General features: G+C 39.2%; 3 protein-coding genes across 3 annotated transcripts in view; all 3 read right to left on the bottom strand.

Annotated features, from left to right (window-relative positions):
* The window catches only part of LOC139310147 (vomeronasal type-2 receptor 26-like), a 25,020-nt gene extending 2,629 nt beyond the window's left edge, over positions 1–22,391 (bottom strand). Inside the window, exons 1-3 of the mRNA XM_070934304.1 lie at positions 22,240–22,391; positions 15,289–15,574; positions 1,750–1,876 (exon numbers count right to left, since the gene is read on the bottom strand). Of these exons, the coding sequence (XP_070790405.1) occupies positions 1,750–1,876; positions 15,289–15,574; positions 22,240–22,391 (565 nt within the window). The remainder of the gene's footprint in view (positions 1–1,749; positions 1,877–15,288; positions 15,575–22,239) is intronic.
* A 2,665-nt stretch (positions 22,392–25,056) lies between these two features.
* LOC139310146 (vomeronasal type-2 receptor 26-like) lies at positions 25,057–33,191 on the bottom strand. Its single transcript, XM_070934303.1, has 4 exons — positions 32,418–33,191; positions 28,132–28,359; positions 26,394–26,520; positions 25,057–25,958 (listed from the first exon to the last, which is right to left on the bottom strand). The coding sequence occupies exons 1-4, from the start codon at positions 33,189–33,191 to the stop codon at positions 25,057–25,059; spliced, it is 2,031 nt and encodes a 676-aa protein (XP_070790404.1).
* A 19,418-nt stretch (positions 33,192–52,609) lies between these two features.
* On the bottom strand, positions 52,610–70,935 carry LOC139310145 (vomeronasal type-2 receptor 26-like). The gene is made up of 6 exons (XM_070934302.1): positions 70,784–70,935; positions 65,800–66,085; positions 64,650–64,862; positions 55,877–56,026; positions 53,960–54,086; positions 52,610–53,511 (listed from the first exon to the last, which is right to left on the bottom strand). The coding sequence occupies exons 1-6, from the start codon at positions 70,933–70,935 to the stop codon at positions 52,610–52,612; spliced, it is 1,830 nt and encodes a 609-aa protein (XP_070790403.1).
* Positions 70,936–72,089: the final 1,154 nt, after the last annotated feature.

Here is a 72,089-nt window from a genome sequence, read left to right as displayed (position 1 = left end):
CGAGAGGTGCAGAAAGACATGGAGACTTGGAAAAAACTGCAGCTGTCTTTACTTGGAAGAATAGCAGCAGTTAAGATGAACATTTTGCCAAGATTTCTTTTTTTGTTTCAAATGATTCCGGTGCTTAAAAGTGATAAACAATTGAAAGTTTGGCAATCTGGAGTGAATAAGTTTGTCTGGAACGAGAAGAAGCCGAGAGTGAAATTGAAAATTATGCAAGATGTTCCAGAAAGAGGAGGTCTTAAACTTCCAAACCTACAGCTATATTATGATGCAGCAGCTTTAACTTTAACAAGTGATTGGTTTGGAAGGAAAAAGACTGGAATATTGAATGCAGAAAGTTTTGATCTTGAATTTGGATGGCATGCTTACTTATTTTACGACGACAAAGTAGATAAAGTATTTAAAAGTCATATACTTAGAGATTCTTTGATGAGAGTTTGGAAGAAGCACCGACTCAAATGGGATTATAAAATACCGTTATGGCTGGATCTTGGTCATACTTTGTGGAATACAAATATAATGTCACTCGGGGGGTTTTTATATAAAGAGGTTCTTTTTACAGATGCGGGCAGATGGCAGCTGAAGACATTGCAGACACTGTTGGATGAAGGGATTAATTTAACTTGGTTACAATATAATCAATTACAACTGAGATGGAAAGAGGACCAAAAAACTGGTATTATGTTGCATGAGGAAGAATTGGTTAGACATATAAGAGAGAAAGGTCCAATGCATATCAAAAGGCTTTATAATGTTTTGCTAGAAAGAGATTCAGAAACTGAATTAGTTAAAGACTGTATGATTAAGTGGGCACAGAATTTTGAAGAACCAGTGATGCTGGAAACATGGGAAAAAATTTGGGTTCAGAATGTTAAATTTACACAGTCGCAGAACCTGAGGGAAAATTTCTACAAAATGTTTTATAGATGGCATTTAGATCCCAAAAAGTTCTCATGTATGTACCCTAATGCTCAGCCAAAATGTTGGAGATGTGAATGTTTGGATGCTACGTATTATCATGTTTGGTGGACCTGTAGGAAAGTTAAGGCTTTTTGGATAAAAATTTGGTGGGTCATGCAGAATGTTTTGAAGAAAAAAATTCAATTTTCTCCACAACTGTTTTTATTGGGTATAGTTAAGGGTTTTACATTGGGTGAAACAAAATTGATATTGTATATGATAACAGCAGCAAGATTGTTGATAGGTAAATATTGGAAGAATGAAGCTTTGCCCACTATTGAGGAATGGACTTTGAAGATGGCCAGTTTTGCAGAGATGGCGAAGATTTCAGCATATTTAAAAGACTGTTCACAAGAGACTTATGAGTGGGAATGGAAAAGGTGGATAGAATATGTTCAGAACAAATATCAAACTAGAAAGTATCAAATAGCTTTTATTTGAAAATAATGTACTAGAAATTTTTTAATGTAATGAGATAAAGAGAAAAATTATACAGGGGAGGGAGGGGTTCAAGTTTAAATATAAGTGTTATATTAGGGTTCTTTATGAGTATGAGTATATTATAGGGAAGTCTGGGGGGAGGGGAGGGTTAGGGAGGGTTAGGGAGGTTGGGAAGTTTGGGGGGGGGTGGGGGGGGAAAGGGGTGAAAATGTAATTGTAAAACTTTTGCAATAAAAAAAAAAAGAAATTTAATGTTTTTCTTGCTTCTTTAGCAAATATCCCCCCAAAAAACAAGATAGAATATTGGTCATACCTTGATTTTTTTTTTTGAGTCACCTACTGTACCTTCTTGCACAGAGAATGTTCCTTCCATACACAAAGAACAGTCATAGCAGCAAACTGGGGCTCCCTCTCTCACACGCTTGGCATAACCTGGGGAGCAACTTTCTGTACATCTTGAATAAGGCACCATCTAAACATAAACAGAAAGATTACTCAGGGGGAATGTATGAATTAAAAGGATTTACTGAAATCAACTTGTTTCCAGGAACTCAAGAGCACATTGAGCAAAATCAGTCAAGAAGTAGTGACATGAACTTTCATTACCCTACTTTGAAGGGGCAAATGAAAGATCATTCTCTTTCTCTATCAATATCCATTGTAGATCCCAAAACAAACTCACAGCCTTATTTTTATTTCCAAAGGAAAGTAGTCCCATTGCAAAAGGTGTTTCTCCTTAGGGCATATATGAGATTGCTATAATTTACCATATTTTTCAGAGTATAAGATGCACATATACCCCTCCCTAAAAGAGAGTGAAAATTTGAGTGTGTTTTATATACTGAATGGAGCCAAAATCATGAGGCACCGAGAAGGCAACGGACTTTGGCAATCACAGCAGACTGGAACAGCTGATTGGGGGTATTCTGGAAGACCAATCCAACCACCAATCAGCTGCTCATGGTCAATCAGGCTGCAACAATGAGCTGAAGCTGACCTGGCTGTCAGAGTTTGCAGCAGCAAGGAAAACAAAAGCAGAGGAGAGGAGTTTTAGTTTCAGTTTCAGAGATCAGCACAGCATACAGCTTTAGAAAAATTGACCTAAGCCATTAAGGCTCCTTCCTTAATGAATACTAATGGATGCTGGTAGGCAGAAGCAGATTTTTTTTTCTTATTTTCATCTTCCAAAACTATCTTATACTCCGAAAAATACAGTATATATTTTTTTCTCCATCTTTGCTTTCTCAGAAAACCTCCAACATCTAGCTTTCTCTAGAGTCCCTATCTTTCTCTCCTACAACTGATCATTGTATCATCATATTTAGCTGCTCTCATTTCCTTCACCACATTCTTAGTGATATCTTTCTCTTTCAATTCAGTGGGCTAAACCTTCATATTCTGGATTTTTCTCCCAAAAGTGCTTTTTCAAAAGACAACTGATCTTTGTTTTCCTTTGAAGACATTTCACTTCTCATTCCAGAAACTTCTTCAGATGTGACTGAATGGTGAAGTATGGAAGGATTTATATTCCTTGTAGTCTTGCAGGTTGTTAGCAGTCTTTCTGAAAGTTGTTGAGGCCACTTGATATTTATCTCTGCCCTCAGGGTCACATGAATAGTACAAATGGGTGTGTGGAATCTTCCTGTAATTGCTGAATCTATATCCTGTTTACAACACAGTCTTTTCAGTCATTCCAAATCCTTCCGTCCTCCACCATTCAGTCAGAACTGAAGAAGCTTCTTGGACGAGAAGTGAAACATCTTCAAGAGAAAACAAAGGTTTCAAACTTTGTCCAGGTGTCTTTTGAAAAAGCACCTTTGGCACAACCGTGGCCAGTATGACTGAGAATCTCCATAGACATTCTGGATTTTCTCTTCCTGAAAACAAGATAATTTGATGTACTATAAATTATGGCAACATATTACAGTTTAATAATGTAGATTGCAAATCCCGCAATACAATGCAGCAGGTTCCAGTGTGTGATAGATTATTGTAAAACCTCTAAAGTAAACGATAGCTAATGAATTAATGAGGCTTTAAGTTCTCTTATTTGGAAATTATCTCAACTGGCCTCAATAAGAATTATTTCTGAGCAGAAAAATTTCCACATATGGAGATAAATAGAAGAGCAAAATCCAAGCAGCCTCTACTACTTTGTTAAATAAAGTTGGCCATTGGATGGTGCTTTGATTGACAGATATCTTGACTTCCGAGGAGGCTTGTCTTTCTACATTCCCAATTTTCACCCCCATGTATGATTTGTTCAAAACGGATGTCCAGTGCATGATATCAAAGTCACCAACAGGAACTCCATTTTCATCAAAAGAAATCCCATCACTGGAAATATTGTGATGTTGGAAGTTTCTCAGGATCGTATGAAGCTGCAGAAACATTAAAAAAACATTCCAATTTGAGCCTTTATTCAATGTTTTTCTTGTTATTATTCTGGATTGGTGGTATTCTGAATAATTCAACCTTTTCAAATCACCACTACAGTCTGAAACAGATTGATTCAGCATTTCATGGAAAGCTTCTTTCAGTCATTCTCCAGGAACTTATAGCTCTTTTTCAAATATTTATAGAGTGGAGTGGAGTGGAGTGGAGTGGAGTGGAGTGGAGTGGAATGGAATGGAATGGAATGGAATGGAATGGAATAGAATAGAATAGAATAGAATAGAATAGAATAGAATAGAATAGAATAGAATAGAATAGAATAGAATAGAGTTGAAAGGATGCAGTATTCCAGTTATGGCCTTACCAAGGCATTTTAAAATGGTATTAACAATTCACGTGATCTTGATTCTATCCCTCTGTTTATGCAGCCCACAACTGTGTTGGCTCTTTTGGCAGCTGCTGCACACTGCTGGCTCATATTTAGATGATTGTCCACTAGGACTCCAAGATCCTTCTCACAGTTACTACTATTGAGCAAGGTACCACATATACTGTACCTGTGCACTTTGTTTTTCTTGCCTAAATGTAGAACCTTACTTTTTTCTCCATTGAATTTGATTTTGTTAAATAGCGCCCAATGTTCAAGTCTGTCAAGATCCTTCTGTATATTGAGCCTATCTTCTAGAGTATTGGCTATTCCTACCAGCTTGATATCATTTGCAAATTTGATGAGTTCCCCATCTATCCCCTCATTCAAGTCATTGATTATCTCACATTCTTGAAAACATAGAAGAGATAACCCCATTGGGGGAAAAAAGCCTTGAAAACGGGCCAAAAATGGCATAAAAATGGGCCAAAAATGCCTCAAAAATGGACCAAAAAGCCCCCATAAGGGGCTGAGAAAACCCTCAAAAACAGGCTAAAAAAGCCTCAAAAATGGGCACAAAAATGGGCTTTAAAAAGTCCCCAAAACAGGCCAAAATAGCCTCAAAAACAAGCCAAAAAAAGCCTCAAAAACAGGCTGAAAAAAGTCCTGAAAAAGGCCTGAAAATAGGGTGTGCAGAAGCCAAAAACATTTTTTTCCCTCTTCTAAATTTAGGTGTGTATTATGGTCAGGTGCATCTTATAGTGTGAAAACACGGTATTTATCTCACATTCTTTTTTTCTTTTTGTAGAAAAGTTTTTTTATTATTTTTTAAAACATAAACATAAAATACATCTTTTAAGAATGAAGCATTGATCCGATCATAGATAGGTATAATCACTTACCCCTCTTTATCTAGCTCTTTCCCAAATCTCTGCCATTACATCTCTTAAAATAAACACCAAAACATAAATTTTTCCCCACAATTATAATATCTTAATTTAAACATTTACCATTCTATTATTTCACCAAAAATCTTAATTTCCAATTAACACAACTCAGTATTTGATTACAGTTATTTACCCTAAATTCCATCTATACGTCCATCCCTTGACCCATTACATTAAATCTTTAAATCCTAATCTCCTTTAACTAACACCAATATTTCTTAAATTTATCACATATTACACTCTTCATTGTACACAAAATCATTTCATCATCACAATCTTATTATTTTCATTTTGTTACTCTTATCAACATAATCACCTTTATTTTTAGTGCTAATCCCAACATAATCATTTTATTATTACTATCAATTCCAACTTAAATCATATTTGTTTCTACCTTCTTATCTCTTAATCATTTTCTTTGGGCTGTTTTCCAGCATATACAATTATTGATTGCTGATTCCCAGCATAATCCTCTATTTGTTTTGGCTGTTTTCCAGCATATTAAGTTATTGTTTGGCTGTTTACCAGCATAATCTTCTAGTATTTTGGCTGTTTCCCACATGCTCACCTTTGTTTTACTTTCATATCCAATATACATCTCTCCCTCTATTATTATAGCTGTTTCCCAGCATATTCATCCATTATTTGTCTATTTCGAACATATTCATTTAACACATTTTTAGTTTTACAGTTTATCTCTATATAATCTCCTGCTTTATTATAATAATATATTTATTATTATATATGTTAGTTCTATATATTTAATCTTATTATCATTCTCAGCTTTGTTAACAATTTAATATTGAGGCTTAATTCTTACATAAAACATCACCACATATAGATCAATAAAATTTCTTGGATTTTTCTCATATTGATATACAGTCTTATTCACCTATAAAAAACTCCTCTTTATCAATACATTCCATTTTTACTAAATTTTTCTATTTTAGTCACATTATTTTATTTTTCATCATTATATCTCTTTAGACACCTCCTTTTATAATTAATAATCATCTAAACAATACAATTCATTTATTAATCAAACTATTTTTGTATTCTTTTTTCCAGCCATGTGTATTTTATTTCTTCATTTCCTTGTCTAGCAATTTATAACCCATGTTAAATTCAATGTTCCTAAAATTGTTTCTTCATATATCAATTAAGTGTTTTTATTACTTTAATTCCCTGCAAAGTGTATCGACTTTCCTTCTTTTGTTCCTGTGCCATTTGACTTCTTTTATTCCTGAGGCAGTTAGTCGCAATTATAAAAGTTCCATTGTGTTTCCTCTTTCTTTCCACCAAAAAAGCCATCTGTAGACAAAGGAAAAGCTTCTACCACCAACCTCTCATGGCTATTATCAGTAATTTCATGCTTCTCCCAAGCAAACAGCAAGTTAGAATGTTTATTTTTTTAAAATGGAAGGTGTTGCTCCTCAATCCACACTTTCCCTTAGTCACGCCAGTCTCCATTTTGTTGTGATTATATAACAGTCCAATTTAGCTCTTTTCTTCTTTTAGGTTTTAAAAATATTAAATCCCTTTTCTTTTTTCCCTTTTTTCCAAGACCAATTCTAATTTAAAAGTTCTTTCCAGTCTTTTCATCCTACCTCAATGCTTAATTGTTCCAATTAATTCAATACCATGGTAATTTTTCCTATGGGTCTTCTCCTTCTAAAATCACTTTTCAAGATCTTCTAAGCCCCTCAAATCCACAGCCGCTGTTTAAGGCTAGGGGTCTTACAAATAACAATTATTGCTCTAGCATTGTTCCCAGCCTGGGTTGGTGTCACTCATCTGGCTTCAGAGAGCTTTGTTCTTTTTCACTTTCCTCCTGCACATCTCTTGTTTTGGTTTGTCCCACCTTTGTGGCAGCCGCCATGGCTGCCTCCCCACGCTGCTGACTCACAGAGGGTTCCCTCCGACCTCTGAGGAACTTGCCTGTTCTTTTCAGTCATCTGAGGCACCCTTCTTCTTTCCCTGTCCCTGCAAGACAGGTTCGGTCCGAAGACCCATCGGCAGCGGTTCGGCAGCTGGGGTTTTCGCAGGGGTGATCAGAGCCCACTATTTTCCTGTTTGCTTCGCTGTGACGCCAAACCGGAACGCCTATCTCACATTCTTGAAAACATGGAATAGATACCACCACCATCAGGTGGCTTTGTAATTGGCTGACAAATTATATTCAACATGTAGTCCTCAGGGGAACCTCATCCACATGAAGGAAAGTAAGCAATGGGGTACCCCAAGCTTCCATTTTAGGTCCAGCAGTCTTCAATATCTTCAAAAAAAGTTCTAGGCGAGGGAATTCAAGGGAAACTCATCAAATATGAAGATGACACTAAGCTGGCAGGAATAGCCCACACTCCAGAAGACAAGCTCAAGATCCAAAAAGATCTTGACAAATTGAACATGGGCCCCTACCTAACAAAATGAAATTCAACATAGATAAAAGTAAGGTTTTACACTTAAGCAAGAAAAACGAACAGTATAGTTAGAGCCTATGTGAAACATGGCTTAATGCCAGTAACTGTGAGAAGGATCTTGGAATCCTAGTAGACAATCACTTAAATATGAGCCAACAATGTGTGGCAGCAGGCAAAATTGCCAATGCTAGGCTGTGTTAATAAAGGGATAGAATCAAGATCATATGAAGTTCTAATATTGCTTTACAAAGCCTTAGTAAGACCACATTTAGAATACTGCATCCAGTTCTGGTCAACACAATATAAAAATGATATTGAAACTCTGGAAAGATTGTAGAGATGAACAACAAAAATGGTAAGGGGTCTGGAGGCTAAAACATACCAACATACCAAGAACAGTTACAGCAGGTGTATAATCCTACTGATTTGGACTGGTTTGGGGGAACCGGTAGGCATGATTGACATCAGTTTGCTGAATCAGTAGCAAACATCCCTGGTACTCCTGCCCATGCATGCACGCCCGCTCACCTGCTTGCTCTCTCGCCCCTTCTGGCTCACTCACCTCTTCCGGCTCGCTTGCCGCTTCTGCCTGCTCAGGCCACCCACCCACTCCCACCTTATAAAAGTTCCCTTTTCGATGTGACCCAGCTACATGCCTCACCAGTTGCCTCGCCTGCTTAGTTCACCAAAGGTAAGCAATGCATGCTGCTTGTTCGCGCTTCAATTTGGGTCAGGGGCCGTGACACAGGTACATGCAATTCTCTGAGGCCCTGAAGCTGCCACCCACTCGCTGTCCATCTTGACAGGAATGGTGAATGCACCATTCCCGAGCTCCGGCCTTGCCCTAGAGCCACCGCCTGCTTGCCACCTGCCTCAACCAGGTGGGGGAATGAATCATTTCGTGGCTCTGGCCTTTTCCCTGAGCCACTGCCTGCTCTCCCTTTGCCACGTGACATCTCCTCACCTTCCTCCCACAGCTGGCTGCCAGGGAAGGCAAGCCAGGGTTGAGCCATTACCACTGGGCTCCCTGCCAGCCCGTATCTCACCCCTCTTGTCACAGGATGCCTGCAGCCGAAGCCTCTTTTTTTCGGCCTACCTGGAGGTGCTCCTTGTGCCGGAAGATCAGAGGCTGCAGGTTTCTTGTAGCAAAAGTTACCAGACCTGCTCCCCTTCTTAAGCACACTGCAGGCATCGCCACCCTATTCCATGTGCTGGGCGCACATGCACACACTGTTTATTTATTCTTTCATCATTTATCAGCGGTAGCAGGCAACAATGTGAGCATGTGTATGGAACAGGGCGGTGATGGCAGCGACACATTTAAGAAGGGGAGTGGCTCCGGTAACTTTCGCCACAACAAGCCTGCAGCTGCTGCATCTTTGTCTGAAATGGTCCAGGGTCCCCTACTTGATTAATGGGTTGGACTAGAAAAACCTCTGAGGTCCTTTCAAACTCTTATTATTCTATGTTTTATGTTAGGAATGTGACAAAAGGAGCCTGAGTGGCGTAGGAGGCTAATGCCTCCTACTAAGGCAGCATTTAACATCCAGCTGCCTGCAATTACTGCGAGTTCAATTCTCACCAGGCTCAAGGTCGACTCAGCCTTCCATCCTTTCTAAGGTGGGTAAATTGAGGACCCGGTTTGTGGGGGCAATAAGCTGACTTTGTATAAAATATACAAAAGTATGAAGGCTATTGCTGAGCACATTGTAAGCCGCCCTGAGTCTTCGGAGAAGGGCGGCATATATATATATAAAAAAATTGCATAGTGATGTTATCTCTTTCATAGAATATCTACGGAAGCATATCCATTGTCGCCCCCCCCTCCTGCCAGAAGATGATTTGATTTATATATTGTTGCTTTGTTAGAAGGTAGAAAATTCAATCTTAATCCAGAACAAAGAATCCAGCTGAACTCCTTAGCTTGGAGATCACTTTGTGATCACAATAAAGGGTTGAGAATTGCTGGAATATTCTGATGCTTGTTTAGTTTTGAAAATTACATTGTCACCATAGAGCTATTTCTGTCACAAACTAGCACAGGTTGTTTAACTTTGGAAGATTTTTCTCTATCATCTCTCTCTAACTCACAATCAGGGCTCCAAGTAATATGCCCATAGCAAACAGGACACTGAGGCAAGCAGGTTCCTCAAACATCAGTTTTATTGGACATATCATATAGGCATAGGCTGGTGAAAACTGACTCTAAATATTCCCACAGTTTTCACCTAATTAAAAGTAAAAGTTTTCCTCCCTTTTCCAAACAATCAATCACATGGTCCAATCAAGGTAAATGTCTATTCTTCCTTCAGCTCCAGTGTGGCAATACTGAAGCATCAAAATGGCCACAATCAGGTCAGCTTCAGGGTTGACACTGACTCTCAAATACCACTAACTGGATAACTGCTCTTTGGAATATCTCACCCCTTTCTACATCTAATTTAATATTGAGGAATTGGAAGGGGAGAATCAGTGGAACCTCAAAGGAGGAGACTTACCTGCCATGGCTGTACAATCTGGGATGGTTGATGGTCTCCAACTTGCATTCTCCTCTTTCTCCGTTGGGAGGAAGAGGCAGCACTGAGGACCCAGGCCACAATTTGAATTATTTGGGTAATACCGGAGGAATCCTGAGACAGGATTCTTGCAATCACATCATTGGGTGGGAATTCCCAATTCTTTTTTTCTCTGCATTTTTTCCAAACTTTCTTAGATAACACAGGACTTGAATAAGAACATTGGAACGCTTCCTTTCCATACAATAAGACCATAGATGCATAAGAATTAAAGTCATAATACCGACTTCTTCTCTTTATCTGGATGAGGAAGGAAAACAAAGCATATTTATTTTGGAGATCAACATAGAGGTCAAAACTACTTACACTTAAAGCTGTCAAAGTTGTTGCAATCCACACCCTTCCCACAATAGGTGTATTAGTCATATCAATTGTTTGTATTATTATTGCCAACATTCCTGAGGCCCGAAAATCCATTTGGCATACTATAATTTTTATTTGACTCTTGATAAGAGAAAATAACATTTTCCATTTTTCTTGCATGAGAGTTTCTCCAGCATTTCTCTCCATATTTGCTTCTGGGACAGATCCTGAGAGGACAATGCAGATCCCATTTTTTAGAGCAAGAACTTCCAAGCGTCTTTTGAATTTTTCTCCTCTTTCATTGTCCTGAGAAAGGAGGCCGATCCATGTCCATTGGAACTGCAGGAGCAGCTGGACGATTGCTGAGTCAGGAGGTTCTTGGTTTGGGGTCATCCGATATGAAAAAGGAAAACCATGACTTTTCTCAGCCATCTGGTTGGTGGCACTATAGTTGATCTAAGATAAAAGAGAAGGTATTGGTAGTGTAGAAACTTAGGTACCCAGCCCCGCCTAGGAAAATGAGATATTTTAGGTAACAGTATAGGTTCCCCTCACACATATGTGCTAGTCGTTCCTAACTCTAGGGGGCAGTGCTCATCTCTGTTTCAAAGCCGAAGAGCCAGCAATTTCTGAAGACGTCTCCATGGTCATGTGGCCAGCATGACTAAATGCCTAAGGTGCACGGAACGCTATTACCTTCCCACCAAGCTCAGCCCCCCTACCTTTGTCAATGGGCCATTAAGGCCTGAGCCAGTCAATTCTACACTCCCACTTATGACTGTCTGACTGTAACCTTGTTGCAAGAATCCTTAAGATTTATATTGAGTCCTTCGGGAGAAGGGCAGTATACAAGTTCAAATAAATAAACAAATAAATAAATATATTGATTGTTTCCCAATAATAATAATAATAATAATAATAATAATAATAATAATAATAATAATAATAATAATAATAATTTTATTTCTATACCGCCCTTCTCCCAAAGGACTCAGGGTGGTGTACAGCCTATTTAAAAACACAAACAAAACAGCAATTAAAATTTAAAATAATTAAATAAATTTGGCTCAGATTTAAAACCCCCCCAAAATTTAAATACCCCAATTTAAAACTATTATGTTGATGTTGATATGACTATAAATGATATGACTATCATTCAGTGTTGTACCTTATGATTCTTGAGGAATTTATCTTTTATTTTATGTAGTCAGAGAGCATGTGCACCAAGAGAAATTCCTTGTGTGTCCAATCACACTTGGCCAATAAAGAATTCTATTCTATTCTATTCTATTCTATTCTATTCTATTCTATTCTATTCTATTCTATTCTATTCTATTCCATTCCATTCCATTCCATTCCATTCCATTCCATTCCATTCCACTCCATTCTATTCTATTCTATTCCATTCTAGCACCATCCAGCAATGCACAACCAAACTTGGATTCAAACTCCCATGGCCTCATGGGAGTCTGACAACCAATCAGAATACAAGCTCAAATTCAAAAGCCTAGAGAGGGCATAAAACTCAGTCACTCTCAGCATCTCTTCCCTTTTTTTCTTCACCCAACATCATCAAGGCATGTGATCCTGTCCACCATTAAAACCATCTTTCCAAGCAACTTCCATGAATCCAGTGTTTTTTCCCCCACTTGGAATTGAACCAAGAAGGATATTTCTTCCAAAGGTAGTTTGTGCCAGTTTTAATGATAAAGTCAGATGGTAAATCTAAGGGCCTTTCCCCACTGCTGAGAGACATTTCAAATGATAACTGCATGTATGTATGTATGTATGTATGTATGTATGTATGTATGTGTATATATATATATATATATATATATATATATATATATATATATATATATATATATATATATATTTCTCTTTAGCCAGGTTCTATCTACGTAACCAAGATGTTATGCAGCCCTAGTTCAGTGAAATCACAATCCACTAGTGTCAAGGCTTTTTTTTCTTCCGGCAGCCAGCAGATTCTTTACTGCCCATTTGGAGACTAAGATAGATCTATTTTGGCCTTATAAGGCCTCATCAGTTAGCCACACCCTCATCTCATGTATCCTCCCTGTTGCTGCCAATGGTTGTGATTGTGATTGTGATTTCACTCTCACTGAAGTTGTTTCCCGCTTTTTTCAGCTCAGCTGAAAAATCCACTCAGCTCAGTGGATTTCCATGCCTCAGCTGTTTTACTTAATGGGGCTGCCCTAGAAAATAAACCATAGAGCTTGAAATTGGTGTATTTTGAATTCTACGCACAAAGCACATGCTCACAGAAAGAAACTCCTGGAAGCACGAAACCGAGAACACCAGCCTGAAGATGACGAATGAGACTTCGTCGAAACATCGCCAAGACACTTCCAATTTATATATATATATATATATCCAATTTATATATATATATATATATATATATGTAGGTCTTTGGTTATTCAGGTCTTCTCCCACGTAAAATTGGAGGTTTCTTGGCAACGTTTCGACGAAGTCTCATTCGTCATCTTCAGGCTGGTGTTTTTGGCTTTGCGCTAGCCGAAGGACCCCACAACTGAGGACCCAATTGTGAGGGCAATAAGCTGACTTTGTATAAATATATAAAAGAATGAAGGCTATTGCTTAGCACATTGTAAGCTGCCCTGAGTCTCCGGAAACCTCCAATTTTACGTGGGAGAAAACCCGAATAACCAAAGACCTACATACAAACACCCGCAAAAACCTCAGAAAACAAATATATATATGAGAGCTTCTTAGCTCTCATCAGCCAGCCTTACCCTTACTTGGATTCGAACCTGGGCTTCCTGCATGTTAGGCAATTGTATTAACCACTGAGCCACAGGTTCTCCTCCCTTCATCAGCCTGAGCCAGGGGAATGATTAAGTGTTTTACCGAGACACCTGGTTTACTCCAACATGTGGGAGAGAGCTAAGAAGCTTGAAATAGATCTATACCAGTCTCCCTTTATTTCTTTATCAGTAAAATATATTTGGTATAAAAAATGGTTTGTTGTGGATGCAACTGCTTGAGGGCTCCTGGGTTGGAGCTGAAAGGCAAAAGAGAGCAGAATGCTCTCTCCCACATGTTGGAGAAAGTGTTCCATGTAGAGGTTAGCAATGACAGGTGAGAGGGGTGATCCCATGGGTGCTCCTTCTATAATGGACAAAAATACAAACAAATAGAAGGAGCACCCATGGGATCACCCCTCTCACCTGTCATTGCTAACCTCTACATGGAACACTTTGAAACCCAAGCTCTAGAAAAATCTGATCACAAACCCAAACTCTGGCTCAGATACGTAGATGACACCTTCATAATCTGGCCACATGGGAAAGAAAAACTGGACAACTTCCTCACACATCTCAACAGCCTACACCCCAAAATACAGTTTACCATGGAAACAGAAGCGAACAACCAACTTCCCTTCCTGAATGTCTTAGTCTACAGGAAATCCAATGGCTCCCTAGGACACACCATCTACCAGAAGAGAACACACACAAACCGCTATCTGCACACACTCTCATACCACCACCCAGCACAGATCAACTCCGTAGCCAAGACACTCATCTCCAGAACAAAACGCTTAGCTGACGAACAACATCTAAAAACCGAACTACACACTCTCACTAACGTATTAACATCCAATGGATTCCAAAGAAATAAGATTACCAACCTAATCCAAAAAGAAACCCCCACTAAAATCCAAGACAGAGAACAAGAAAATGGCAAAGCCCTCCTCCCATATATAAAAGGCACCACAGATAGAATCAGCAAGATCCTCCACAAATACAACATCAAGACAGCATTCTGCACAAACCAAAAAATATCCACCATCCTAAGAAACCCCAAAGACAAAATTGAGTTAGAAAATCAAGGAGTATATGAAATCCCATGCACCGCCTGCCCCACCATATACATCGGACAAACCAACAGAAGAATAAGTGCATGCATTGAAGAACACAAGAACTCAGTCAAAAAAGAGGAACCAACTTCTTCCCTGGTCTAACACCTCAAAGCCACAGGACATGATATTGACTTTAAAAAGACCAGAACTATCGCCAAAACCGAACACTTAACAACAGAATAATCAGAGAAGTCATTGAGATAGAAAAACGTCCACACAGCATGAATAAACGAGATGATACCTCCCACCTACCAGCCATTTGGAAACCCGCCCTTATTGACAAACGAGTCCCTAACACAAAGAATGACACCAGACCCACACTCACGAGAGCCACACAGGATGTAACCACCACACATCCACGCAGAAAGCAGACTCAAACCCACACTGAGGATGAGGCACGACCGCGAACCAGAAGCCAGACCACAGCTGCATCATTAGTCCCTTTAAACCCCTCCAATCCATACATGAAGCAGACTGACACCCACCATGAAGAGGTAGCATGGCCACAAACACGAAGCCAAACAACAGCAACACAGCTCACCAGCTCAAATCCCCCTGCTACTCAGACTAACCCGAGCACAACCAAGCCCCCACCTAAACAGAACACCCACCCACCCAATCAGAGCACAGCCAAACCCCCAACCAATCAGAACACACCTCCACCCAATCAAAATACAGCCAAGCTCCCACCCAATCAGTTCACACCCCCACTGGCAGTTAAAAGGAAGAAACAGCTGCAATCACACACATTGCTCCTAGAAGCACGAAGCCGAAGACACCAGCCTGAAGATGACGAATGAGACTTTGTCGAAACGTTGCCAAGAAACCTCCAATTTTACGCGGGAGAAAACCCGAATAACCAAAGACCTACATATATATATGACTTTCAATTTATTTGGAGAAATTTATACAAGTGCTGCTAGGCAGATCTGAACAATTTACAACATGGAATTAATTTCATTTGGCTTTATACCTGTGGAATTTTATAGATGCTCAAGACATTGGAAATATGATCAAAGAGTTCAGAATCCATCTCTTCAAAAACTGCCAGCAGGTTCTTTTGTCTTCCACATCTGTAGTTTGGGATGTTCTCCTGTCCTGTAGACAGTACATCCAGCATGGCCTCATATGTCATTCTTGCATTGAAAAAGTTCTGATAGATGTTGTAGCCCAGGGTGATGTTGGGTAAGAGCCTTGAATTCTGGTTGACTTCATGAACAGCCAATAAGAAGGGCAGAATGTTGTAGAAGTTGTTCTCACTGCAACAAAAACAATTTCATCAACTTTTTTTGCTCTATATCAACGATTTATGTGATCCACTTAAAAGCAGCTGCATTCTTTTTGCCGATGATATAAAATTATTCAATTCTACAGATAATTCTGTTGTTTTGCAAAGTCATCTCGACTATGTGTCTGAATGGTCATCTATTTTGCAACTTCAAATTTTGATTAACAAATGCTCTGTCTTACATATTGGTAAATGTAATCAGAATATCAAGTATAAGCTAGGTGGCATTGATCTAGCCGATGACCCTCACATTGTTAAGGACCTAGGTGTACTTATCTCTGACAATTTATGCTCCAAAGCTCACTGTAACAGCATTGCTAAAAAAGCATTAAGAGTTGTAAACTTAATTTTGCAAAGCTTTTTTTCTGGAAACATTGTATCGCTAATTAGAGCTTATTAAACTTATGCTAGAGAAACCGGATGTGTCATGGCAAGACTGGCTGGATAGTAGCTGGCTCTGATGAGCCTGGTGAAAATCCAACCAGACAAACCGCTGTCAAGGGATTTTCGGACCGGAACCGTCTTGTAGGGATGGTGAAGAAGGAGAGACATCTCGGACAACTAGGAAAAACAGGCAAGTTCCTTGGAAGTTGGAGAAAATTCTTTGATCCAGTGGCAGGTGCGGCGGCCATTGCGACCCTCATGAAGCTGGGGCAACCAGGCTAAGAATTGTGCAGGAGCAGTGTTTTGGATGGAGTATTGGTATTGGGTGAGTTATTGGCCAACTCACAGAAAATAAAGAAAAAAATTGAAACCTTTAAAAAGGATCCCGGCATCGGGGAATGTTAATGGAGGGAGAAGAACAAAGCAGAAGTAAAAACATTAAAGCCCAAAACGGAGTTTGATATTTGGATTAGAAATTGGATTTGGAGAATTTAAAAGTAGTACAAGATAGAGAAACCCAAAAGAAAATTGCTTAAATGGATTGGATATAAACTCTAAGAAAATTTTTTAACTTTAAAGGAAGAACAAAGAAAAATCTAAAATAAAAAAGCCATGTTAACATATTTTAATTGGATTTGAATTGGACTGTAAAATTCAGATTTGGAATATATAAAAATTAAGAAGAGAGAAGAAAGTAGGAAAATACCAGATAAGTGGATTTAATACACAAAGAAATACTTTGTTAAACTGTTGATTTGAAACTTGTGGACTGGAGACAGACATCTACTGGTGGAAAAAAAGTACTACACTGAACATTTTGAACTTGGAAAAAATTATAGTGACCTTGATTAATGAGCCGTGAGAATTTTTAAGGAAGTCTTTCTTTTCAACTATTTGACTTTGATAAGTAAAAGAGCTGACAAATAACAAAGTTTTAAATTGGAGTCAAAATTTAATCAGAATGACAAAACGTGGCAGGAAGTAATTGAGATGGTTAAAATGGTACGTCTATCATTTGATTTGGACAGAAAGAAATCATCTTTTCAGAACATATTTAATTGGATAAACAGCCTACCAATGAGAAGCAAGAAAACAACATGGAGGACAAAGACATTGAACTTTCAAATGATTACATTGGGAGTAACAATGAAAAAAAGAGAAGGATTAGAAGGAAACAATCAATAAATAAGAAAGTTAAGAGAAGGAAAGGAAGATTAGAGAAAAATATGTTTAGGGATTGCACTGGGATTAACAGTGCTAAAAATAGGGAAGGTAGAAAGAAACATAAGAAACAAGAAATAGGGAAAGGTCTAGAGACAAAAAATTTAAATAATTACACTCGGATTAACAGTGGGGAAACAAAGAAAGTGAAAAGAGAAAAGGAAATTAGATCAGATGGGAATATGGGACAAAATAAGTGAGTAATGGACTTAAAAGCTAAAGGAAGGAAACGCGAAAAGATATAATAATTATAAAAATAAGAAAAAGTAAAAAAAGAAAATGGGAGAATGGGGGAATTTTGAGAAGTAGTTTGCTAGATAGACCAGGAGAAAATGATTAAAAGGAGTACCATATTTTTCAGAGTATAAGACGCGCTGGAGTATAAGACACACCTTAATTTTTGGTGAAGAAAATAAGAAAAAAGCTGATTGGTGGGTGGATCAAATACCCCCAATCAGCTGTTCCCAGAGGTGAATTTTCCTTGGTTGTGAGCTGTGTGCCTTGCTTTTTTTTTTGCTTTTTTTTTCTGCCTCTGAAACTTCTGAAACACTGTTTCAGAAAAAACTTTTTCTTGTCTCTGAAACCCTCCGAAACAGAGCTTCAGAAAAAAAGCCTCTGTTTGGGGGCTTTTTTTCTGAATCTCTGTTTGGGGGCTTCTTTTCTGAAGCTTCTTTCCTGATGCTTTTTACAGCCTCTGAAACCTCCATTTGAGAAGCTGGGCAGGGTTACATTCGGAGTATGAAATACACCCAGATTTTCACCCTCTTTTTTGGGAGAAAAAGGTGCATCTTATACTCCGAAAAATACCGTAACTAGTGGAAAAGGAGGAAGGATAATATGATATATAAATATAGTAATAATAGTATTATGATTGTAATATTCGAATAATCTGAAAGATATTCTGTAATATGAATGGTAGAATGCAGAAAAATAATGGTTGTGAACTATATAATGATATATGTATCATATATATGTATATATATGTAGAAGATTATTATCATGTTTAGATTTGAATGAATTGTATTAATATCAGGATAGGGAAAAAGTGAATTTAAGGTATGGAAAACGATAATTAGAAATTAAGAGAAGGCGATTGGGAATGTTGTTAAAATTGAGAAATATAAAATGGTTTATTTAGAAGAGGAAATTTAAATGAAGTGGAAATGGAGGTGAAATTGCAATCTAACTAAAATTGAAATGGAATAAGATATTTGTATTTAAAAAAGGTGATGTGGGAAACAAATTTGAAGAAATATATTGTTAAAATGGTAAAGTGATTAATAAGGAGATATGATTTTATAATCTGGTCCACCTTTAGAAAATAATGGATATTAAAATATAAGTGTGAAATATTAGGATTATAATATAAGGATTGTGTGTAATTTAAAGGGTTTCAATAGATTAAAGAAATATTGAATAAAATATGTGATAAAGGGAGAAATAAAAGAAATGAAATAAGATTAAGATTAGGAGGTAGGGCGGATGGTAATATTGATTATATATTAAATATAAAATAGAGATGAAAAAGAGAGAACTAGAAAAGGAATACAATGGCAGAAATTGAAGTATGTAAATTAAATTTGGGAAAATAAGCTGTATGAATTTTGACTCGGTCAATACTCTATTCAGAAAAAATGTATTGTATGTTCGTTTGTTTTAAAAACTAAAAAAACTTTTGCAAAAACCCCCCCACAAACTTATGCTAGACCAGTCTTAGAGTATTGTTCAACTGTTTGGAATTCCCACCATATATCTGACATTAGTACAATCTAGTGGGTTCAGAAGTATTTCACTAGAAAAGTCGTGCACTCTTCTGTACACAATAGAATTCCCTATGCTACTAGGCTCAAAATTCTCAGTTTGGATAACTTAGAACTGTGTCACTTGTGGTCAGGCCTAGGTATTGCATACAAAATTAAATGTAGTAATGTTTTACATGTAAATGGCTTTTTCTGTTTTAATCGCAATAATATGCATGCAAACAAGCGCTTTAAACTCCATGTAAATCGTTCTAAACTTTACTGTAAAAATATGATTTCTGTAATAGAGTTGTCAAAGTCTGGAGTGCCCTACCTGATTCAGTTGTCTCAGTTACAAATTTTCAGTTTCAGCCACAAATTGACTTCTGTGGACCTTACTTCATACTTAAGTGGTCAGTAGAGAGAGCGTGCGTAAGTAGACTAACGTGCCTATCATCCCTGTCATTGTATTTTTATTCTCTAATTCTTGTTCTCTTTTTTGTTTAACAAATTCAGATAGATAGATAGATAGATAGATAGATAGATAGATAGATAGATAGATAAATCTTTAGTTTGGATTTTCATGATATGTCATATTTACTGTAGCTTTAGATCTATATAGTACAATGCCAAAAAGATAATCAGATACTCATTATTCAATTAAATTATTCAATTTATTTGGACAATGGAAAAACAGTCCCATTGACACCACTAGAAGCTTCTTGCCAAAAGAAATATCAGAGAGAGATAGTAAGCTTGTTATGTCAGGATCAAAGGAATCCTATCAAATTCACCAGAACTGATTCTGCCTATCATTTTCTCCACACTATAATTTGGGAGGAAAAAATGAAGAAATTTAATCTTATAGTTCAGTAGTCAGGTAAAGAAAACGGTTACAATAGTAAGAAACCTCCAGACCTTCTTCTACTCAAAAAGAAAGTGTGAAGGCTTCTTACTATTGTAACTGTTTCAATCTGCTTAGAATAAATTTTTTTGCAAAACCAAAGCATTTATTTTATTTACTTACCTATTTGCAAAGCTAATATATCACTCATATCAATTCACAACAATCCATAAAATGTAATTAAAATCATACCCTTCCCCCCAGGCACCAGACTAGATATGCTCATAGCTCGCAACCCCCATCCTAGCCCAATGCTTGAGGGAAGATCCATATCTTCACAGTCCTCAGGAATGCTAAAAAGGGATGCTATGAGCCTTGATAGTACAGGGGTTTAGTGTACCCTGTTATTAACACAGCTGCCTGCAATTTATGCTGGTTCGAATCTCTCCAAGGCTCAAGGTTGACTCAGCCTTCCATCCTTTCTAAGGTAGGTGAAATGAGGACCCAGTTTGTGGGGGCAATAAGCTGACTTTGTATAAAATATACAAAAGAATAAAGGCTATTGCTTAACGCATTGTAAGCCGCCCTGAGTCTCCGGAGAAGGGCGGCATATAAATCAAATTTAAAAAAAAAAAAAAAATTAAAAAAGTGTAGGAATACCAAGTGCTATGGTTTTCCCAGTTGCTATGTGTGGCTGTAAAAGTTGGACCATAAGGAATGCTGAGCGCCAAAGAACTGTGGCCTTTGAACTATGGTGCTGAAGAAGACTCCTGTGAGTCCCTTGGACTGCAAGGTGATCAAACCGTTCAGTCCTAGGGGAGATCAACCCTGACTGCTCTTTAGAGGGCCAGATCCTGAAGATGAAACTCAAATACTTTGGCCACCTAATGAGAAGGAAGGACTCACTGGAGAAGATCCTAATGCTGGGAACGATTGAGAGCAAAAGAAGAAGGAGACAACAGAGAACGAGGTGGCTGAATGGAATCACTGAAGCAGTCAGCGTGAGTTTAAATGGACTCTGGAGGATGGTAGAGGACAGGAAGGCCTGGAAGAACGTTGTCCATGGGGTTTAGAGTTATTGTCCTATATTCTACAGTTAACTACAATTAATGTGATTCCTCTGTGATTAAACATTAACTTATCACATAAAGTTTCTCCACTCCTTGAACTTGGTTTTTAAAAAGTATCCCTTTTATTTAAACCAAAAGGAACAGGGGAGCCACAAAAGTGGCAAAAGTGTTAAAGGGTGCAAAAAAAGAGCGGAGAAGGTGATAGCAATTTTAGAGTAAATGAAAGAAAGGGGAAGAAACAGTAGGGAGAAAATACCAGAGATCTCACTCTGTTCTAAGGTATCATTCAATCACTTTATTGGGAGTTACTGTTTAACTATTGTTAATAAATAAATAAAATAAATATGAATAAATAAGTTGCTGAATCCACAGTCCCAAGGTATTCATTTTGAAAGTAGGCAGAACCCCATCCAGGCAAGATTCATCGTGGGACAGTGTTGGCAGTGCCCAGTGTTGCCCAGTGTTGAGGCTGACACTTGTGGAAAAACTTAAAAAGAAACTTTGCAAACTCAGACTTTACAAAATCATCAGGTTCCCCAGGAGCCTTTCCTCTAAAGCAAATTGGGATGAGCAATAATGACTTGCCTTTCTCAAGGTGAGGAATAGGGGAAAGGAAATCATTCCTAGAAAAGACATTGGAGGTATGTGGTTGGAGAAGATGACGTATCGATTTAAAACCAGGACTATTCTTGTTGGGGATTCTACCAGAAACTTATAGTAAAGAAAATGTATACTTGATTATTCATGTAATAACTGCAGCTAGAATTGTATTTGCACTTTGGAAAAGTGAAGAGATCCTTACGGAGGAAAATATGATTAAGAAAATTCTAGAATGTGCAGAAATGAATAGAATAGAATTCTTTATTGGCCAAGTGTGATTTGACTCACAAGGAATTTGTCTCAGTGTACATAAAAGAAAATATACATAGATACATAGATTAACACTTGCAATCAAAGGAATGGAAGAATCTGATTTTTTACAATATAAGGCAGTTATTCTATCAATGTATTATAAAGAGAAATAAGTTAAGAAGAGAAATGTTATAATAGTAGATATGTTAAATATTAGTAGTAATATAAGGATAGATACAGATAATGAATATGGTGGTAAATTTTAATTGTCATGACACAAAAATATGTACTCAGATGACAAACTGTTTACTGAACGAGGGAATGTTTTTATTAAAAGAATATATATATATATATATATATATATATATATATATATATATATATATATATATATAATAATAATAATAATAATATATATATATATATATATATATATATATATATATATATATATATATATATATATAAAAAGACATTGGAGGAGGTAAAATCAATCACCAGAATCCTTGGACGAGTTGACAATTACCTTTTCAGTTGGTGGGTTGGAGGCTTGGAGAATGAAAATGGGTACAATCGAGCTACAATTCCAGACATTATTCCCGTAATCCAGTAGTCTCCTGGCTTGTAGTAATTGAACCACTCCTTTTCTTCTATTATCTCCTTAAATGGACATTTCATCAGAGTACTGGCACAGGGAATTTGAGACAGAAACTGAAGCAGAAAAAGCTGGATATGCAGCAGCAGTAACATTTGACATACACTATACTGCAGAAGATCCTTCCTATAGTTCTTTCTTCAGCACAGAGTTAAATCTCAGAGATCACAAAAAGACCACAACTACAGTGAAGAAGGTCCAGTTTGCCCCCAGATTTGGAAGAGCTATCTGCAATTTCAGACTGCTACAGTATTTGCCAGCTTTACCCCGAACTCTGATCTCATCACAGGAGGCTGTTACAATCAGATTATCACATGCTTTCTATGCCATTTGTTGTCACATTGATTGGCCACTAATTGTGGTGGTACAAATCCCATGAACCTTGTTCAAAGGAGAATAAATAATCATGATTTAAATAATTAGAAGGGGAATTGGGAATGAGCCTTGGCCATAAAAGTGTGCCGTTGGAGAAAAGAGTTTTCTTTGACTCAGGAGAATAATCCTAATTTGAGAGTCGAGAAAGAAACAATTCAGGGAAGTTTGATTGTTTTTTAGTCACCAAACTTATTCTTGAGATTGTAAAGATTAAAATGTGGAAAAAGAGTTCAACACTCTTGAACTATGCAGTGGGCCATTATAATTCCTTCCTATTTTGTCTGGTGTGGATGAGGCCATCTTCTTCAGTGAAAGTTAGATACTCCAGAATGGTTAAATCCAGATCATGACATATTGAACAACCTATTGTTGTTGATGATGAGCTGAGGTGACACAGTGGTTAAGTGCAGTACTGCAGGCTACTTCTGCTGATCACTGGTTGCCAGCAGTTTGGCAGATCGAATCTCACCAGGCTCAAGGTTGACTCAGACTTCTATCCTTCCGAGGTCGGTAAAATGAGGACCTGGATTGTTGGGGGCAATAGGCTGACTCTGTAAACTGCTTAGAGAGGGTAGAATAGAATAGAATAGAATAGAATAGAATAGAATAGAATAGAATAGAATAGAATAGAATAGAATAGAATAACAGAGTTGGAAGGGACCGTGGAGGTCTCCTAGTCCAACCCCCTGCTTAGGGGGCCGATAACATTTTATTCTTGTTGAGTTCATTCTTGTTGAGTGCTGGGTTCTGGACACTTTGATATGATAAACAATTGGAGGGAGGAAATGTTTCTAATCTTTGCAGATAACCTAGAAGTGGCTAGGATAGATTCGACACTGCAATGACATAAATCAAAATTAGGACAATCTAGAATCCTGATTTAGCATAATGAGTGAAACTGATCAGTATGTGAATAAAAATACATTGCAATTGCTTTGCTTTTCCAATGCTTTCTCAATATCCAAAGAGAGATAGTGCAGAAGGCAGAGGAAATGGCATTGATAGACCATTAGGAAGACAAGGTCAGATAAAAGTAGTACTGATTTATGTGATTTAGCTTTCATAATCTGTAATACACCGAAGGGCTGACTGACAAAAAGACAAAGACAAAGAAAGGACACATGCACAAAAACATATTTATATATTTCTAGGTAAAGGTTTAAGTGGGTATAGGTAAAGATTTTCCCTGTCAGTCATGACCAACCCAAGAAGCGGTAAATCTTTGATTCACAAATGAAGAGCTTTTATCTGAAGATGCTTCGATGGTCATGTGGCTGGCATGACTATACATTGAAGTTGCATGGAACATTGTTACTTTCCCACTAAAGTGGTACCTATTTATCTTCTGCATTTACATGCTTTTGTATTGCTAGGTTGGCATGACACACACAGAGACACACATACACTGTGTATGGAAATGGAAATGGAAATGGATATTGATATGGAAATGGACATGGATAAAAACAGGAACGAATTTCAATACTCAAAAGGACATTTTCATTGTCACATCATATCTACATGATCCCCCCCCCAAAAAAAATCATTCAGAGTTGTACACATTTTTCTTTTTATTGAAGATTGACAAAAATAATAATTTGTCTCATTAATTTATTCAAAGGGATGGAGAAAAAAAATAAAGCTGCTCCAATGGTCATGTTGATATTTTATCTATTCTTCATATATGGAAAAACATATCTGTTTTTCTCTTTCTTGATCTCTCCCATCCATATCTCTCTCTCTCTCTCTCTCTCTCTCTCTCTCTCTCTCTCTCTCTTTATCTCTCTATCTCTCTATCTCTCTTATTTATCTAACACATTTATCTATCTCATTTACCTAACTATGAATGATCATACATTATCGAGCCAGAAGATATCAATCAAATATATACAGTATTTGAAATTAACTATTTCTTTTAAAGAAAGTCAGAACATCACCCCAGAAACTAACATATAACACCAACCTATATAGTCACAAATGACAACCTATATAGTGACAAAAACACACACCATCATTAGCCATAAATTTAATCTAAAACCATATCAGAACATCTCTGGTCACAGTTTATCTGGCTTGATTTCAGAGATTTTATTAATTTCATAATATGAATTCAGTTTAGGATAATTGAAGGATATAATTATTTCAGATAATTTGAGTTGTTTTAGCAACTTTACTACTAAATTATTATAATTATTATAATTAAAAATTCACAAGGAATGAAGAAAGATAAGTAACAACACAGAAAACATTACTTCAGAGTATGTGATTTTATGCTGCATGTAAACTGTACAAAAATAAACATCAAAATAAAGAAACTTAATGATTTTTTATCATCAGATGTTCTTTGGTATTCATGGCAGGTCTCAGGATAATAATGTAGCATTTGGGGATAAAGATGCAGCCCAGTAGACCCAGGCCAGAGGCCAGGATGGAGAAGATCTGCACGGCTACCATGTATTTCCCCTTGGTGCTCAGATAAGTGGGAACAAAGGAGATCCAAACGCTACAAAAAACCAACATGCTGAAGGTGATCAGTTTGGCTTCGTTAAAAGCCCCTGGCAGATTTCGAGCCAGAAATGCCACCAGGAAACAGATGGCAGCCAAAAAACCCATGTAGCCAAGAGCAGAGTAGAACATGGTGACAGAGCCTTCATTGCACTGCAGCAGGATGTGTTCTGGTTGGGAATGAAAGTCAGAATCTGGGAATGGGGGAAAGACTCCCAGCCACATCATACAGAGGCCTACTTGAATACCAGAGCAGGATAAAACAATAGAGTTGGCCAGACTCTTCCCCAGCCATTTCCTCATGCTGCTGCCTGGCTTTGTGGCCAGAAAGGCCACCACCACCATGACAGTCTTGGCCAGCAAGGAAGACACGGCAACTGAGAAAACAACACTGAAAATGGTTTGTCGGAGGAGACAGGTCATTTTCACGGGGCGACCGATGAATAGAAGGGAGGTCAAGAAAGAAAGCAGGAGTGAAACCAGGAGGATGTAGGTGAGTTCACAGTTGTTGGCTTTGACTATGGGAGTGTCTCGGTATTTCATGAAGATTCCCAGAATAAAGGTGGTGGTTAGGGACAAAGCGATGGCAAAGAAAGCCAGGATGAGCCCTAACAATTCTTGATAGGATAAGAAACTTATACTTTTGGGGACACACTGATCTCGCTTCTTATTGGAATACTGGTCATCTGGACACTTTTCACAATGGGCTGCATCTGAGAAAAAAAATAGTTAACATGAATCTGTTTCTGCAGCTGTAGGAGCATGAAAACTGCATCAGAAATCAAATACTTCATTTTCAAAGAATAATATTTCTCCCCAGTGATATTAATATTATACAGCATTAGTTAAAATAATCAAACAGTCTTTTTAAAAGCTGAAGATGAATGTGATTATCAGCTCTCAAAACTTGTCCTCTTTTCCAAAACCAAGCAAAAAAGTAACAACTCAGTAGAAATCAGCAACCTTTCATTATTTATTTTAATGCTCACAACATCATCCAAATTTGGTGATAGTGCCCAATCATTGAAGTTTGTGGATGCCTTCAAGAAATTTAATGTTTTTCTTGCTTCTTTATCAAATATCCCCCCAAAAACAAGATAGAATATTGATTGTATCTTGATTTTTTTTTTTGGAGCTACCTACTGTACCTTCTTGCACAGAGAATGTTCCTTCCATACACAGAGAACAGTCGTAGCAGCAAACTGGGGCTCCCTCTCTCACAAGCTTGGAATAGCCTGGGGAGCAACTTTCTGTACATCTTGAATAAGGCACCATCTAAACATAAACAGAAAAATTAGTCAGGGTGATCTACTGTATGAATTAGAAGGATTTACTGAAATCAAGTGGCTTCCAAAAGCTCAGGAGCACATTGAGTAAAATCAGTCAAAAAGTAGTGGCATGAACTGTAATTAGTCCACTTTGAAGCGGCAAATGAAAGATCTTTCTCTTTGTCTATCAGTCTCCATTGTAGATCCCAAAACAGACTCACTGCCTTAGTTTTTCCCCCAAAGGAAAGTAGTTCCATTACAAAAGGTTTTACTCCTGAGGGCATATGTAAGAATGATATAACTTACCGTATTTTTTGGAATATAAGACGCACTTCCCTCCCCCCCAAAAGAGGTGAAAATTTCAATGCATCAACGTAGCCAAAAATGCGAGGCACGGAGGAAGCAATGGTCTTCGGCAATCCCTGCAGCCTGGATCAGCTGATTAGGGGTATTCTGGGAGACCAATTCACCCACCAATCAGCTGCTCATACTGAATCAGGCTGCAATAATGTGCTGAGGCTGACCTGGCTGTTTGTGCAAGGACTGTGCAAGTTTGCAGCAGCAAGGAAAACACAAGTAGAACAGAGGAGTTTCAGTTTCAGTTTCAGAGATCAGCACAGCATGCAGCTTTAGAATAATTGACCTAAGCCACGCCCAGGTTCCATTCATGTTGCTCCCACAGCAAATAATGTTTCAGTTTCCAAACAGCCCTCAACTCTCTCACACACTGACAGGATGCTAGCCAGCTGAATACTGATGGATGCTGGTAGGCAGAGGCAGATTTTTTTTTTCTTATTTTCCTCCCCCAAAACTAAGGTGCACCTTTTACTCCGGAGTGTCTAATCCTCCGAAAAATACGGTATATATTTTTTCTCCATCTTTGCTTTTCATATTCTGGATTTTTCTCCCAAAGGTGCTTTTTCAAAAGACAACTGATCTTTGTTTTCCCTTAAAGACATTCCACTTCTCATTCCAGACTGAATGGTGAAGTATGGAAGGATTTATAATCCTTGCAGTTATCTGGTCGTTAGCAGTCTTTCTGAAAGTTGTTGAGGCCACGTGAAATTTATCTGCACCCTCAGGGTCACCTGAATAGTTCAAATGGGTGTGGAACCTTTCTGCAATTCCTGAATCTATATGTATATCCTGTTTACAACACAGTCATTTCAGCATTTCCAAATCTTTCCATCCTCCACCATTAAGTCAGAACTGAAGAAGCTTCTTGGATGAGAAGTGAAACATCTTCAAGGGAAAACAAAGTCCAGGTGCCTTTTGAAAAAGCACCTTTAATACAACCTGGATGACTGAGAATCTCCATAGACATTCTGGATTTTCTCTTACTGAAAACAAGATAAATTTGATGTACTATAAATTATGGCAACATATTCCAGTTTAATAATGTAGATTGCAAAACCCACAATACAATGCAGCAGATTCCAGTGTGTGATAGATTATTATAAAACCTCTAAAGTAAAATGATATCTAATGAATTAATGAGGCTTTAAGTTCTCTTATTTGGAAATTATCTCAACTGGCCTCAATAAGAATTATTTCTGAGCAGAAAAATTTCCACATGTGGAGATAAATAGAAGAGCAAAATCCAAGCAGCCTCAACTACTTTGTTAAATAAAGTTGGCCATTGGATGGTGCTTTGATTGACAGATATCTTGACATCTGAGGAAGCTTGTCTTTCTACATTCCCAATTTTCACCCCTGCGTCTGATTTGTTCAAAGATGATGTCCACTGCATGATATCAAAGTCACCAACAGGAACTCCATTTTCATCAAAAAAAATCCCATCTCTGGAAATATTGTGATGTTGGAAGTTTCTCAGGAACCTATGAAGCTGCAGGAAAAAGAAAAAGACATTCCAATTTGAGCCTTTATTCAATATTTTTCTTGCTATTATTCCGGATTGGAGGTACTCAGAATAATTTAACCTCTTCAAATCATCACTACAGTCTGAAACAGATTGATTCATGGGAAGCTTCTTCCAGTCATTCTCCAGGAATTTACAGCTCTTTTTCAAATATTTATAGAAGGAAAGGGAAGAGAAGCGAAGGGAAGGGAAGGGGAGAGGAGAGGAGAGGAGAGGAGAGGAGAGGAGAGAATAACAGAGTTGGAAAGGACCTTGGAGATCTTCTAGTCCATCCCCCTGCTTAGGCAGGAAACCCTACACCACTTCAGACAAATGGCTATCCAACATCTTCTTAAAAACGTCCAGTGTTGGAGCATTCACAGCTTCTGGAGGCAAGTTGTTCCACTGATTAATTGTTCTAACTGTCAGGAAATTTCTCCTTAGTTCTAGGTTGCATCTCTCCTTGATTAGTTTCCACCCATTGCTTCTTGTCCTACCCTCAGGTGCTTTGGAGTATAGCTTGATTCCCTCTTCTTTGTGGCAGCCCCTGAGATATTGGAACACTGCTATCATGTCTCTCCAGTCCTTCTCTTCATTAAACTAGACATACCCAGTTCCTGCAACCGTTCTTCATATGTTTTAGCCTCCAGTCCTCTAATCATCTTTGTTGCTCTTCTCTGCCCTCTTTCTAGAGTCTCAACATCTTTTTTTACATTGTGGCAACCAGAACTGGATGCAGTAATCCAGGAATGGCCTTACCAAGGAATTATAAAGTGTTATTAACACTTCCCGTTATCTTGATTCTATCCCTCTGTTTATGCAGCCCACAACTGTGTTGGCTTTTTAGGCAGCTGCTGCATACTGCTGGTTCATATTTAAATGGTTGTCCACTGGGACTCCAAGATCCCTCCCATAGTTACTACCATTGAGCAAGGTACCACATATACTGTACCTGTGCACTTTGTTTTTCTTGCCTAAATGTAGAACCTTACTTTTTTTAACCATTGAATTTGATATTGTTAGATAGCGCGCAATGTTCAAGTCTGTCAGGATCCTTCTGTATCTTAAGCCTATCTTCCTAAGTGTTAGCTACTCCTGCCAGCTTGGTGTCATCTGCAAATTTGATGAGTTCCCCATCTATCCCCTCATCCAAATAATTCATTATCTCAAATTCTTGAAAACATGGAATAGATAACACTACCACCATCAGGTGGCTTTGTAACTGGATAACAAATTATATTCAACATGTAGTCCTCTGGGGAACCTCATCCACATGGAGGAAAGAAAGCAATGGGGTACCCCAAGTTTCCATTTGAGGCCCAGCACTCTTCAATATCTTCAAAAAAGATCTAGGTGAGGGAATTGAAGGGGAACTGATCAAATTTGCAGATGACACTAAGCTGGCAGGAATAGCCAACACTCCAAAAGACAAGCTCAAGATCCAAAAAGATCTTGACAAATTGAACATGGTCCCCTACCTAACAACATGAAATTCAACATAGATAAAAGTAAGGTTTTCCACTTATTCAACAAAAACCAACAGTATAGGTACAGACTACGTGTCAAGATTCCGAAAGATGCCCTAATTAATTCATGCACCATGATCCAAACTTCAAGGAAATATATTCATTTATTAGGAGCACCATTCCGGCAATACTCGGATGCAGTTAGGACTGATGCTATGTAGATTTATGTTCCCCTATGACCCTGTCTCTCCCCTCCTCTCTGGCCATGTCATAAATCACATTCTCCAATTAACCATTTTGGCTGGCTGTGAAACCTAACACCCTCCTTCTGATTGCGGTGAGAAAGAATGTATGGAATTCACTTCAGTTCTTCCTCCCTCCTGCTCATGGCAACTTGAAAGCTTTGCAAGTTGACACTACGTGAAATTTGGCTTAATGCCAGTAACCGTGAGAAGGATCTTGGAGTCCTAATGAACAATCACTTAAATATGAGCCAACAATGTATGGCAGCAGACAAAAATGCCAATGCAATCCTAGGCTGCGTTAATAAAGGGATAGAATCAAGATCACATGAAGTTCTAATATTGCTTTACAAAGCCTTAGTAAGACCACATTTAGAACACTGCATCCAGTTCTGATCAACACAATATAAAAACGTTATTGAAACACTGGAAAGACTGTAGAGATGAGCAACAAAAATGATTAGGGATCTGAAGGCTAAAACATACCAACAACAATTACAGCAGGGGTAAAATCCTACTAGTTTGGACCGGTTTGGGTGAACCGGTAGGGATGATTGGAATCAGTTCGCCGAACCATAGCAATCATCCCTGGTGGCCCACACATGACTGCTCGCCTCTTCCAGCTCTCTCGCCTCTTCTGGCTCACTCACTGCTTCTGGCTGCTCAGCCCACCCACCCACTCCCACCCTATGTAAGTTCCCTTTGCCATGCAGCCCAGCTACCTGCCTCACCAGTCACCTCTCCTGCTCAGCTCACCAAAGGTAAGCAATGCATGCCGCCTTCTCGCCGTTCGACTTGGGTTGGGTGCCACGGCCCGGGCCCAGGAACATGTGATTCCCAGAGTCCTTGCAGCTGCCACCCACTCACTGCCCGCCTCGACCGGGTCAGAGAATGCATCATTTCCTGGCTCCGGCCTTGTCCCTGAGCCGCTGCCCACTCTCCTTTTGCCACATTATGTGTCCTTAACTTTAGGGAAGGCAAGCCAGGGCTGAGACATTGCCGCTGGGCTGAATGCCAGCTCACATCTTGCCTCCCCCCCCCTTGTCGCGAGATGCCTGCAGCCGCAGCCTCTCTTTTTTTTGCTGCTCCTGTAGGTGCTTCTTGTCCCAAAAGATGCAGCAGCTGCAGGCTTCTTGTAGCAGAGCCGCTCTCCTTCTTAAACATGTCACTGCCATTGCCACGCTGTTCCATGTGCTGGGTGCACATGCACACACCATTTACTTATTCATTCAGCATTAATCAGTGGTGTGCGCATGTGCATGGAACAGGGTGGCAATGGTGGCAGCACATTTAAGAAAGGGAGCAGCTTCCTGTAACTTTCGCTACAACAAGCCTGCAGCTGCTGCATCTTTGTCTGAAATGGTGCAGGGTCTCCTGCTTGATTTGTGGGTTGGACTAGAAAAACCTCTGAGATCCTTTCAAACGCTTATTATTCTATGTTTTATGTTCTATGTTTTGCTGCTTCACCATCACAGCCCCCTCTGAGGCAAGACCACTTGCAGATATGGGAAAACATGTAATGGGAGAAGAGGGAGAATACAATTTTGCCCTCAGACCTGATGAAGATGAAGTTAGCAGAGTTAGCTAGCAAAATTCAATCTTAATCCAGAAAAAAAATCCAGCTGAATTCCTTAGCTTGGAGACCACTTTGTGATCACAATAAAGGTTGAGGATTGCTGGAATATTCTGATGCTTGTTTAGTTTTGAAAATTACGTTGTCACCATAGAGCTATTTCTGTCACAAAAGCATCCCAAACTAGCACAGGTTCTTTAACTTTGGAAGATGTTTCTCTATCATCTCTCTCTAACTCACCATCAGGGTTCCAAGTAATACGCCCATAGCAAACAGGACTCTGAGGCAAGCAGGTTCCTCAAACATCAGTTTTATTGGACATATCATATAGGCATAGGCTGGTGAAACCTGACTCTAAATGTTCCCACAGTTTTCACCTAATTAAAAGTAAAAGTTTTCCTCCCCTTTCCAAACAATCAGTCACATGGTCCAATCAAGGTGTCATCCAGTTGCCTGGTGACTTCACTCATCCTCCCTCCGGCCATTGGTGGGAATGTCCTTGGTTCCCAGGAGAAAGTATTTTGTTTTGGCTACAAAACTCCAGCTATCTCTATTCCTCCCCTCCCTCTCTATCCCTCAGCTCCAATGTGGCAACACTGAAGCATCAAAATGGCCTCGGTCAGGTCAGCTTCAGGATTGACACCCACTCTCAAAACCACAAACTGGGCAACTGTTCTTTGGAATATCTCACCCCGTTCTACATCTAATTTAATATTGAGAAATTGGATGGGGAGACTTAATGTAACCTCAAAGGAGAAGACATACCTCCCATGGCTGTAAAATGTGAGGTGGTTGATGGTCTCCAACTTGCATTCTCCTCTTACTCCATTGGGAGGAAGAGGCAGCACTGAGGACCCAGGCCACAATTTGAATTATTTGGGAAATACTGGAGGAGTCCCGAGACATGATTCTTGCAATGACATCATGGGGTGGAAATTCCCAATTCTCCTTTTCTCTACATTTTTTCCAAACTTTCTTAGATAACACAGGACTTGAAAAAGAACATTGGAATGCTTCCTTTCCATACGATGAGAACATAGATGCATGAGAAGTAAAGTCATAATACTGAATCCTTCTCTTTGTCTTGATGAGGAAGGAAAACAAAGCATATTTATTTTGGAGATCAACATAGAGGTCAAAACTATCTACACTTAAAGCTGTCAAAGTTGTTGCAATCCACACCCTTCCCACAATGGATGTATTAGTCATATCAATCGTTTTTATTATTGTTGCTAACATTCCTGAGGCCTGAAAATCCAGTTGGCATACTATAATTTTTATTTGACTCATGATAAGAGAAAGGAACATGTTCCTTTTTTCTTGCATGAGAGTTTCTCCAGCACTTGTCGGCAGAATTGCTTCTGGGACAAATCCTGAGAGGACAATGCAAATCCCATTTTTTAGAGCAAGAACTTCCAAGCGTCTTTTGAATTTTTCTCCTTTTTCATTGTCCTGAGAAAGGAGGCCGATCCACGTCCATTGGAAGTGCAGGAGCAGCTGGACGATTGCTGTGTAAGGAGGTTCTTGGTTTGGGGTCATCCGATATGAAAAAGGAAAATGATGATTTTTCTCAGCTGTCTGGTTGATGACATTATAGTTGATCTAAGATAAATGAGAAGGTACTGGTAGTGTAGGAAGTTAGCACCCAGCCCCTCCTAGGAAAATGAGATATTTTAGGAAATATTAAAAGGGAAGAATATTTCCCCTAAAGTGGAGGCAGAAACTCAGCCCCCCCCCTTTGTCAATGGGTCTTTAAGGCCTGAGCCGGTCTATTCTACATAACAAAGATCTACCTGCTTCAAGCAGAACTATAATAGCAATTCCAAAGCCCTTTCAGTACATCACCATCCAGCAAGGCTCAACCAATCATGGACTCAAACACAACTTACAAAGTTGCCCCTGTATGGCCCCATGGGAGTCTGACAACCAATCAGAATAAAGCTCAAATTCAAAATCCCAGAGAGGGCATAAAACTCAGTCACTCTCAGCATCTCTTCACTTTTTTTCTTCACCCAACATCATCAAGGCATGTGATCCTGTCCACCATTAATACCATCTTTCCAAGTAACTTCCATCTAATTTATAATAACTTCCAGTGCTTTTCCCCCATTTGTAACTGAACCCAGAAGGATATTTCTTCCAACAGTAGTTTGTGCCAGTTTTAATGATAAAAGTGAGATGGTAAATTTAAGGGCCTTTCCACACTGCTGAGAGACATTTCAAACGATGAATTTTGCATGAATTTTGCTGGTTCTCTGGATGTTCTGTCCTGTTGTCTTGTATGCTGCCTTTGAAACCAGGGAGCTCTGAATTATCTGTGGGTGATGTTCATTGGAGGTCCTCATAGAGCACACCCTTCTGGTCACATTATAACTCTGTAGTCACCCATCCACTCAGTCAATTAGTCAATCAGAATAGAGCTGGAAAGTCTTCTAGTCCAACCACCTGCTCAAGCAGGAGACCCTAGTCCAGGGGTATCAAACTCAAGGCCCGAGGGCTGGATCTGGCCTGTGGGGTCGCCCTTGAAATAGCAAAGGACCAGCCCGCAGTGCCTCTGCCAGTGAAAATGGAGTTAGAGAGGGCTGGGCATGGCCCTCCCGAGCTCTGTTTTGGCAAGCAGAGGGTTGCAGGAGGCTTCCCAGCCAAAAATAAAGCTTGCGAGGGCCATGCATGCCCCCTCCGAGCTCTGTTTAAGCTGGCAGAGGGTTGCAGGAGGCCATCCCAGATGAAAATGGAGCTTCGGAGCCCATTTTCGCTGGCAGAGCATTCAGGCCACGGCAGGTTCCCCTGACACAAGTGACATCATACTGTCCATTCCCACCTTGGCCATGCCTCCACCCAAAGTCAGACACAACCTGGATGTGGCCCTCAATGAAATCGAGTGACACCCCTGCCCTAGTCCAACCCCCTGCTCAAGAAGCAGACCCAAGACCATTTTACACAAGTGACTGTCCAGTCTCTTCTTAAAAAAAGCCCCAGTGATGAAGCACCCACAACTTCTGAAGGCAATCTGTTCCAATAATTAATTGTCCTCCAAGCCTTAATTCCAGGTTGCTTCCCTCCTTGATTAGCTTCCATCCATTGCTTCTTGTCTTCCCTTCTGGTGCTTTGGAAAATAAATGGACCTCCTCCTCTTTATGGCAGCCTCACAAATACTGGAAAACTGCTATACACTCATGGAATATCTTTTTCAACTGACAAACATATTAATTTCTCATAGATTATTACTACTTATTTGATTGTTTCGTATGTTGGGCTTGAAATATTGTTACAACCCCCCTCAGGAATTGTTTAATATTGGTCTATTATTTCATAGTCTTCATTCATATAATTGATTTGAAATAACTCTATATAAACTCTTTAATTGGCTGAATTTCTTTCAGACATTTGAAATGCAGAAGTCAGTTTACGAACCTCCTTTAAAAAAAAAAAAACCAAATCAACTGGCATTTTGCCAAGCTCCAGTTCAAAATAGGAAAGAATATTATGACATACTTTCTTCTGTGTTGTACATTAATTGTTGTTGTTAGTTGTAAAGTCATGTCTGACTAGGGGTGAAATGTAAAATGTGTTACTACCGGTTCTGTGGGCGTGGCTTGGTGGGCGTGGCCAAAAATTTTTTTTTTAACTTTTTAAAGCATTTTTTTCTGCAAATGCAAAAAAATGCTTTGAAAAGCCTCTGCCGATCAGGCAACTCACCTGGGATTGTCAGAGAGACTTTAAAGCATTTTTTTCTGCAAACTCTTCAGTGGAAGAGGTGGTTAAAAAAATGCTTTAAAAAGCCTCTGACGATCCCAGCTGAGCCGCGCGATCATCAGAGGCTTTTTTTTTACTTTTAAAAGCATTTTTTCAGCGGAAGCAGAAGTAAAAAAATGCTTTTAAAAGTAAAAAAAAAAGCCTCTGATGATCATGCGGCTCAGCTGGGCATGGTGGTGGTCGGGGGAGCAGCCATTTTTGGGCGATCCAGTCCTAACTGGGAAGATTTTAACCCCTGTGTCTGACCCATCGTGACCCCATGGACAATGTTTCTCCAGACCTTCCTGTCCTCTATCATCCTCTGGAGTCCATTTAAGCTCACACCTACTGCTTCAGTGATTCGATCCAACCACCTCGTTCTCTGTCATCTCCTTCTTCTTCCTTACCCAGCATTAGGCTCTCCTCCAGTGAGACCTTCCTTCTCAATAGGTGGCCAAAGTATTTGAGTTTCATCTTCAGGATATGGCCTTCTAAAGAGCAGTCAGGGTTTATCTCCTCTAGGAATATGGTCACCAACTGATGGTCCATGGACCACTGGTGGTCCATGAGAAAATTTAGGTGGCCCTCAGAAAAATTATTTGCAGTTTTATATTGCACTAAATCAGGGGTCCTCAAACTACGGCCCCTGGGTCGGATATGTGCAAAGAACATTTGTGTTGCTGCAGAATCTCCCCCTTTGGGGTCTTCTTGTGTGGGTCAGAGGGGGGAAGAAATTCTGACTTGAGGTCTGTTTCAGCCCCCTGGTGCAGGGCTTTGGGTGAAGGCTGGAGGGAAGTGCCGCTGGTGGCGAAGATCCGGAGGTCCTTGTTCCAGTGAGACTGCATCATGGCCTGGAATTGGCTGACCATCTCAGTCTGCTGAGCCTCCAGGTACCAGTAACTGGCCTTGTACTCTTCTGCTTGGAAAGCCTATGCTCGTAGTCCTCAGTGAGGTGCTTCTGCTGAGCCTCCTTCTCGGTCAGATTGAATTTGAACTGAGCCAGATGTTTTGCCAACTCTTTCTCGTGTTGGCTGCTTAGCTCCAACAACTGCTTCCTGTTGGGGCCCTAAGGGGCCCAGGCGGGTAGGCTAGGAGGCTGGCAAGACGCCCCTCGATGTGAGTGACATCAAGTTGGCCGCACCCACCCAGCCAGTCATTAGGCAGGGATTTAAAATTATGAATTTAGTGGTCCCTGAGGTCCAAAAGGTTGGGGACCCCTGCTCTAGGACTAACCAGTTGATCATCTTGCAGTCCAAGGGACTCGCAGGAGTCTTCTTCCGCACCATAGTTCAAAGACATCAGTTCTTTGGCGCTCAGCCTTTTTTATGTACACTATTTTTTTTTATGTACACTAGAGAAAGTATGTAAAAGCTGCTTTCTGGAGGTGCCTTCTACTTATCTTGACCCATTTATTGTTTTTTTCATATCTTTCTTTTGAATTTTTTACTTCAGTCTCAACATTATAAAAATGAGGAATTCCTCACTGTGAGAGTTATGAAGAGTTGGAACAGCCTGCCTCCTGGAGCTCCACTGCTGGTTATTTTCAAGGAAAACTTGGACAGCAATTTGGCTACAGTGGTCTGACCATTCCTCTTCTGTGTAAGGAGATGTACTTTTTATTCTATGATTCTATGGAAAAAAATCTCTTTTGCATTGGTCATTAAATTTTCAAAATGTTTAAAAGTCACTGATTCAACCCTCATACATTCTATGACAAAGTCTTACTTTTTGAAAGTAATAATTTTCAAAATTCCCAATGGTCACACCCAGACTTTTTCTGCTACCAGAGGCCTGCTGGCCACATGGACCAAAGCCAAAGTATGTATATTCATAGAATGGTGGACTGCAACCGGTTTAAAAACTGGTTCTGTGAGCTCACACTTTGCATTTGTGTACAGCGCTCAAAATACATCAATATCAAGCTCTATAGCTTACCCTCTAGTGCTGCCTTCTAGGCAAATCTGAACAATTTACAACATGGAATTAATTTCATTTGGCTTTATACCTGTGGAATTTTATAGATGCTCAAGACATTGGAAATATGATCAAAGAGTTCAGAATCCATCTCTTCAAGAATCGCCAGCAGGTTCTTTTGTCTTCCACATCTGTAGTTTGGGATGTTCTCCTGTCCTGTAGACAGCACATCCAGCATGGCCTCATAGGTCATTCTTGCATTGAAAAAGGTCCCATAGAAGTTGTAGCCCAGGGTGATGTTGGGTAAGAGCCTTGAATTCTGGTTGACTTCATGAACAGCCAACAAGAAGGGCAGAATTTGGTAGAAGGTGTTCTCACTGCAATGTAAAAAATTTCATCATCTTTTTTTGCTCTATATCAATGATTTATGTGATCAACTTAAAAGGAATTGCATTCTTTTTGCCAATGATGTAAAATTACTCAATTTTACAGATAATTCTGTTGTTTTGCAAAGGGATCTCAACTATGTTTCTAAATGGTGTCTGAATGGTCACCTATTTGGCAACTTCAAATTTCAATTCATAAATGCTCTGTCTTATATATTAGTAAACATAATCAGAATGTCAAGTATAAGAAAAGTGGCATTGATCTAGCACAGTGGTCACCAACTGGTTGTGGCTGCTTAGCTCCAACAACTGGGGCCCTAACTGGGGCGCCAGTAACTGGCCTTGTATTCCCACAGGTCTTCCCTCTGCATGGAAAGACAATGCTTGTAGTCCTCAGTGAGGTGCTTCTGCTGAGCCTCCTTCTTGGTCAGATCCAATTTGAACTGAGCCAGATGTTTTGCCAACTCTTTCTCATGGTGGCTGCTTAGCTCCAACAACTTCTTCCTCTTGGGGCCCTAAGGTGCCCAGGCAGGTAGGCGAGGAGTGGCAAGTAGAGGCTGGCAAGGCACCCTTTGACATGTGTGACATCAAGTTGGCCACACCCACCCAGCCGGTCATTAGGCAGATCATATTAGCGGTCCCTGGGATTTCAAATTACGAATTCAGTGGTCCCTGAGGTCCAAAAGGTTGGGGATCTCTGATCTAGCAGATGACCCTCATCTTGTTAAGGACATAGGTGTACTTACTTTATCTCTGACAATTTATGCTCCAACGCTCACTGTAACAGCATTGCTAAAAAAGCATTAAGAGTTGTAAGGTTAATTTGACGAAGCTTTTTTTTCTGGAAACATTGTATTGCTCATTAGAGCTTATAAAACTTATGCTAGACCAATCTTAGAGTATTGTTCAACTGTTTGGAATCCCCACCATATATCTGACATCAGTACAATTGAGTGGGTTCAGAAGTACTTCACGAGAAAAGTCTTGCACAATTCTTTTCACAATAGAATTCCCTATGTTACTAGGCTCAAAATTCTCAGTTTGGATAATTTAGAACTGCGTCCTTGTGGCCAGGCCTAGGTATTGCATCCAAAATTAAACAGTGATATTTTACCTGTAAATGACTTTTTCTGTTTTAATCGCAATAATATGTCGGCGAACACTTTAAATTCCATGTAAATCGTTCTAAACTTTACTGTAAAAATATGATTTCTGTAATAGAGTTGTCAAAGTCTGGAATGCCCTACCTGATTCAGTTGTCTCAGCTACAAATTTTCACAGTTTCAGTCACAAATTGACTTCCATGGAACTTACATCATACTTAAGTGGTAAGTAGGGGGAGCATGCATAAGTGCACTAATGTGCCTATCGTCCAGGGGTAAAATTCAGCAGGTTCTGACAGGTTCTGGAGAACTAGTAGTGGAAATTTTGAGTAGTTTGGAGAACTGGCAAATGCCACCTCTGGCTGGCCCCGGGAGTGGTGTGGGAATGGGGATTTTGAAGTATCCTTCCCCTGCCACACCGACCAAGACACACCATGCCCATCAAGCCACACCCACAGAAGTGGTAGTAAAAAAATTTGAGTTTCACCACTGCTATCGTCCTTTTCATTGTACTTTTATTCTCTTATTCTTGTTCTCATTTTTCTTTGACAAATTCAAATAAAGAAAGAAAGAAATCTTCAGTTTGGATTTTCATGAAAGCATATAATATTTACTGCAGCTTTATATCTATATAGTGCAATCAGTGGTGGGATTCATCCAGTTCGCACCACTTTGGGAGAACCGGTTGTTAACTTTCTGAGCAGTTTGGCAAACTGGTTGTTGGAAGAAATCATTAGGGCAGAGAACCGGTTGTTAAATTACTTGAATCCCACCACTGAGTGCAGTGCCAAAAAGTTAATCAACTTCTCTTTATTCATGTCAGGGATCCGACAGATGCCCTAATTAAATCATGAGCCTCTAACCAAGCTTCAAAAGAAATCCAGTTAGTTATTAGGAGCTTCATATAGGCACTTTCCCAAGTGAAGCCAAATCTGACCCCACGTAAATAATGCCCCAACCATGACCTTGTTTTCCTCCTCCCCTCATGCTGTGTCATTAATCACATTTGCCAACGGAGCAATTTTGCGGGCTGTAGAGATCACTCCCCTCCGGCTGCTGTGGTAACCCTGGGATACAGCCTTTAGAGATATAATTCTAGAATGTGCATCTGTCTTTGGCTGCTGTGCTGTTTTGTCGGTTTCCCATCCCACTTGCCTATGGCAACTCGAGAGCTGGCCAGGGATGCTTTGCAAGTTGACATTTCAATTAAATTATTCAATTTATTTGAATTTTGCAAGTGATAGACATTTTTGAAATTTCTCTGAGAAGAACAGTCCCATTGACACCACTAGGAGCTTCTTGCCAAAAAAAAAATATCAGAGAGAGATAGCAAGCTTGTTATGTCAGGATCAAAGGAATGCTATCAAAATCACCATAACTGATTCTGCCTTTTTCTCCACATTATGACTTGGAGGAAAAAAAATGAGGAAAATTATTCTTATAGTTCAGGAGCCAGGTAAGGAAAATGGTTACAATAGCAAGAAACCTCCACACCATTGTCTTCTCAAAAAGAAAGTGTGAAGGTTTCTTAGTATTGTAACTGTTTCAATCTGCTTAGAATAAACTTTTTGCAAAACTGAAGCATTTATTTAATCCACTTACCTATTTATAAAGCTAATATATCACTCATATCAATTCACAACAATCCGTAAAATGTAATTAAAATCATACCACTCAGGTGTGAACTAAATCATATCTCTGATGAATATACAGTAAAGGTGACAAATAGATTTAAGGAATTAGATCTGATAGACAGAGTGCCTGAAGAACTATGGATGGAGTATCGCAACATTGTACAAGAGGTAGCAACTAAAACCATCCGAAAGAAAAAGAAAGGCAAGAAAGCAAAATGGCTGTTGAGGAAGCTTTGTAAATAGCTGAGGAAAGAAGGGAAGCGAAAGGCAAGGGAGAAAGATAAAGATAAACCTAATTGAATGCAGAATTCCAGAGAATAGCTAGAAGAGATAAGAGTGCCTTCTTAAATGAACAGTGCAAAGAAACAGAAGAAAACAAAAGAATAGGGAGGACCAGAGATCTCTTCAAGAAAATTGGAGATATGAAGGGAACATTTCCTGCAAAGATAGGCATAATAAAGGACCAAAACGGTAGGGACATAACAGAGGCAGAAGAGATTAAGAAGAGGTGGCAAAATTACACAGAAAAATTATATAAGATCCTTTTCTTTCCAATCCTCAAGAATGCTATTAAGGGATGCTACCAAGTGTACATGTATAGGTTGTTATCATATGATATGATTTCTTCCCGTTGTATCACCCTGGAGAGGACTAACTGTTGGGATTCAAGTGCTAGATTAGCAAGTGGTATTACCTAACTGAAGATGGATATCTCTTTAGCAAGCCTTCCTTAGACTTAGATATTAGCTGCAAAATACTCATGGTTTCCATAAAGAAGGCTGAGCACCAAAGAATTGAGGCCTTTGAACTATGGTGCTGGAGACGACAGAAAATGAGGTGGCTGGATGGAGTCACTGAAGCAGTCGGTGTGAGCTTAAATGGTCTCAGGGGGATGGTAGAGGACAGAAAGGCCTGGAGTAATGTTGTCCATGATGGTGATGGGTCAGACACGATTTTGTGACTAAGAACAACAACATTCACGGCTTTAGAGTTATTGTCCTATATTTTACAGTTAACTACAGTTAATGGGATTCCTCTGCCACTAAACATTAACTTATCTCATAAAGTCTGTCCCCTCCTTGAATTCGGTTTTTAAAAAGTATCCCTTTTATCTAAACCAAAAGGAACAGGGAAGCTACAAAAGTGTTGAAGGGTGGAAAGAAAGAGCGGAGAGGGTGATAGGAATTATAGAATAAATGTAAGGAAGGGGAAGAAACAGTAGGGAGAAAATACCAGAGATCTCACTCTATTTTAAGGTGTCATTCATTTACTTTATTGGGAGTTACTGTTTAACCATTGTTAATAAATAAATAAAATAAATATGAATAAATATGTTGCTGACTCTCCAGAGTACCAAGGTAATCATTTTGAAAGCAGGCAGGACCCCATCCAGGCAAGATTCATTGTGGGAGAGAGTTGGCAGTGCCCATTGTTGCCCAGTGTTGAGGCTGACACTTGTGGAAGAACTTAAAAAGAAACTTTGCAAATTCAGGTTTGACAAAATCATCAGGTTCCCCAAGAGCCTTTTCTCTAAAGCAAATTGGAATGAGCAGTAATGATTTGCCTTTTTCAAGGTGAGGAATAGGGGAAAGGAAATCATTCCTAGAAAAGACATTGGAGATATGTGGTTGGAGAAGATGACACAGAAACATATCAGTTTAAAACCTGAACTATTCCTGTTGGGGATTCTACCAGAAGTTTATAGTAAAGAAAATGTATACTTGATTATTCATGTAATAACTGCAGCTAGAATTGTATTTGCACAAAATTGTAAAAGTGAAGAGATCCCTACGGATGAAAATATGATTAAGAAAATATTAGAATGTGCAGAAATGAATAGAACAGAATAGAACAGAACAGAACAGAACAGAACAGAACAGAACAGAACAGAACAGAACAGAACAGAACAGAACAGAACAGGTTTTTCTGCTGCACCAGCTCAGTAGAATCACACCCACTCTGTTCTGGACTTTTCTTCCTTTCTAGCAGCTAGCAAACTCTTCCTGCTAGGTGGGAGGAAAAAAGCCCAGAATCCTTGGATGAGTTGACAATTACCTTTTCAGTTGATGGGTTGGAGGCTTGGAGAATGAAAATGGGTACAACAGACCTCCGATTTCAGACATTATTCCTGTAATCCAGTAGTCTCCTGGCTTGTAGTAATGGAACCACTCGTTTTCTTCTATGATCACCTTAAATGGACATTTCATCAGTGTACCTGCACAGGGAATTTGAGACAGAAACTGAAGCAGAAAAAGCTGTATATGCAGCAGCAGCAACATTTGACATCCAGTATACTGCAGAAGATCCTTTCTAGAGTTCTTTCTTCAGCACAGAGTTAAATCTCAGAGATCACAGAAAGACCACAACTACAGTGAAGAAGGTCCAGTTTGCCCCCAGATTTGGAAGAGCTATCTGCAATTTCAGACTGCTAGAGTATTTGCCCAACTTTACCCCAAACTCTGATCTCATTACAGGAGGCTGTTACAAATCAGATTATCACATGCTGTCTATCCCATTTGTTGTCACATAGATTAGCAACTAATTGTGGTGGTGGAAATCCCATAAACCTTGTTCAAAGGAGAATAAATAATCGTGATTTTGATAATTAGAAGGGGAATTGGGAACGAGACTTGGCCATAAAAGTGTGCCGTTGGAGAAAAGAGTTTTCTTTGACTCAGGAGAATAATCCTAATTTGAGAGCTGAGAAAGGAACAATTCAGGGAAATTTGATTGTTTTTTAGTCTCCAAACTTATTCTTGAGATTGTAAAGATTTAAATGTGTAAAAACAGTTCAACACTCTTGAACTAGGCAGTGGGCCATTATAATTCCTTCTTATTTTGTCTGATGTGGATGAGGCCATCTTCTTCAGTGAAGGTTTGATACTCCAGAATGAATTAACTCCAGATCATGACATATTGAATCACCTATTATTATTGTTGATGATGAGCCACGGTGATGCAGTGGTTAAGTGCAGTACTGCAGGCTACTTCTGCTGATCACCGGCTGCCAGCAGTTTGGCAGATCGAATCTCACCAGGCTCAATGTTGACTCAGCCTTCCATCCTTCCGAGCTCGGTGAAATGAGGACCCAGCTTATTGGGGGCAATAGGCTGACTCTGTAAACTGCTTGGAAAGGGTAGAATAGAGCAGAGCAGAGCAGAGCAGAGCAGAGCAGAGCAGAGCAGAGCAGAGCAGAACAGAACAGAACAGAACAGAACAGAACAGAACAGAACAGAACAGAATAGAATAGAATAGAATAGAATAGAATAGAATAGAATAGAAAAATAGAGTTGGAAGGGACTGTTGAGTTACATATCCTATTTTATTCTTGTTGAGTTCATTCTTGTTGAGTGCTGGGTTCTGGACACTTTGATATGGTAAACAATTGGAGGGAGGAAATGTTTCTTATCTTTACAGATAACTTAGAAGTGGCTAGGATAGATTCAATACTACTGTTACGGTGTGTGTAAAAAGTATTTGTTGCTTGTGCAACGAGCAGAGCAGAAACACACAGGGAAGGAGATAAACGTCCAGCTCATGTGAGAATAATACTTTATAGATAACAAACAGTCTCGGTGTAAGTAAAACAGTCCAAGGTCATAAACAGTAATATCAGTCCAGTAAGTATCTTCCCTTACCAAAGCAAACAGACTTTAGTAACTCTTGGTATACAGTACCATACGCAGTAAGCAACAGGATACAATCAGGTATCAATCCGGAAGAAGCAGGAAGAAGCAGGAAGAAGGAACGCTTCTCTGTGCTGCTTATTTATGCACTGTAGCCTAATTACAGGGTTCAGCAAACCCTGATTACATGGCTCAGTTGTTTCTTAAAGAAACAGATATTGCCTGACCAACAAGTTAGGAGTAAGCTGCAAGCTGAACCTAACATTCTCCCCATTGGGCAGGACAATATCCACAATAGATACAGAAACAGAAATGCACATCCAAATCATACATTGTACAGTGGTATCAGTTACATTTCAGATTCTTAATCCAACTCTTTCACAACAATTGGTGTGTTTAATGGCACCTTGCGCTTTAGTAAAGTTGTCGGCAATATTGTACTCTGATGCGCAATATTCCAATGTAATCATGTTATCCTTAACACATTGCCGAACATTCAGATAACGTATATCAGTGTATTTAGTCCTTGTCTTTACAGCAAGATTCGTTGCCATTTTAATGGCTGCCTGGTTATCTTCATAAACCGTAATAGGATAATCCATTTTGAATCCAATATCTTCCATCAACTGTTTATAATAAATCAGTTCAGTACATGTAAGTGATAGACAAGAAAACTCCGCTTCCATGGTAGACAAACTGATGTGTTTCTGGCGAATTGATCTCCATCCAATCAGGCAGTTATCCAACATGATTGCCATTCCAGACGTAGATTTTCTGGCAAAACTGGCATCAGCATATGCCTTTAACATCATATTGGCATTTGGTTCTAAATACATAGCAAAATGCAATGTTCTTTTAAGATACCTAAGAACACGTTTAGCAGCCTGCCAATGCCTATCAGTAGGCTCTGAACTATATTGTGCTAGTTGATTAACACTAAAAGCTATATCAGGCCGTGTCCAGTTGCTCAAATACGACAAACTGCCTATTAATGATTGATACAGTTCTTTACTGAACTGTGGACTCTGCAAACTATCCTGCTGAAATTCCTGTGCCATAGGAGTCTTGGCAGGTTTACATAATTCCATCCCATATTTTTTCAACAATTTGCAGATCTTATTAGACTGTGATATTTTAAATCCTCTAGATGTTTTCAGGATATCCAGCCCTAGATAATGCCGTATATGTCCTAGATTTCTAAGTTTAAATTTTGTTTGCAACTGACCGATAATCTCTCTGGCCTCAGCGTCAGTTCTGGTAATTATGGCAATGTCGTCTGTAAAGAGTAACAAGAATGAAACACATCCATCCTGTTCTTTTTTAAACAGACATTTATCTGCTACGCCCTCATAGAACCCAATGTTATGTAATTCCTGCACTATACATTGGTTCCACTCGTAACCTGATTGCTTTAAACCATATAGGCTTTTTTGTAGCCTCCAACACTCAGTTCTATCCTGTGTATCATAACCAGGAGGTTTCTTCATATATATTGTATGCCTCAACGGAGCGTTCAAATAAGCTGTCTCGACATCTAAATGAGTAATTGAGCATTTATTTCTAGCTGCCCAAACAAGCATCGTTCTCAAAGTGCTCGCTCGTAGACTTGGAGCAAAAACCTCATCATAGTCTCTATCTGTCTGTGAGAACCCTTGTGCAACAAGCCGAGCTTTATGGGTTACTACCCCATCTACACTTTTCTTTACCTTATAGACCCACCTACAGCCTATAAGTTTCTCATTTGGTGGTTTTCTTACAACTTCATAGACACCAAGCCTCTTCAAAGAATCAATTTCTCTATCCATTGCCTCTTGCCAGGCTTTTTGCTCCTTTTCTGGATATAATTTTATATCATGATAACTGGATGGTTCGATATCTACTTGGCAAACCACTGTGGCTTTATAGCGATCTGGTGGATGCCGGTCCCTGGAAGATCGTCTAGGCATAACAGGACTAACATCAGGTATATTGGGTTCATCCTCCCCTAACCCTAATTCCTGTTCCTGTTCTTCAACCTTAATAGATGGTTTATCATCCATCCCAGATGAACTATCATCAGGAATATGGTCCATTCTAACATCTACATCTGTAAAACCATAGTCTGCTTTTTCTAACCTGTCCCAGCCTTCATGTTCTAGGAATTTAGCATTAGTGCTACACAAAACTTTTGTTGTTCCTTTTTCCCAGAACCTATAGGACCTATGGTTAGCCTCATAGCCAACAAAAATCATTTTCTTTGCTCTCTGTTGGTCCTTCCTTCTCTGACTAACTGGTGTATGCACCCAGGCTGGTGCACCAAAAGTATGTATATAACTTAAATCAGACTTCCTCCCGTGCCATAAAGTAAAAGGTATTTTTCCTGTAGAGGAGTGTACCACATTATTTAAAATATGATTGGCACATAGTATTGCTTCTCCCCATAATTTATCAGGTAAACAAGCATCAGCCAGCATAGTCCTAGTCATAGCTTGTAGGGTCTGGCCTCTTCTTTCAATATATGCATTATGTTCTGGCCGAAAAGGGGCAGAACGTTTATGCTGTATCCCAGCATCCTTCAAAAACTTAGCCAACTGATGGTTAGTAAACTCAGTTCCATTGTCAGTAACAATGCATTTCACCTTAAACCTCTGCTTCCTTTCTACAAAATGAAGCCAATTTGTGATACATTGAAATGTATCACTTTTGGACTTCATAAGGTAGCAAAAACCATATCTAGTAAAGTGATCAACTATACTCAAAATATAGCATGCTCCCCCTAAACTGGGTTTCTTTGGCCCTATTAAGTCTAAAAAGACTACCTCCAAAGGTTTAGTTGTTTTAAACCCATTGCAGCGGTTTGCAGGTGTAACTTTACTTTTATGTTGGTTACAAGTATTACAGTTCAGGTATTTGCTGCAAGCCCTTAATTTTATGCCGTTAGACTGCTTAACAGTCGAATTCAACAACCTGAAATTCAGATGACCAAGCCTTCTATGTAATAAATGTACGCATTCATCATGAGGCTTTACATTTCCAAATTTAGCTTTTGACTGAACTAACAGTAATGACGTATCCCTAATAACAAATAAGTCGTTTTCTAATTCTGCAGTAACTACAGTGCCTTCACATTCCAGCAAACATTTGTTGTTTTTAAAAGTTACTGTAAACCCAGAATGTAGTAATGACTTTACAGATAAAAGGTTATATTTCAAACTAGGGATATAAAGCATGGGTAAAGGGTGCTTACTAATAGAACATTGAACAAGTCCCTCCCCAGCTACAGTCACATTCCAGCCATTAGCTAATTTGACCTTTTTAGTACTTTTCTTCATATTTAGAAACAGTTTTCTGTTTTTTGTTATTGATTGAGAGGCACCACTATCAATCACCCACCAATCATCTTTTATATTATTAGATGAACTGGTTGCTAAATTACACCCTTTCCTGGGTTTAGCAGAGTTACTAGCAGATACTTTCTTATTACAATATTTTGCAATGTGCCCCTTAGCCCCACAAGCATAACAGCGTTTAACAATATTGACATTCTCATATACAGCTTCCACTTTTGGTTGCTGTTGCATCCTTAACTGGTCTCGTTCTTGCCTACGTTTGGCCTCATCCAGTAACCTACCAGTTATACTGGCCAATGTTAGTTCATCTCTAGACAATACTTCTAATGATGAAACAAAAGAGTCATAACTGTCATCCAACGATGAAAGAATAATATAAACTTGCTGCAGTTCAGTAAACACAAGGTCTTTCTCATGTAGCTCCTGGAAAAGCCCTGTCATGGAGTCCAGGTGAGCCATCATGTCTCCTCCTTTCTGAAGATGTAAGCGAAACAATTTCCGTGTCAGGTAGATATGGACACCCACAGAGTCACGAACGTAGAGCTTCTTTAGCTTTGTCCAACACCTCGCAGCAGACTCTTCGCCCCGGAAATGGACAAGTTGCTGGTCTCCCAGTGTCAGGCCAATGATGCATAAAGCACGCTCATTGTCCCTGTGAAACTTCGCTATCTTTTTGGCATCTTCTTCATCAGCAGCATTCAATGCAGTTATGTCCGGTGGATTATTAACCATGTCCCACAGTCCTTCTTTTCGCAAAAGTAGACAGCATTTTGTGGACCAGGTAACATAGTTTGTTCCATCCAACCGGGTTATAGTAGAATAACTTGTACCTTGCTCAAAAGCCATCATCTTGACTACTACACCCACTGCCTGCACTTCTCACTTCCACAAAAACAAATTAAAGAGCCCTGGAACGTTCTGGGCCCATAACCAATGTTAGGGTGTGTGTAAAAAGTATTTGTTGCTTGTGCAACGAGCAGAGCAGAAACACACAGGGAAGGAGATAAACGTCCAGCTCATGTGAGAATAATACTTTATAGATAACAAACAGTCTCGGTGTAAGTAAAACAGTCCAAGGTCATAAACAGTAATATCAGTCCAGTAAGTATCTTCCCTTACCAAAGCAAACAGACTTTAGTAACTCTTGGTATACAGTACCATACGCAGTAAGCAACAGGATACAATCAGGTATCAATCCGGAAGAAGCAGGAAGAAGCAGGAAGAAGGAACGCTTCTCTGTGCTGCTTATTTATGCACTGTAGCCTAATTACAGGGTTCAGCAAACCCTGATTACATGGCTCAGTTGTTTCTTAAAGAAACAGATATTGCCTGACCAACAAGTTAGGAGTAAGCTGCAAGCTGAACCTAACAACTACAATGACAGAAATCAATATTAGGACAATCTACAATCCTGATTTAGCATAATGAGTGAAACCGATCAGTATGTGAATTAAGATATATGGAAATTTCTTTGCTTTTCCAATGCTTTCTCAATATCGAAAGAGAATGTAGAAGGCAGAGGAAATGGCACTGAGAGACCATTGCCAAGACAAGGTCAGATAAAAGTAGTACTGACTTATATGATGTAGCTTTCCTAACTTGGAATACAGCGAAGGGCTGACTGACAAAAAGACAAAGACAAAGAAAGGATACATGCACAAAAATATATTTATATATTTATAGGTAAAGGTTTAAGTGGGTATAGGTAAAGACTTCCCCTGTCAGTTGAAGAGGGTAAGAGTTCAGGTATACAAACATTCTTTGGTCAAAACCCAAAGCCTGAGTAAATAGGCCTGAAACTTTGGTCAAGGTTAAATATTTTCTCTTGCCAGTAAGGAGGTGCTGAGATGACAGAGAGTATTTTTATCTGAAAAGAGCAGACTGACCCAGACAGATGCATCCTGTTGCTGACTTCTGCATTTAACCTCAAATGTCATATATAACGTGTGCTATGTATAATTATACCCCAATATATTCATGTTATTTCCTTTTTCCTGTTATCTATCACCAAGGGTCTGGAGAGTCTCCTTTCACTTCCTCTAGGACCAAATATGTATTAATGCAACCTCGACAAATGTATAAAATTTGTACTGAAAGTCACTTGAAATGGCCTGATGCTTTGCCACTTGCTTTGTATGCTATTCGAAGCTCTCCGAGAGGACAGCACAAGTTGTCCCCATATGAATTGATGTTTGGGCGTCCTCCGAATCTTTTGAGACGCCACCTAGCGGGATGGCCAGATTTGGGTCATAAGGGGGGTGTTTGGCATATGGAAATGGTGCAAGAATTAAGCAAACAGGTTGAAAAACTACAACAATATGTGATGGAACAGGTACCCCCAAGATTAGTAACTCGCTGTCATCCCTTTAAGCCTGGAGATCGAGTGTGGGTTAAGCATTGGAAGAAAGAACAGTTAGAGGGAAGATGGAAAGGACCGTTCACAGTTGTTATGTCTTCCCCACTCGCTGTTAAAATTGCAGAATCCAAATCGTGGATCCATTGGACACGAGTCAAAGCGGCAGCAGACAAGAACTGGAGAGTGTCCATGGACCCGAAGAATCCAACCAAGCTTACCTTTAGACGCAACTAAAAGGTGTCTTACATATGTATATAGGTTGTTTGGAGCGTATCCAGGTATGACTGGGTGGCTGTAAGAAGGAAAGAACGTCTTGCCCTGCCGGAGCACACCGGAAGCTGCTTCCCTGCGCACGGCTGAAGATTGGCCTCACTTTATGTGGGAGACTTGGATGTGGGGATTGTGGATCGTTGCTGTTTTAGTTTTTGTTCCTTTTATATTTTATCAATATAGACTGAGATTGTGTGGAGAAGCCCTTAATCCTCCGGTCCCTTTGCCCGACGTGGTTCTCTTCGCCCAAACTATTCCCCCACCACAGCTGATCATGTGGCAGGAATTTCTAAAAGAAGAAAGAAACCCTTGCTAAGTCACACCGGAAGCTGACTTTCTACGCACGTGGGGAGATGAGGAATGGCCTGCTGAACGAATCATACAAGTTTATGGACCAGCAACCTGGGCAGAGGATGGTTTGTATGGCTATCGAACACCTATATATATCTTGAACCGGTTGATTCGTTTACAGGCTGTTGTTGAAATAATCACTAATGAAACAGTAAAAGGCCTAACGCAATTAGCTAGGGAGAGTGTGAAGTCAAGAACTTATATCATGCAAAATAGGCTAGCTTTAGATTATTTGCTTGCTAAAGAGGGTGGAGTGTGTGGAAAATTTAATCTAACCAACTGTTGTATTGAAATAGATGAAAGTGGTAAGGTCATAAAAGAAATCACTGATAAAATGGTCAAGGTAGCTCATGTGCCGGTACAAACATGGAGAGGATTAAACCTGAAAGATATGTTTTCCGGGTGGTGGCCAAAGCTGCCTGGATTACAAGCAATTGTAGGTTTAATTGGACTGATAGCTGCAGGTTGTGTCATACTGCCATGTATTTTACCCATTTTTGTTAAAACTATTTCGAACAGTCTATCCTTATTGGTGGAAAGAAGGGCAACGGCTCAGGTAATGGCTTTGTGGGCTTATCAGGAACTCCACCCAAGTCAACCTGGGGAACCTGGAGAACCTGAGTACGTGACTCTTCTGGATATGTCAGATGAGTCACGAAGGGGGGAGTGAAGAGGGTAAGAGTTCAGGTATACAAACATTCTTTGGTCAAAACCCAAAGCCTGAGTAAATAGGCCTGAAACTTTGGTCAAGGTTAAATATTTTCTCTTGCCAGTAAGGAGGTGCTGAGATGACAGAGAGTATTTTTATCTGAAAAGAGCAGACTGACCCAGACAGATGCATCCTGTTGCTGACTTCTGCATTTAACCTCAAATGTCATATATAACGTGTGCTATGTATAATTATACCCCAATATATTCATGTTATTTCCTTTTTCCTGTTATCTATCACCAAGGGTCTGGAGAGTCTCCTTTCACTTCCTCTAGGACCAAATATGTATTAATGCAACCTCGACAAATGTATACGTAGTCGAAAAGTATATAAGCAACACCTCTGTACACCCTTCGGGGTTCAGACAATTTGCTGTGTTAACTGCTGTTTGAACCTTATGCATAATAAACCTTTCCTGCATTGAAGTGCTTGGTCTGGTCCCGTGATTTTCCTACAACACAGTCATGACCAACCCAAGGGACGGTGCTCATCTTTGATTTACAAATGAAGAGCCTTTATCTGAAGATGCTTCCATGGTCATGTGGCTGGCATGACTATGCACTGAAGGTGCATGAAACATTGTTACTTTCCCGCTGAAGTGGTACCTATTTATCTACTTGCTTTTACATGCTTTTGAATTGCTAGGTTGGCAGGACACACACACAGAGAAACAGACACTGTATGTACAGTATATGGAAATAGAAATGGATATTGAAATGGATATGGACATGGATAAAAAACAGGAAGCAATTTTATTACTCATAAGCACATCTTCATTGTCACATCATATCTACATGGATCGCCCCCCCAAAAAAAATCATTCAGAATTGTACATATTTTTCTTTTGATTGAAGACTGTCAAAAATAATAATTTGTCTCATGAATTTATTCAAAGGGACGGAGAAAAAAATTAAAGTTGCTCCAATGTTCATGTTGATATTTTATCTATTCTTAATCAATAGAATGTTATCTGTCACTCTCTTTTTCTCTTTCTTGATCTTTCCCATCTATGTCTGTCTGTCTGTCTATCTATCTATCTATCTATCTATCTATCTATCTATCTATCTATCTCATTTATCAAACTATGAATGATCTTATATCATTGAGCCAGAAGAGATCAATCAAATATATATATATAATATTTGAAATTAACTATTTTTTAAAACAAAGTCAGAACATCACCCCAGAAAATAAAATATAACACCAGCACACCAACCTATATAGTAACAAAAACACACATCATCATTAGCCGTAGACTTTAATTTAATCTAAAACCATATCAGAACATCTCTGGTCATAGTTTATCTGGCCTGGTTTCAGAAATTTTATTAATGTCATAATATGAATTCAGATTAGGACAATTGAAGGATATGATTATTTCAGATAGTTTGAGTTGTTTTAGCAACTTTACTACTCAATTATTATAATTAAAAATTCAAATGGAATGAAGAAAGATGAGCGACAAGACATGAAACATTACTTCAAAGTATGTGATTTCATGTTGCATGTAAACTGTACAAAAATAAACACCAACACAAGGAGACTTAATGATTTTTTATCATGAGATGTTCTTTGGTGTTCATGTCAGGTCTGAGGATAATAATGTAGCATTTGGGGATAAAGATGCAGCCCAGTAAACCCAGGCCAGAGGCCAGGATGGAGAAGATCTGCACGGCTACCATGTATTTCCCCTTGGTGCTCAGATATGTGGGAACAAAGGAGATCCAAACGCTACAAAAAACCAACATGCTGAAGGTGATCAGTTTGGCTTCATTAAAGGCCCCTGGCAGATTTCGAGCCAGAAATGCCACCAAGAAACAGATGGCAGCCAAAAAACCCATGTAGCCAAGAGCAGAGTAGAACATGGTGACAGAGCCTTCATTGCACTGCAGCAGGATGTGTTCTGGTTGGGAATGAAAGTCAGAATCTGGGAATGGGGGAAAGACTCCCAGCCACATCATACAGAGGCCTACTTGAATACCAGAGCAGGATAAAACAATAGAGTTGGCCAGACTCTTCCCCAGCCATTTCCTCATGCTGCTGCCTGGCTTTGTGGCCAGAAAAGCCACCACCACCATGACAGTCTTGGCCAGCAAGGAAGACACAGCAACTGAGAAAACAATACTGAAAATGGTTTGTCGGAGGAGACAGGTCATTTTCACGGGGCGACCGATGAATAGAAGGGAGGTCAAGAAAGAAAGCAGGAGTGAAACCAGGAGGATGTAGGTGAGTTCACAGTTGTTGGCTTTGACTATGGGAGTGTCTCGGTATTTCATGAAGATTCCCAGAATAAAGGCGGTGGTTAGGGATAAAGCGATGGCAAAGAAAGCCAGGATGAGTCCCAACAATTCTTGATAGGATAAGAAGCTTATATTTTTGGGGACACACTGATCTCGCTTCTTATTGGAATACTGGTCATCTGGACACTTTTCACAATGGGCTGCATCTGAGAAAAAAAATGGTTAGCATGAATCTGTTTCTGCAGCTGTAGGAGCATGAAAACCACATCAGAAATCAATTACTTCATTTTCAAAGAATAATATAATATTTCTGCCCAGGGATATCCATGCGATACTACATTAGTTAACACTCTTTTTAAAGATGAATGAATGAAGATGAATGTGATTATCAGTTCTCAAATCTTCTTTCCTAAAACAAAGCAAGAAAGTAGCAACTCAGTAGAAATCAGCAAACTTTTATTATTTATTTTAATGCTCACATCATCATCCAAATTTGGCGATAGTGCCCAATCTTTGAAGTTCGTGGATGCCTTCAAGAAATTTAATGTTTTTCTTACTTCTTGATGAAATACCTTCCCCCCCACAAAAGAACAAGATGGAATATTGATTGTATCTTGAATTTTGGGGGGTTATTTTTGGAGCCACCTACTGTACCTTCTTGCCCAGAGAATGTTCCTTCCATACACAGAGAACAGTCGTAGCAGCAAACTGGGGCTCCCTTTCTCACAAGCTTGGCATAACCTGGGGAGCAACTTTCTGTACATCTTGAATAAGGCACCATCTAAACATAAACAGAAAAAATAGTCAGGGTGATATATGAATTAGAAGGATTTACTGAAATCAAGTGTCTTCCAGAAGCTCAGGACTACATTGAATAAAATCAGTCAAGAAGTCATGGTATGAACCTTAATTACTCTACTTGCAAGGGGCAAATGAAAGGTCATTCTCTTTCTCTATCAATCTCCATTGTAGATCCCAAAACAGACTCATTTCCTCATTCTTTTTTCCAAAGGAAAGTAGTTCCATTGCAAAAGGTGTTTCTCCTTAGGGCATGTATGAGAATGCTTACCGTATTTTTCGGACTATAAGACGCACCAAGATGTTGAAGAGGAAAACAAGAAAAAAAGTTTTTGTCCTCCCCAGACCCCTATGAGCACTCTGTAGGCCTCCCAAACATCTGCGCATCCTGTTTTTGCAAAAAACAGGCCTGTTTTTCCCAAAATGGATGCAAAGGGGGATTGGGAGGCCTGCAGAGTGTTCCTAGGGGTCTGGGGCGGGCAAAAATGCAATGGTTGGGAGGGGTATCTTTTTTTTATTAAAAAGTTTTCTTATTTTAAACACATTAAAACAAACACAAAACAGACACTTATATACCTATCATTTTTCTGTTGTTAACAGCTCATTTAAGGTGATCCTTTCTTATTATTTACTTATATTCTAACTTTATCTTATTCTACTTAAATAATCTAATTTCCCTTATATCAACTACTCTTTAATTTGATCATCAACACATTCAAGCAACATTATCACAGAAATAAACATTGAAATATTATTTCACTTCCCCCTATAAGAGGGTTGTGTTATACTCCAAAAAATACGGTATATATTTTTTCTCCATCTTTGCTTTCTCAGGAAACCTCCAACATCTAGATTTGTTGAGAGTCCCTATCTTTCTCTCCTACAAATGATCATGGTATCATCATATGTAAATGACTTTTTTAGCTGCCCTCATTTCCTTTGCCACATTCTTAGTGATATCTTTCTTTTATGCAATTCAGTGGTCTAAATCCTTCATATTTTGGATTTTTCTCCCAAAGGTGCTTTTTCAAAAGACAACTGATCTTTGTTTTCCCTTGAAGACTTTTCGCTTATCATTCCAGAAGATTCTTCAGTTCTGACTGAATGGTGGAGTATGGAAGGATCCATATTTCATACAATCATTTGGTCATTAGCAGTCTTTCTGAAAGTTGTTGAGACCACTTGGAGTTTATCTCTGCCCTCAGAGTCACGTGAATAGTGCAAATGATTGTGGTTACAACACTGTCTTTTCAGCAGTTCCAAATGTTTCCATCCTCCACTATTTAGTCAGAACTGAAGACGTTTCTTGGATGAGATGTGAAACATCTTCAAGGGAAAACAAAGTCCTGGTGCCTTTTGAAAAAGCACATTTGATACAACCTGGATGACTGAGAATCTCCATAGACATTCTGGATTTTCTCTTACTGAGAACAAGATAATTTGATGTATTATAAATTATGGCAACATATTCCAGTTCAATAATGTAGATTGCAAATCCCACAATACAATGCAGCAGGTTCCAGTGTATGATAGATTATTGTAAAACCTCTAAAGTAAAATGATATCTAATGAATTAATAAGGCTTTATGTTCTCTTATTTGGAAGTTATCTCAATTGGCCTCAATAAGACTTATTTCTGAACAGAACAATTTCCACATCTGGAGATAAAAAGATGAGCAAAATCGAAGCAGCCTCAACTACTTTGTTAAATAAAGTTGGCCATTGGATGGCACTTTGGTTGACAGAAATCTTGACTTCCGCTTGCATTTCTACATTCCCAATTTTCACCCCTGCATCTGATTTGTTCAAAGCTGATGTCCACTGAATGATATCAAAGTCACCAACAGGAACTCCATTTTCATCAAAAGAAATCCCATCTCTGGAAATATTGTGATGATGGAAGTTTCTCAGGAACCTGTGAAGCTGCAGAAACATAAAAAGAAAACATTCCAATTTTTGCCTTTATTCAATGTTTTCCTTGCTATTATTCTGGATTGGAGGTACTCTGAATAATTCAACCTCTTCAAATCACCACTACAGTCTGAAACAGATTGATTCAGCATTTCATGGGAAGCTTCTTTCAGCCATTCTCCTGGAATTTACAGCTCTTTTTCAAATATTTAGAGAAGAGAAGAGAAGAGAAGAGAAGAGAAGAGAAGAGAAGAGAAGAGAAGAGAAGAGAAGAGAAGAGAAGAGAAGAGAAGAGAATAACAGAGTTGAAAGTGACCTTGGAGGTCTTCTAGTCCATCCCCTGCTTAGGCAGGAAACCCTACACCATTCCAGACAAATGGCTATCCAACATCTTCTCAAAAACTTCTAGGTTGCATCTCTCCTTGATTACTTTCCACCCATTGCTGTTTATCCTGCCCTCAGGTGCTTTGGAGAATAGTTTGACTCCCTCTTCTTCGTGGCTGCCCCTGAGATATTGGAACACTGCTATCATGTCTCCCCAGTCCTTCTTTTCATTAAACTAGACATACCCAGTTCCTGCAACGGTTCTTCATATGTTTTAGCCTCCAGTCCTCTAAACATCTTTATTGCTCTTCTCTGCCATTTTTCTAGAGTTGCAACATCTTTTTCACATTGTGGCAACCAAAACTGGATGCAGTATTCCAAGTATGGCCTTACCAAGGAATTATAAAGTGTTATTAACACTTCCCGTGATCTTGATTCTATCCCTCTGTTTATGCATCCTGCAACTGTGTTGGCTTTTTAGGCAGCTGCTGCATACTGCTGGCTCATATTTAAATGGTTGTCCACTAGGACTCCAAGATTCCCCTCACAGTTACTACTATTGAGCAAGGTACCACATACACTGTACCTGTGCACTTTGTTTTTCTTGCCTAAATGTAGAACCTTACTTTTTTCTCCATTGAATTTCATTTTGTTAGATAGTGCCCAATCTTCAAGTCTGTCAGGATCCTTCTGTATCTTAAGCCTATCTTCCTGAGTGTTGGCTATTCCTGCCAGCTTGGTGTCATCTGCAAATTTGATGAGTTCCCCATCTATCCTCTCATCCAAGTAATTCATTATCTCACATTCTTGAAAACATGGAATGGATAACACCACCATCAGGTGGCCTTATAACTGGCTAACAAATTATATTCAACATGTAGTCCTCTGGGGAACCTCATCCACATGGAGGAAAGTAAGCAATGGGGAACCCCAAGTTTCCATTTTAGGCCCAGCACCCTTCAATATCTTCAAAAAAGATCTAGGTGAGGGAATTGAAGGGTAACTGACCAAATTTGCAGATGACACTAAGATGGCAGGAATAGCCAACACCCCAGAAGACAAGGTCACGATCCAAAAAGATCTTGACAAATTGAACATGGGCCCCTATCTAACAAAATGAAATTCAAATTAGATAAAAGTAAGGTTTTATACTTAGGCAAGAAAAACCAACAGTATAGGTACAGACTACGTGAAATTTGGCTTAATGCCAGTAACTGTGAGTAATATTTTGGAGTCCTAGTGGACAATCACTTAAATATGAGCCAACAATGTGTGGCAGCAGACAAAAATGCCAATGCAATCCTAGGCTGTGTTAATAAAGGGATAAAATCAAGATCACATGAAGTTCTAAAATCGCTTTACAAAGCCTTAGTAAGACCATATTTAGAATACTGCATCCAGTTCTGGTCAACACAATATAAAAAAGATATTGAAACACTGGAAAGACTGTAGAGATGAGCAAGAAAAATGATTAGGGGGCTGGAGGTTAAAACATACCAAGAACAGTTACAGCAGAGGTAAAATCCTACTGGTTCGGACCAGTTTGGGGGAACCGGTAGGCATGTTTGGCATCAGTTCGCTGAACCAATAGCAATCATCCCTGGTGGCCCACACATGCCTGCTCTCCTTCAAAATAACATATTGAAATATTGAATAATTAAATAATGGAGGGTTATAGTTGAGCATAAATATATGTATTACTATTAGAACCATAAAGCCTATTAAATATAAAAGCCTGTTAAAACCATAAAAGCCTGTAAATTATAACAAATATAATTATTAATATTTTATTTGCAGTAAAAGGAATGACACTCAGAATACAGTAATTGGCATAAAAATAAAATATGGAAATATGGAATAACTAATAATGTAAGGTTATAATTCAACAAAATATGTGTACTATTATGAGAACTATATATGCTTGTCAACTGTAGCAAATATGATGAATATTATTTTTTTTGTACCAAAATGTAAGTCACTCAGGTGCCACACTGTTCAGGCACTGATATGGTTGTAAAAAATGAAAAAATAAAATTAAAAAAACTTGAAAAAAAAACATTTAGAGATTGTTTAATGTTAGGGTTCCAAATAATAGGCCCATAGCAAACAAGACTCTAAGGCAAGCAGGTTCCCCAAATATCAGTTTTATTGGACATATCATATAGGCACAGGCTGGTGAAAACTGACTCTAAATGTTCCCACAGTTTTCACCTAATTAAAGTAAAAGTTTTCCTCCTCTTGCCAAACAATAAGTCACATGGTCCAATCAAGGTATCATCTGGTTGCCTGGTGACTTTACTCATCCTCCCTCCGGCCATCAGTGGGAATATCTTTGGTTCCCAGGAGAAAGTATTTTGTTTTGGCTACAAACTCCAGCTATGTCTATTCCCCCCTCCCTCTCTACCTCTCAGATCCAATGTGGCAACACTGAAGCTTCCAACATGGCCTCAGTCAGGTCAGCTTCAGGATTGACACTCACTCTCAAATACCACAAACTGGGCAACTGCTCTTTGGAATATCTCACCCCTTTCTACATCTAATTTAATATTGAGGAATTGGAAGGGGAGAATCAATGGAACCTCAAAGGAGGAGACTTACCTGCCATGGCTGTACAATCTGGGGTGATTGATGATCTCCAACTTGCATTCTCCTCTTACTCCGTTGGGAGGAGGAGGCAGCACTGAGGACCCAGGCCACAATTTGAATTATTTGGGAAATACTGGAGGAATCCTGAGACAGGATTCTTGCAATCACATCATGGGTTGGGAATTCCCAATTCTCTTTTTCTCTGCATTTTTTCCAAACTTTCTTAGATAACACAGGACTTGAATAAGAACATTGAAACACTTTCTTTCCATACAATAAGACCATGGATGCATAAGATTTGTCATAATACTGAGTCCTTCTCTTTGTCTGGATGTGGAAGGAAAACAAAGCATTTTTATTTTGGAGATCAACCAAGAGGTCAAAACTACCTACACTTAAAGCTGTCAAAGTTGTTGCAATCCACACCCTTCCCAAAGTGGATGCATTAGTCGTATCAATTATTTGTATTATTGTTGCTAAAATTCCTGAGGCCTGAAAATCCAGTTGGCATACTATAATTTTTATTTGACTCTTGATAAGAGAGTAGAACTTTTTCCTTTTTTCTTGCGTGAGAATTTTTCCAGCACTTGTCGGCACATTTGCTTCTGGGACAAATCCTGAGAGGACAATGCAAATCCCATTTTTTAGAGCGAGAACTTCCAAACGTCTTTTGAATTTTTCTCCTTTTTCATTGTCCTGAGAAAGGAGGCCGATCCACGTCCATTGGAAATGCAGGAGCAACTGGATGATTGCTGAGTAAGGAGGTTCTTGGTTTGGGGTCATCCGATATGAAAAAGGAAAACGATGATTTTTCTCAGCCATCTGGTTGATTACATTATAGTTGATCTAAGATGAAAGAGAAGGTATTGGTAGTGTAGGAAGTTAGCACCAAACCCCCTCCTAGGAAAATGAGATATTTTAGGATATATTAAAAGGGAAGAACATTTCCCCTAAAAGGGAGGCAGAAAGTATAATTTGTCTAGAAGAAGTGCATATTAAAAAGCAACATGGTAGAGCCAAAATTAGGGAAAATATTCTCTTCATTGCCACAATATAAGAAAAGAGGAGTTGTTTTATATATTAGAGATACAATCCGAATGAAGTCATGTTAAAGATGAAATTACCCAAGTCATGGGTAATATATATTACACTTGTTCCCAAGGAGGACACCGACCCACAACAAATCAAGAATTATAGGCCTATTTCTCTGCAAAACTCAGACTACAAAATCTTTGCTTCAATATTGGCAGAAAGACTTAAATGATATTTAAATAATTTTATACACTCTGATCAAAATGGGTTTCTGCCAAAAAGACAAGTTAAGGACAATATGAGAATAATTCTGGATACTTTGGAATATTACGAGGCACATCCTGAAAAGCAAATGGCTTTGATATTTCTAGATGCTCAGAAAGCCTTCGATAATGTGAACTGGCAATTTATGTTATTACAGCTGGAACAGATGGGCCTTGGCAGAAAATTTATTCAAGCCATAGAAGCCATATACTACAAACAAACAGCAAAAGTAATGATAAATGGAGAATTGACAGAGTCTATTGAAATAAAAAAAGGTTCGAGACAAGGTTGTCCACTGTTACCTTTATTGTTTGTATTAACATTAGAAGTGCTAAACAGAAATATTAGAGAAGATAAAGATATAAAGGGAATGAAGTTCCAAAAGGAAGAATACAAATTGCAAGCATTTGCTGATGACCTGGTTTTTTATTTTTGAAGATCCATTAGAATCAACAACTAAATTGATTGACAAGATAGGAGAATATGGAAAAGTAGCTGGTTTGAAAATAAATAAAGACAAAATGAAGATTTTGACAAAAAATATGTTAATAAAACAAAAAGAAGAATTGGTGGAAGTATCGAAGATGAAGGTCACAAATAAGTTTAAGTGCTTGGGGATATATCTGACAGCAAGATGTAGTTCACTTAAAGAGAATAATTATAATAAACTCAAGCAACAGATAGTGACAGATTTGGAATAGTGGGAAAATTTACAACTGTCATTGATAGGGAGAATATCAATGATTAAAATGAATATATAGCCTAGAATTCTGTACTTGTTCCAGAGAATTCCAATCAGATTGGGGAAAGATTATTTTGAAGATTTGAATAAAATAGTGATGAAATACATTTGGCAGGGTAAAAAAGCGAGGATAAAACTAAAGTTGTTGCAAAATGCTAGAATGCGAGGAGGTTTTGGCTTGCCTAATTGGGAACTATATTATCAAACGACAAGTTTGATGTGGATCAAGGAATGGATAATGTTAAAAAATGTTAGATTATTGACTTTAGAAGGACATGATTTGTTATTGGGTTGGCATGGCTTTTTATGGTACAAGGAAACATAAACACAGGGGTATTTTAGAAGACATTTTATACGAGATGCTTTGCTATTAAACTGGGAGAATGTAAAAAGATAACATTATTTAAAAATTCCAGTCTGGTTATCATCTATTGAAGCTTTCTCATATTTAATAATATTTAGAAAGGAACATAAAATGACAATGTCAACTGCATATAAAGAAAATTTGTATAAGATGTTTTAGAGGTGGCATTTACCCCCAACGAGGATAGTCAGAATGTTCAAGAATAAATCTGAAAAATATTGGAAATGTCATCAGATACCGGGCTCATATTACCATATGTGGTGGACGTGTGTAGAAGCTAAGAGATACTGGACTAAAATCCACACATGGGTGGAAAAAATGACACAAAAACACATAGATTTTAAACCAGAGATTTTTTTATTGGGGATTGTACCTGAAATATACAATAGAGAATTGAGATATTTGATTGTGCATGTATTAACAGCGGCTAGAATTCTGTTTGCTAAAAATTGGAAAAGTGAGAAAATCTCAACGCAAGAAGAAGTTATTGAGAAAATAATGGAATGTGCAGAAATGAGTAAATTGATATTTGAAATTAAAGAACAAGAAGATAAACAATACTATAAGATATGGGACTTATTTTATCAATGGTTAGATAAAAAGATATGGAAATGAAATATGGTAGAGATCTTTCTAATACAAATAATGTAGAATTATATAAAATATAATATAAAGATGTACTATTATTGGAACGATGTAAGAGGATAAAATGAACGGTATAATACAAATTAACTCAAACTTTGAATAGGGTGAAGATGCACAAAAGACTTGTAACCAACCGACACACTGTTTGTATTTGTAATTAAAGATGGTTTTTTATTTGTTTTTTTAATATTTGTTTAGAATTTTTTTTTTTCAAAAAAAAAAAAAGATAAATACTAAAGCTCAAATTCAAAAGCCCGGAGAGGGCATAAAACTCAGTCACTCACAGCATCTCTTCCCTTTTTTTCTTCACCCAACATCATCAAGGCAAATGATCCTGTCCACCATTAATACCATCTTTCCAAGCAACTTCCTTGAATCCAGCGTCTTTCACCCCACCTTGGAACTGAACCCAGAAGGATATTTCTTCCAACAGTAGTTTGTGCCACTTTTAATGATAAAAGTCAGATGGTAAATCTAAGGGCCTTTCCACACTGCTGAGAGATGTTTCAAATGATAACTGCATGAATTTTGCTGGTTCTCTGGATGTTCTGTCCTGTTGTCTTGTATGCTGCCTTTGAAACCAGGGAGCTCTGAATTATCTGTGGGTGATGTTCATTGGTGGTCCTCATAGAGCACACCCTTCTGTAACATTAGAACTCTGTGGGTCACCCATCCACTCAGTCAATTAGTCAATCAGAATAGAGCTGGAAAGTCTTCTAGTCCAACCACCTGCTCAAGCAGGAGACCCTAGTCCAGGGGTATCAAACTCAAGGCCTGAGGGCTGGATCTGGCCTGCAGGGTGCTTAGATCCGGCCTATGTGGCCGCCCTTGAAATAGCAAAGGACCAGCCCACAGTGCCTCTGCCAGTGAAAATGGAGTTAGAGAGGGCCGGGCATGGCCCTCCCGAGCTCTGTTTTGGCAAGCAGAGGGTTGCAGGAGGCTTCCCAGCCAAAATAGAGCTTGCAAGGGCCATGCATGCCCTCTCCGAGCTCTGTTTAAGCTGGCAGAGGGTTGCAGGAGGCCATCCCAGATGAAAACAGAGCTCGGGAGCCCATTTTTGCTGGCAAAGAATTCAGGCCACTGCAGGTTCCCCTGACACAAGTGATATCATGCTAGCCATACCACCCTTGGCCATGCCTCCACCCGAAGTCAGACACAACCTGGATGTGGCCCTCAATGAAATTGAGTGACACCCCTGCCCCAGTCCAACCCCCTGCTCAAGCAGCAGACACAAGACCATTTTACACAAGTGACTGTCCAGTCTCTTCTTAAAAAAAACCCAGTGATGAAGCACCCACAACTTCTGAAGGCAATCTGTTCCAATGATTAATTGTCCTCCAAGCCTTAATTCCAGGTTGCTTCCCTCCTTGATTAGCTTCCATCCATTGCTTCTTGTCCTGCCTTCTGGTGATTTGGAAAATAAATTGATCTCCTCCTCTTTATGGCAACCTCACAAATACTGGAAAACTGCTATACACTCATGGAATATCTTTTTAAACTGACAAACATATTAATTTCTCATAGATTATAACTGCTTATTTGATTGTTTCATACGTTGGGCTTGAAATATTGTTACACCCCCCCTCAGGAATTGTTTAATATTGGTATATTATTTCATTGTCTTCATTCATATAATTGATTTGAAATAACTCTATATAAACTCTTTAATTGGCTGAATTTCTTTCAGACATTTGAAATGCAGAAGTCAGTTTACGAACCTCCTTTAAAAAAAAAAAACCCAAATCAACTGGCATTTTGCCAAGCTCCAGTTCAAAATAGGAAAGAATATTATGACATACTTTCTTCTGTGTTGTACATTAATTGTTGTTGTTAGTTGTGAAGTCATGTCTGACCAGGGGTGAAATGTAAAATGTGTTACTACCGGTTCTGTGGGCGTGGCTTGGTGGGCGTGGCCAACTTTTTTTTTTTAACTTTTTAAAGCATTTTTTTCTGCAAATGCAAAAAAATGCTTTGAAAAGCCTCTGCCGATCAGGCAACTCAGCTGGGATTGTCAGAGAGACTTTAAAGCATTTTTTTCTGCAAACTCTTCAGCGGAAGAGGTGGTTAAAAAAATGCTTTAAAAAGCCTCTGATGATCCCAGCTGAGCCGCGCGATCATCAGAGGCTTTTTTTTTTTACTTTTAAAAGCATTTTTTCAGCGGAAGAAGTAAAAAAATGCTTTTAAAAGTAAAAAAAAAGCCTCTGATGATCATGCGGCTCAGCTGGGCATGGTGGTGGTCGGGGGAGCAGGGATTTTCGGGCGATCCAGTCCTAACTGGGAAGCATTTCACCCCTGTGTCTGACCCATCGTGACCCCATGGACAATGTTTCTCCAGGCCTTCCTGTCCTCTATCATCCTCTGGAGTCCATTTAAGCTCACACCTACTGCTTCAGTGATTCGATCCAACCACCTCGTTCTCTGTCATCTCCTTCTTCTTCCTAACCCAGCATTAGGCTCTCCTCCAGTGAGACCTTCCTTCTCAATAGGTGGCCAAAGTATTTGAGTTTCATCTTCAGGATCTGGCCTTCTAAAGAGCACTCAGGGTTGATCTCCTCTAGGAAAGTGGTCACCAACTGATGGTCCATGGACCACTGGTGGTCCACGAGAAAATTTAGGTGGTCCTCAGAAAAATTATTTTCATTTTTTATATTGCACTAAATCAGGGGTCCTCAAACTACGGCCCCTGGGTCGGATATGTGCAAAGAACATTTGTGTTGCTGCAGAATCTCCCCCTTTGAGGTTTTCTTGTGTGGGTCAGAGGGGGGAAGAAATTCTGACTTGAGGTCTGTTTCAGCCCCCTGGTGCGGGGCTTTGGGTGAAGGCTGGAGGGAAGTGCCACTGGTGGCGAAGATCCGGAGGGCCTTGTTCCAGTGAGACTGCATCATGGGGCCCTAAGGGGCCCAGGCGGGTAGGCTAGGAGCCTGGCAAGGTGCCCCTCGATGTGAGTGACATCAAGTTGGCCACACCCAACCAGCCGGTCATTAGGCAGGGATTTAAAATTATGAATTTAGTGGTCCCTGAGCTCCAAAAGGTTGGGGACCCCTGCTCTAGGACTAACCAGTTGATCATCTTGCAGTCCAAGGGACTCGCAGGAGTCTTCTTCCGCACCATAGTTCAAAGGCCTCAGTTCTTTGGCGCTCAGCCTTTTTTATGTACACTATTTTTTTTATGCATACTAGAGAAAGTATGTAAAAGCTGTTTCTGGAGGTGCCTTCTACTTATCTTGACCCATTTATTGTTTTTTTCATATCTTTCTTTTGAATTTTTCACTTCAGTCTCAACATTATAAATATGAGGAATTCCTCACTGTGAGGGTTATGAAGAGTTGGAACAGCCTGCCTCCTGGAGCTCCACTGCTGGTTATTTTCAAGGAAAACTTGGACAGCAATTTGGCTACAGTGGTCTGACCATTCCTCCTCTGTGTAAGGAGATGTACATTTTATTCTATGATTCTATGGAAAAAAATCTCTTTTGCATTGGTCACTAAATTTTCAAAATGTTTAAAAGTCACTGATTCAACCCTCATACATTCTATGACAAAGTCTAACTTTTCAAACGTCATAATTTTCATAAATTCCCAATGGTCACACCCAGACTTTTTCTACTACCAGAGGCCTGCTGGCCACATGGCCCAAAGCCAAAGTATGTATATTCATAGAATGGTAGACTGCAACCGGTTTAAAAACTGGTTCTGTGAGCTCACACTTTGCATTTGTGTACAGCGCTCAAAATACACCAATATCAAGCTCTATAACTTACCCTCTAGTGCTGCCTTCTAGGCAAATCTGAACATTTTACAACCCAGAATTAATTTCTTTGGCTTTATACCTGTGGAATTTTATAGATGCTCAAGACATTGGAAATATGATCAAAGAGTTCAGCATCCATCTCTTCAAGAATCGCCAGCAGGTTCTTTTGTCTTCCACATCTGTAGTTTGGGATGTTCTCCTGTCCTGTAGACAGCACATCCAGCATGGCCTCATATGTCATTCTTGCATTGAAAAAGGTCCCATAGAAGTTGTAGCCCAGGGTGATGTTGGGTAAGAGCCTTGAATTCTGGTTGACCTCATGAACAGCCAACAAGAAGGGCAGAATTTGGTAGAAGGTGTTCTCACTGCAATGTAAAAAATTTCATCATCTTTTTTTGCTCTATATCAATGATTTATGTGATCAACTTAAAAGCAATTGCATTCTTTTTGCCGATGATGTAAAATTATTCAATTTTACAGATAATTCTGTTGTTTTGCAAAGTGATCTCAACTATGTTTCTGAATGGTGTCTGAATGGTCATCTATTTGGCAACTTCAAATTTCAATTCATAAATGCTCTGTCTTATATATTAGTAAACATCACCAGAATGTCAAGTATAAGAAAAGTGGCATTGATCTAGCACAGTGGTCACCAACTGGTTGTGGCTGCTTAGCTCCAACAACTGGGGCCCTAACTGGGGCGCCAGTAACTGGCCTTGTAGTCCCACAGGTCTTCCCTCTGCATGGAAAGACAATGCTTGTAGTCCTCAGTGAGGTGCTTCTGCTGAGCCTCCTTCTTGGTCAGATCCAATTTGAACTGAGCCAGATGTTTTGCCAACTCTTTCTCATGGTGGCTGCTTAGCTCCAACAACTGCTTCCTCTTGGGGCCCTAAGGTGCCCAGGCGGGTAGGCGAGGAGTGGCAAGTAGAGGCTGGTAAGGCGCCCTTTGACATGGGTGACATCAAGTTGGCCACACCCACCCAGCCGGTCATTAGGCAGATCATATTAGCAGTCCCTGGGATTTCAAATTATGAATTCAGTGGTCCCTAAGGTCCAAAAGGTTGGGGATCTCTGATCTAGCAGATGACCCTCATCTTGTTAAGAACATAGGTGTACTTACTGTATCTCTAACAATTTATGCTCCAACGCTCACTGTAACATCATTGCTAAAAAAGCATTAAGAGTTGTAAGGTTAATTTGATGAAGCTTTTTTTTCTGGAAACATTGTATTGCTCATTAGAGCTTATAAAACCTATGCTAGACCAACCTTAGATTATTGTTTAACTGTTTGGAATCCCCACCATATATCTGACATCAGTACAATTGAGTGGGTTCAGAAGTACTTCACGAGAAAAGTCTTGCACAATTCTTTACACAATAGAATTCCCTATGCTACTAGGCTCAAAATTCTCAGTTTGGATAATTTAGAACTGCGTCCCTTGTGGCCAGGCCTAGGTATTGCATCCAAAATTAAACAGTGATATTTTACCTGTAAATGACTTTTTCTGTTTTAATCGCAATAATATGTCGGCGAACACTTTAAATTCCATGTAAATTGTTCTAAACTTTACTGTAAAAATATGATTTCTGTAATACAGTTGTCAAAGTCTGGAATGCCCTACCTGATTCAGTTGTCTCAGCTACAAATTTTCACAGTTTCAGTCACAAATTGACTTCCATGGATCTTACTTCATACTTAAGTGGTCAGTAGAGGGAGCATGCATAAGTGCACTAATGTGCCTATCGTCCAGGGGTAAAATTCAGCAGGTTCTGACAGGTTCTGGAGAACTAGTAGTGGAAATTTTGAGTAGTTTGGAGAACTGGCAAATGCCACCTCTGGCTGGCCCCGGGAGTGGCGTGGGAATGGGGATTTTGCAATATCCTTCCCCTGCCACACCGACCAAGACACACCATGCCCATCAAGCCACACCCACAGAAGTGGTAGTAAAAAAATTTGAATTTCACCTCTGCTATCGTCCCTTTCATTGTATTTTTATTCTCTTATTCTTGTTCTCATTTTTCTTTGACAAATTCCAATAAAGAAAGAAAGAAATCTTCAGTTTGGCTTTTCATGAAAGTATATCATATTTACTGCAGCTTTATGTCTATATAGTGCAATCAGTGGTGGGATTCATCCAGTTCGCACCACTTTGAGAGAACCGGTTGTTAACTTTCTGAGCAGTTTGGCAAACTGGTTGTTGGAAGAAATCATTAGGGCAGAGAACCGGTTGTTAAATTACTTGAATCCCACCACTGAGTGCAGTGCCAAAAAGTTAATCAACTTCTCTTTATTCATGTCAGGGATCCGACAGATGCCCTAATTAAATCATGAGCCTCTAACCAAGCTTCAAAAGAAATCCAGTTAGTTATTAGGAGCTTCATATAGGCACTTTCCCAAGTGAAGTCAAATCTGACCCCACGTAAATAATGCCCCAACCATGACCTTGTTTTCCTCCTCCCCTCATGGTGTGTCATTAATCACATTGCCAACGGAGCAATTTTGCGGGCTGGAGAGATCACTCCCCTCCGGCTGCTGTGGTAACCCTGGGATACAGCCTTGAGAGATATAATTCTAGAATGTGCATCTGTCTTTGGTTGCTGTGCTGTTTTGTCGGTTTCCCATCCCACTTGCCTATGGCAACTCGAGAGCAGGCCAGGGATGCTTTGCAAGTTGACGTTTCAATTAAATTATTCAATTTATTTGAATTTTGCAAGTGATAGACATTTTTGAAATTTCTGTGAGAAGAACAGTCCCATTGACACCACTAGGAGCTTCTTGCCAAAAAAAAATATCAGAGAGAGATAGCAAGCTTGTTATGTCAGGATCAAAGGAATGCTATCAAAATCACCAGAACTAATTCTGCCTTTTTCTCCACATTATGACTTGGGGGGAAAAATGAGGAAAATTATTCTTATAGTTCAGGAGCCAGGTAAGGAAAATGGTTACAATAGCAAGAAACCTCCACACCATCGTCTTCTCAAAAAGAAAGTGTGAAGGTTTCTTACTATTGTAACTGTTTCAATCTGCTTAGAATAAACTTTTTGCAAAACCGAAGCATTTATTTTATCCACTTACCTATTTATAAAGCTAATATATCACTCATATCAATTCACAACAATCCGTAAAATGTAATTAAAATCATACCACTCAGGTGTGAACTAAATCATATCTCTGATGAATATACAGTAAAGGTGACAAATAGATTTAAGGAATTAGATCTGATAGACAGAGTGCCTGAAGAACTATGGATGGAGTATCGCAACATTGTACAAGAGGTAGCAACTAAAACCATCCCAAAGAAAAAGAAAGGCAAGAAAGCAAAATGGCTGTTGAGGAAGCTTTGTAAATAGCTGAGGAAAGAAGGGAAGCGAAAGGCAAGGGAGAAAGAGAAAGATACACCCAATTGAATGCAGAATTCCAGAGAATAGCTAGAAGAGATAAGAGTGCCTTCTTAAATGAACAGTGCAAAGAAACAGAAGAAAACAAAAGAATAGGGAGGACCAGAGATCTCTTCAAGAAAATTGGAGATATGAAGGGAACGTTTCCTGCAAAGATAGGCATAATAAAGGACCAAAACGGTAGGGACATAACAGAGGCAGAAGAGATTAAGAAGAGGTGGCAAAATTACACAGAAAAACTATATAAGATCCTTTTCTTTCCAATCCTCAAGAATGCTATTAAGGGATGCTACCAAGTGTACATGTATAGGTTGTGATCATATGATATTATTTCTTCCTGTTATATCACCCTGGAGAGGACTAACTGTTGGGATTCCAGTGCTAGATTAGCAAGTGGTATTACCTATCTGAAGATGGATATCTCTTTAGCAAGCCTTCCTTAGACCTGGAGATTAGCAGCAAAATACTCATGGTTTCCATAAAGAAGGCTGAGCACCAAAGAATTGAGGCCTTTGAACTATGGTGCTGGAGACGACAGAGAATGAGGTGGCTGGATGGAGTCACTGAAGCAGTCAGTGTGAGCTTAAATGGTCTCTGGGGGATGGTAGAGGACAGAAAGGCCTGGAGTAATGTTGTCCATGGTGATGATGGGTCAGACACGATTTTGTGACTAAGAACAACAACATTCACGACTTTAGAGTTATTATCCTATATTCTACAGTTAACTACAGTTAATGTGATTCCTCTTGACTAAATATTAACTTATCAAATAAAGTCTCTCCCGTCCTTGAATTTGGTTTTTAAAAAGTATCCCTTTTATTCAAACCAAAAGGAACAGGGAAGCCAGAAAAGTGGCAAAAGTGTTAAAGGGTGGAAAGAAAGAGTGGAGAGCATAGTAGGAATTATAGAGTAAATGTAAGGAAGGGGAAGAAACAGTGGGGAGAAAATTCAAGAGATCTCACTCTGTTCTAAGGTATCATTCAATCACTTTATTGGGAGTTACTGTTTTACTATTGTTAATACATAAATAAAATAAATATGAATAAATAAGTTGCTGACTCTCCACAGTCCCAAGGTAGTCATTTTGAAAGCAGGCAGAACCCCATCCAGGCAAGATTCATTGTGGGACAGTGTTGGCACTGCCCAGTGTTGCCCAGTATTAAGGCTGACAGTTGTGGAAGAACTGAAAAAGAAACTTTGCAAACTCAGGTTTTACAAAATCATCAGGTTCCCCAGGAGCCTTAACTCTAAAGCAAATTGGGATGAGCAATAATGACTTGCTTTTCTCTTGGTGAGGAATAGGGGAAAGGAAATCATTCCTAGAAAAGACATTGAAGGTATGTGGTTGGAGAAGATGACGCAGCAAAATATCGATTTAAAACCTGGAGTATTCCTGTTGTGTATTCTACCAGAAGCTTATAATAAAGAAAATGTATACTTGATTATTCATGTAATAACTGCAGCTAGAAGTGTATTTGCACAAAATTGTAAAAGTGAAGAGATCCCTACGGATGAAAATATGATTAAGAAAATATTAGCAGCACCAGCTCAGTAGAATCACACCCACTCTATTCTGGGCTTTTTTTCCTTTCTAGCAGCTAGCAAGCTCTTCCTGCTAGGTGGGAGGAAAAAAGCCCAGAATCCTTGAATGAGTTGACAATTACCTTTTCAGTTGATGGGTTGGAGGCTTGGAGAATGAAAATGGGTACAACAGAGCTATAACTCCAGACATTATTCCTGTAATCCAGTAGTCTCCTGGCTTGTAGTAATGGAACCACTCCTTTTCTTCTATGATCACCTTAAATGGACATTTCATCAGCGTACTGGCACAGGGAATTTGAGACAGAAACTGAAGCAGAAAAAGCTGTATATGCAGCAGCAGCAACATTTGACATACAGTATACTGCAGGAGATCCTTTCTAGAGTTCTTTCTTCAGCACAGAGCTAAATCTCAGAGATCACAAAAAGACCACAACTACAATGAAAAAGGTCCAGTTTGCCCCCAGATTTGGAAGAGCTATCTGCAATTTCAGACTGCTAGAGTATTTGCCCAGCTTTTCTCCAAACTCTGATCTCATCACAGAAGGCTGTTACAATCAGATTATCACATGCTGTCTATGCCATTTGTTGTCACATTGATTGGCCACTAATTGTGGTGGTACAAATCCCATGAACCTTGTTCAAAGGAGAATAAATAATCATGATTTTGGTAATTAGAAGGGGAATTGGGAACGAGACTTGGCCATAAAAGTGTGCCGTTGGAGAAAAGAGTTTTGTTTGACTCAGGAGAATAATCCTAATTTGAGAGTTGAGAAAGGAACAATTCAGGGAAATTTGATTGTTTTTTAGTCTCCAAACTTATTCTTGAGATTGTAAAGATTTAAATGTGGAAAAACAGTTCAACACTCTTGAACTAGGCAGTGGGCCATTATAATTCCTTCTTATTTTGTCTGATGTGGATGAGGCCATCTTCTTCAGTGCAGGTTTGATACTCCAGAATGAGTTAACTCCAGATCATGACATATTGAACCACCTATTATTATTGTTGATGATGAGCCACGGTGATGCAGTGGTTAAGTGCAGTACTGCAGGCTACTTCTGCTGATCACTGGCTGCCAGCAGTTTGGCAGATCGAATCTCACCAGGCTCAAGGTTGACTCAGCCTTCCATCCTTCCCATATCGGTAAAATGAGGACCCAGATTATTGGGGGCAATAGGCTGACTCTGTAAACTGCTTAGAAAGGGTAGAATAGAATAGAATAGAATAGAATAGAATAGAATAGAATAGAATAGAATAGAATAGAATAGAATAGAACAGAACAGGGTAGGGTAGGGTAGGGTAGGGTAGGGTAGGGTAGGGTAGGGTAGGGTAGAATAGAATAGAATAGAATAGAATAGAATAGAATAGAATAGAATAGAATAGAATAGAATAGAATAGAATAGAATAATAGAGTTGGAAGGGACTGTGGA

Source organism: Pituophis catenifer, unplaced genomic scaffold, assembly GCF_029215685.1.
Source record: "Pituophis catenifer annectens isolate HBS135680 unplaced genomic scaffold, rPitCat1.0.hap2 SCAF_2, whole genome shotgun sequence".
NCBI lineage: Eukaryota > Metazoa > Chordata > Lepidosauria > Squamata > Colubridae > Pituophis > Pituophis catenifer.
Note: the sequence above shows the minus strand (reverse complement) of the source record. Positions and strands in the feature narration are given on the sequence as shown.

Bases quoted from the DNA above. Each gene is read 5' to 3' on its own strand.
- LOC139310145 (XM_070934302.1), bottom strand. From the start codon at position 70,935: ATGAAATGTCCATTTAAGGTGATCATAGAAGAAAAGGAGTGGTTCCAT. The intron at 56,027-64,649 runs GTAGTTTGAGGA...ATGTTTCTGCAG, and splicing joins ACATATCCGACCCAGGGGCC to CTTCACAGGTTCCTGAGAAA. The intron at 54,087-55,876 runs GTAGAAATGCAA...GTTTATGTTTAG, and splicing joins CAGGGGTGAAAATTGGGAAT to ATGGTGCCTTATTCAAGATG.
- LOC139310146 (XM_070934303.1), bottom strand. From the start codon at position 33,191: ATGACCCCAAACCAAGAACCTCCTTACACAGCAATCGTCCAGCTGCTC. The intron at 28,360-32,417 runs GTATGTCTTCTC...TTTTTCCTGCAG, and splicing joins ACATTTTACAGCCATGGGAG to CTTCATAGGTTCCTGAGAAA. The intron at 25,959-26,393 runs GTACAGTAGGTA...TTTTTTTCTCAG, and splicing joins AACATTCTCTGTGCAAGAAG to ATGCAGCCCATTGTGAAAAG.